This window comes from Cervus elaphus, chromosome 19, assembly GCF_910594005.1.
Source record: "Cervus elaphus chromosome 19, mCerEla1.1, whole genome shotgun sequence".
In the NCBI taxonomy this organism is placed as follows: Eukaryota; Metazoa; Chordata; class Mammalia; order Artiodactyla; family Cervidae; genus Cervus; species Cervus elaphus.
In genome coordinates this window covers 581,867-653,955 of record NC_057833.1, presented here as the reverse complement: position 1 = coordinate 653,955, position 72,089 = coordinate 581,867, and the positions used below count along the sequence as shown (strand labels likewise).

The 72,089-nt window shown below is 38.1% G+C and overlaps 1 protein-coding gene and 1 pseudogene across 1 annotated transcript; both read left to right on the top strand.

Annotated features, from left to right (window-relative positions):
* Window positions 1–25,569: 25,569 nt before the first annotated feature.
* PLSCR5 (phospholipid scramblase family member 5) lies at window positions 25,570–45,739 on the top strand. The gene is made up of 8 exons (XM_043875216.1): window positions 25,570–25,647; window positions 31,219–31,382; window positions 36,373–36,415; window positions 37,616–37,836; window positions 39,814–39,975; window positions 42,773–42,934; window positions 45,457–45,539; window positions 45,627–45,739. Exons 1-7 carry the CDS (start codon window positions 25,635–25,637, stop codon window positions 45,493–45,495), a joined length of 804 nt encoding a protein of 267 aa, XP_043731151.1. The 5' UTR covers window positions 25,570–25,634; the 3' UTR covers window positions 45,496–45,539; window positions 45,627–45,739.
* Window positions 45,740–48,790: 3,051 nt separating this feature from the next.
* Window positions 48,791–53,872, top strand: LOC122675848 (annotated as a pseudogene).
* The last annotated feature ends 18,217 nt before the right edge of the window (window positions 53,873–72,089 follow it).

Sequence of the window (72,089 nt, the reverse complement as noted above, 5' to 3'; positions counted from 1 at the left end):
CCCCACCTTCTCCAGGCCCCTCTCACTTGTCCCTCACAGACATTGCCTTCCATATATTTCTTGCACATCTCACCGCATCTTGCTGTCTGCCTCTTAGATGACCCAGACTAACACAGAGGCTTTTCTTTCTTTCTTCCTTCCTTTCTGGCTGCATTGGGTCTTAGCTGCCGCACGTGCGCTTTCTCTGGTCGTGGCCCGCAGGGGCTCCTCTAACTCCATGCCCAGGTTGCTCACGGCACTGGCTTCTCTTGTCATGGAGCTAAAGCTCCCAAGTGCACGGGGTTTCGCAACTTGTGGCTCACGGGCTCGAGAACACAGGCTCAGTAGTTGTGGCCCACGAGATTACTTGCTTCACAGCATGTGGCATCTTCCCAGAGCAGAAATCAAACCCAGGTCCTCTGAAGTGGCAGGTAGATTCTTATCCACTGTACCTCCAGGAAAGTCCCACAGAGGCATTATTAACAAGTACATCAAGAGTAAAAGACTATACTAAATAAGTCACTACCAATAATGTCAACCGTGATCTTCATTAGCTCTCCTGGATGTAATCATAAGAATTCTATGAATATGTTCAGAAACAGAAGCTGAGTACTCTACCTCACAGCAATTCTAGAGCTCAACAGGGTCAATCTACTGCAATTTTCCTGAGGTCAGAGTCAAGATTAAACTTTTGTGATGAAGAAGTACTGCCCTCAGCCACTCTTTTTGAATGCTGAATGAATCCGGAGATTACCTTTTCCTGTAGACTTGATAGTATTTAGTTAATTTGACCTAAATTTAAAAGGCAAAACTGTAACTACTGATATCAGTACTTATATGCAAAACTGACCTACAGGAGTGGTGTTTTGATGACAACTAATATTGTCTGAATCATAAGTAACACTGAGCTGCTTTGAACACTGCCTAGGTTGTTGAAAGTTAAGCTAAAAAGAAATACTTCCATTACCACACAATTCTGAAGCAGATATACTTTTCAAGCTCAATCTAGGTTATGATAGTTTCAGATTAAAAGAAAATTTCCAAATTTCAAAACTCATTTAACAGTGTAAGTGAGGAACTTCCACCTAACCTTCAATTGAAAGGGAATAATCTGAAATGTAAAGACAGACTAAAAGGCAAAGTATCTGGAAAAGAATCTAGCAGAATTCTGTAAATGCCTTTCCTGTGTTCATGGATTAATTTGGCAGAACTTTTCTCTGTGAAAAGACGTTTTCAAAGATGAAATAATAAAATCTCATTACAAGTCAGCATTGACAAATGAATACATCAAGTTGATTCTGATACTAGGAAACACTGACTTAGAACCCAGTTAGTGATTATTATTCCTAAAGAAGATTTTCATTTTTCTCATTAATATACCCATATTACCAAAAATTGTCTTCAATTATTATGTTTTGAATGTTATCAATAAGATTTGTGGAATCTTGATTTCTCACTTGTTATTTAATGACCTCTGTAATAGTCTCAATTTTGCTTCTTGGCCTGCAAAGCCTACTAAAGTATTTATCATCTGACCCTTTCTAGTGGAGAATATCAGTACAAAAGATTCAGAACCAGAAACCTGTGTATATATGTGTGTATATGTACACATTTCCCTTCTGTCTTGAGCCTCCCTCCCATCCCCCAGTCCTACTCCATAGTTAAGACTGATATGCAATGCTATATGACAGAAACCAACACAGCATTGTAAAGCAATTATCCTCCTTTTTTTTTTTTTTTTTTTTTTTTTAAGGGAAATTGAGATAGACCCTAAGGAAACAGCAAACAAAACAAAAACTGAGAAACCATATGCAAAGTCTTGATTGCTTTTTCTTGTATTTTGATATCAGTTCAGTTCAGTTCAGTTCAGTCGCTCAGTTGTGTCCGACTCTTTGCGACCCCATGGACCGCAGCAGCCAGGCCTCCCCGTCCATCACCAACTCCCGGAGTTTACTCAGACTCATGCCCATTGAGTCAGTGATGCCATCCAGCCATCTCATCCTCTGTCACCCCCTTCTCCTGCCTTCAATCTTTCCCAGAATCAGGGTCTTTTACAATGAGTCAGGACTTCGCATCAGGTGGCCAAAGTATCGGAGTTTCAGCTTCAGCATCAGTCCTTCCAATGAATATTTAGGACTGATTTCCTTTAGGATGGACTGGTTGGGTCTCCTTGCAGTCCAAGGGACTCTCAAGAATCTCCAATACCACAGTTCAAAAAGCATCAATTCTTCGGTGCTCGGCTTTCTTTATAGTCCAACTCTCACATCCATACATGACCACTGCAAAAACCACAGCTTTGACTAGATGGACCTTTGTTGGCAAGGTAATGTCTCTGCTTTTTAATATGCTGTCTAGGTTGGCCATAACTTTCCTTCCAAGGGGTAAGCGTCTTTTAATTTCATGACTGCAAGCACCATCTGCAGTGATTTTGGAGCCCAAAAAATAAAGTCTGCCATTGTTTCCACTGTTTCTCCATCTATTTGCCATGAAGTGATGGGACCGGATGCCATGATCTTACTTTTCTGAATCTTGAGCTTTAAGCCAATTTTTTTCACTCTCCTCTTTCACTTTCATCAAGAGGTTCTTTAATTCTTCTTCGCTTCCTGCCATCAATTAGTTATACTGTTTCCCAGGGTACTAACTGAGAGCAATTCTATGATGCCTTCAAATACAAACATGTTTGCAGCAAAGCAGATACGTGAGGGGGAAAGTTGCAGGAAGAGTTTCAAATGATGCCATTGAGATTTTCACGACCCAATTCCCTTAATCTTATAGTGCCTGGAGCTATCATTTGTGGCTTGACATAAGACGAAATTATTTGAAATTGTTCTACCTGCTCCATGATAGCAGTACTCTAAATGACACAGATGTACTACTAATCTAATCTGCAAATTATGTTGGTGCCTAAAATCTTTTGGCTGTATTTAAGATAAGATTCAAATTGCAAGACTATATCAATAACAGTGATCTAGGGTAAAATTTATGACTATGCAGAAATTATATATTTGGGCAGAGGAGGGAGCTTTTCACAGGTTCTTTCTGCTTTTGTCCCTGGTCACCCCATGTAGCATACCCAGATACTTTCATACATTGGCAAGAAAAACACTGGGAGTGAGATAAATGTGCAATTTGTACTCAACAGAAGATTTAATATAAAATATTAAATAAATTTGTACTCATATTAATAATTTTGAACAGATAAAATATTGAAACTATGGTAACACTAATAATGAAGTTTTTAAAAGATATGTACACTCAAGATAAAACTTTAAATGAAAAATAATGAATATGAGTTATATTAGTTTTGGGGATGGGGTTTTAAGAGAGTTATGAACATTATAAAACAAATTAGATCCAGTTTGTTAATTCTTTAAAAAAAAAAAAACTATTTTAGAAGATAAATGCTTTGTTAGAATTCATTCATCTCAAACGTATTCTTCCAGCATGCTAATTAATAGAATAGGACCATGGTTTTGTTAATTAAAATAAGATACCTTGGGGAACTGAAATTAATTTTAAAATCTTAATAGATACCCTGATATCAATAAATCTCTCAGATGTTTTGTTAGCACTATAGGCAAGTGGATAAAGGCATTCTTAGTTTGACTTTGGCAAAAGTGAGGGGGAATTATCCATTTTAGGCTAATCACAATGCTTGAGATAGATTAATGTAGTTTTTCATTAAGACTAATCTCCATGGATATGTTAGAAATTTCAGAATAAGCTTTCAAACACTATATATCTAAGTCGTTTGTTCAAATGTGATCCAGTTTAATAGTTATTGAAAGCTATAACCATCTGGCAGATGTTTTCTGCCCTATGTGGAATGAGTTGAGGGGCTCATTTCTGTTTCCATTGAACACATGTCCAGGTCACCAGAAATACCACCACAATTTGCACCCTAATTAGCAATCTCAAGCATGTTGTGGGCTGCATGGTAATGGAACATGGGCTACTCTCCAAATTTGGAAGTGAATCTATTCAGATACAAATAGAAATGCCCTTGTAGGGTCAGCATCAAGAGAGCTTGCATTTCTGTGTAGTGTAAATTTCAAAAACAAAAGAGTGGGGTTTTTTTTTTTTTTGGCTTTAGGCATTCATTTGACATTTTCTCTGAAAAATTCTTCTTTCTCATTAGCAATTTTTTGATAAAATACAGAGTAAAGCATATGTCATTTGGTTGTTAACATTTTGGGGAAAACAGATCCCACTGAGACTGATAAAAGCTACAAGAGCTTACCCCATAAAATTAACTCATGTATATGTACCAACATTTATATACAGTGTCAAGGATTTTACAGAATACCATTACCCTAAGACAAATAATCATCTTAGAAACTGTAATCAAGATTTTCACTGTGATGTACAGACTAATACTAACAAAGAATATTTTTATTATTATTATAATAGGCCAAATAAGAATTGGTAAGACTTTTTAAATACAAAGATTCAATAAAACTGTCACTTCTTTTATATGCTAGTTGGAATGGTACCCCCAAATTCCAGATGCTTTAAGTTGGTAGATCTCCAGCATCTGAAGCTATCTTTCTATAAAAGTATTTATTTTTTCCTATGGGCTATACATTCAGCAAAAGTCACTGCTTTTACATGAGCCCTTCCATGTTGTTTATAAACATAAAATACCTGCATTAAAGACTAAATGGAAAATCCTAGACCCGTGAGAAGAACAATCACACAAGTTTGAAAAGACAGGGGGTGAAATGAGAGCTTTCTTTGTGCATCATGTTTATCTACTATTTAAATGGGTACATTGAACTTGGAAAAAGCTACTCATTGAAGTCAACAAATGTATATTGAGTTAGAAAGAGACATAAACAGAATAGAAGGAGTTCCTGTCCTTTTGACACAATGAGTGAGAGCCAGAAGTGAGGAAATGGGCAGTTTCCCATAGTGTGAGATAAGCCGCGAGGGGGAGGAGCAAGAGGGTGCAGTGGTAAGCGGTAAACCTGGGCCTGGAGCTCCTGCAGGGCCATGTCTGTGTGCTATTTGACTCTAAAGCTTATGTCCAGCATAATGATTGGCCAATACGGATTTTTGTTTTGAAAATTCAATTTGTCATGGAGTTGATGATTGTAGTGGTGGTATGTACATACAATTTATAAAATATCAAAGCTTTTTGAATAATTAATGTATATTGGGTTGACCAAAGAGTTTATTTGAGTAAAATTGCAGAAAAACCCAAATGAACTTTTTGGCCAATCCAATATAGTTATTTATCCATTTTTATAAAATGTATTATACAAAGCAAAAGATCAGAAGAGTGTTGTGGACTAATATTATGAGCTGAGAGCTGATTGACATTTGAGTCAACATGTCAACATGTTGGATCAGCCTGTTCAGGGAGTGTACTGACAGAAAAAATAAAACAAGAGGATCAAGGATGCAGCATGAAAGTGAAAGTAAAAATGAAAGTGAACTCGCTCTTCACGACCCCACGGACTGTAGCCTACCATGCTCCTCTGTGCATGGGATTTTCCAGGCAAGAGTACTGGAGTGGGTTGCCATTTCCTTCTCCAGAGGATCTTCCCAACCCTGGGGTTGAACCTGGGTCTCCTGCATTGTAGGCATGACACCAAAGATAAAAGGCACATAAATTCAAGAATGCCGTCAGAGTCATAAAAGCAAAAGCAGGAGGAAATAACATCAAATAAGTCAACAGAGGAGGAAAGCGTTTTGAAACGAAGGAGTTGTGAATCCAGTCAAGTGCCAAGAGAGGTCAAATGGATAAGAATTTCAAAGAATATTTAGGTTTGGAAACCAGAGGGCCATATGTTACCTTGGAGACAGCTATTTCAGAGAATAGGCCTTTGTCTTATGAAGTAGAAACCAGATTGTGCTTCTCTCAGTAGAGAATGATGGGTAGTAGGTGGCAAGAGGAAGTTAAGAAGGCAGATCTGTTCAGTTCAGTTCAGTCGCTCAGTCGTGTCCGACTCTTGCAACCCCATGGACTAGAGCACGCAAGACCTCCCTGTCCATCACCAAATCCCAGCGCTTACTCAAACTCATAGTCATTGAGTTGGTGATACCATCCAACCATCTCACCCTCTGTCATCCCTTTCTCCTCCCACCTTCAATCTTTCCCAGCATCAGGGTCTTTTACAATGAGTCAGGACTTCGCATCAGGTGGCCAAGTATTAGAGTTTCAGCTTCAGCATCAGTCCTTCTAATGAATATTCAGGACTGATTTCCTTTAGGATGGGCTGGTTGGGTCTCCTTGCAGTTCAAGGGACTCTCAAGAGTCTTCTCCAACACCACAGTTCAAAAGCATCAATTCTTTGGTACTCAGCTTTCTTTATAGTCCAACTCTCACATCCATACATGACTACTGGAAAAGCCAAAGCTTTGACTAGATGGACCTTTGTTGGCAAAGTAATGTCTCTGCTTTTTAATATGCTGTCTAGGTTGGTCATAGCTTTTCTTCCAAGGAGCAAGAATCTTTTAATTTCATGGTTGCAGTCACCATCTGCAGTGATTTTGGAGCCCCCAAAATAAAATCTGCCCCATATATTTGCCATGAAGTGGTGGGACCAGATGCTATGATCTTAGTTTCCTGAATGTTGACTTTTAAGCCAACTTTTTCACTCTCCTCTTTCACTTTCATTAAGAGGCTCTTTAGTTCTTCAATTTCTGCCATAAATGTGGTATCATCTGCATATCTAAGGTTATTGATATTTCTCCCGGCTATCTGGGTTCCAGATTGTGCTTCATCCAGTCCAGCATTTCTCATGATGTACTCTGCATATAAGTTAAATAAGCAGGGTGACAATATACAGCTTTGACGTACTCCTTTCCCTATTTGGAACCAATCTGTTGTTCCATCTCCAGTTCTAAATGTTGCTTCTTGACCTGCATACAGGTTTCTCAAGAGGCAGGTCAGGTGGTCTGGTATTCCCATCTCTCTTTTTTTTTTTTGGTGTTCCCATCTCTTGAAGAATTTTCCACAGTTTGTTGTGATCCACACAGTCAAAGGCTTTAACATAGTCAATAAAGCAGAAGTAGATTTTTTTTTTCTGGAACTCTCTTGCTTGTTTGATGATCCAATGGATGTTGGCAGTTTGATCTCTGGTTCCGCTGCCTTTCCTAAATCCAGAGGAGGCAGATAGTGACGTGTGTTTCAGGAAGCTCCTGCTCAAACAGAGGAGACCAAGCCTCTGGCGCTGCAGCTGACACAGACACCAATAAGAGAAACGTCACTGAAGCTTCTCCTTCACGTGACACTTAAACGCCAGCACAAAGGGCTTCACCAAGACTGAGACCTCCCTGAGAGGAAGGGGAGTTCAAATAAACATTACAGCTAATTACTCGACATGGTTTCTGGGATCACCTTCCCTCCAGGTTTATCTGTCCAAATTGCGTGTAAAATGTGCCTGAGGGTAAGGAGATGAAGCCCCCAAACCCTGGAGACCTTTGACAACTCTGCATTCAGCAACATCGTTTACCTTTTTGTGGCCGTTCTTGCTGAATTTTTGTTTTTTACTTTACTTAGCTTTCTGAGAAGCAACTTAAAAGGCCAATATAACATTTCTCAGATTCTTCCTGGTTATGAAAAATATAAAACATGAGGGAAAAAATTAAACACAGATGACATAGATGCCCTTGCCTCTGTTTCCTCATCTACAAATATTTGTAGTCAAATTCTACTACAATGTTCACATTCCTTCCTTGCCACTGTTTTAATGCAAGCAAATATCAATGAATTAGATCAGCCAAGGAATAAAATTAGATGAAAACGTGTGACGCCTTCCTCCTTTTTTTGGCTAAATAGAACAATTTTCAATTTTTAAAACTGAAAACTCTCCAATTTAGCTTTCACCCCTTTGTTTGCATTAAACTTGCAGAACGTCTCACCTCCTTTCCTCTGACATGCTAAGGAAAGGACAGACAGGTTTCAGTGAGATCCCCTATGTGCTCCTACTCTGTAATCCCATTTTAGTTACAAACACAAGAGAACACTGTTTTGGAAATCCTCTCATTTGGGATAACATGAACGGAGCTTGGGGGCATTTGGCTAAATGGAATAAGTCAGACAGAGAAACGCTGTATGGTACCCCTGAGATGTGGAATCTGAACACAGGAAAACAGAAAGCATCATGGTGGGTACCAAGGGATGGGGGTGGGGGGAGGGGGGAGCTGGGAGGTGCTATATAAGGGCACAGACTTGGAAATAGTGGACAAATAAGTCCTCGAGAGCTAATATACCATATGGTGATTACAGTTAACAGCACCGTATTATAATCTCCAAAGGTGCTTAGAGACTAGATCTTAACTGTCCCCACCACTAAAGAGAAATAATTATGTGACATGAAAGAGGGGTTAGCTAAGGCTATGGTGGTAATCAGATTGCATTATCTTTTCTATACCTTAAACCAACATGAAGTTTTATGCCAATTATATTTCAATTAAAAGGCATTTAATAAAGGTAGTTAAACGAGGAAGTAAAACTGAATTCCTTTTTCCCTCACTCTTCCTTCAAGCTGTCTTGGTGAAAGAGTGACTTAAGGCCTTCTGTGTAACTGGACACGTAGGGTTCACACCTCCACCTGCCTGGGCAATATTACAGATCATTTCTAGACTCAGCAGAGGCACTGAAAGGCAATATTCATACAATAACTGGATGGGTGATGATTGCTTATTAATTCGGTAAATTCTTCAAAACCATTCTCTTGGTAAATGTAAGAGGATGATCAAAAAGAGAGACCCAAAAGAATCCATGAATGCCAGATCTTAAGAAGGAACATGAAAAGAATCTTTAGCCTGGGAGGTCACGGTCTACAATTTCTCACTTTCACCTTCGGAAAGAACTGCTTGTATCTGATCACATGTTTGTTTAATGAAGTGTCTGGCTTTAAATGAGTTAATGAACCTTTGTTTGTGGAACAAAATAGGCAATGCTGGTTTTTATGTGAATAGCAAGCTGATCATTGCTTCATCTCTCCTTAATTGTAATACTGTTTGAAAGCTTTATGCCACTAATAAATCAGAGGTGATTTTGAGAGAATATTAAGAAACTGATTATACAATTTTTAGAATCTCTATATCACTTATTCTTAAGAAAAATTTGAAAGCAGATCCAATCAAAGCTGCTCTGTTTGAAAGGAGAGAAGGAATCCAGTCTCTCTGCTCAGCCTCACAAGCACCCCTGCAGCCCACACTGCACCCTGCACCCCGCCCCATTTTGCACCCGCTCCCAGCCCCACTCTGCACACCCTACCCTGCCCCATTCTGACCCCCCACCTAGCCACACTCTGCACCTTTCATCCTGTCCTTCACACTCAGAAGCCCCTGAGGCCTGCTTTTGGAACATGAAGATTTCTCAAGACACATTTAGAAATTCATTGATCTAGTCTATCACTTTCACACATCCTTTTCCTCTCCTAACATTGGTTATTTTTTGACTCATAATCACCTTTAACTGTGTAACAATCAAAGAACATGAACCAAATTTTGTAGAAAACATACACTTCACTTGTAAAATAGAAAATTCCTCGCCTTGTCAATTTAAGGTGATTAATTAGATACATGCAATCTCTCTCATAACATCTGATACAAAAGATGATAAGGGTATAAAAATTAATAAACAAAACATCAGTTAAATAGAGGCAGAGTTATCCTGCCCTGCCACAATAGCAGAGCCCAACAGAAGATCGACTCCCCTTCTTGCCTGACAAGAAACTCAGCCAATGAGAGACAGTCGCAACTCGGCGGATGGAAGGCCCTGGGCTCCACGGCCTGCCAGCTGCCTTTCCCTCTCTGAAAGAGCGGTCCGCTCCATTCTCTGGGGATTTCCACGTGTCTCACCATGGTTGTAGACCCCCAAATCGCAATTCTCTGCTTACCCTGAATAATTTTTTTTTTGCTGGAAAAATAACTGGTGGCCTGTTTGTTTTAGGTTAATAAGACATACAAATTTTCTCCCTTCCCCTTTTCCTCCTTCAAGTATTCCTTTTTTCTTTTTTTTTTCCAAGCGAGCCAAGGACTCTAGTGGTGTCCCAGATGTTTTTTTTTTTTTTCTTTTTTTTTTTTTTAATTTTTTTATTAGTTGGAGGCTAATTACTTCACAACATTTCAGTGGGTTTTGTCATACATTGATATGAATCAGCCATAGATTTACACTTATTCCCCATCCCGATCCCCCCTCCCATCTCCCTCTCCACCCGATTCCTCTGGGTCTTCCCAGTGCACCAGGCCCAAGCACTTGTCTCATGCATCCCACCTGGGCTGGTGATCTGTTTCACCATAGATAGTATACATGGTGTTCTTTTGAAACATCCCACCCTCACCTTCTCCCACAGAGTTCAAAAGTCTGTTCTGTATTTCTGTGTCTCTTTTTCTGTTTTGCATATAGGGTTATCGTTACCATCTTTCTAAATTCCATATATATGTGTTAGTATGCTGTAATGTTCTTTATCTTTCTGGCTTACTTCACTCTGTATAAGGGGCTCCAGTTTCATCCATCTCATTAGGACTGGTTCAAATGAATTCTTTTTGACGGCTGAGTAAAATTCCATGGTGTATATGTACCACAGCTTCCTTATCCATTCATCTGCTGATGGGCAAATGCAAATCAAAACCACAATGAGGTACCATTACACACCAGTCAGGATGGCTGCTATCCAAAAGTCTACAAGCAATAAATGCTGGAGAGGCTGTGGAGAAAAGGGAACCCTCTTACACTGTTGGTGGGAATGCAAACTAGTACAGCCACTATGGAAAACAGTGTGGAGATTCCTTAAAAAACTGGAAATAGAACTGCCATATGACCCAGCAATACCACTTCTGGGCATACACACTGAGGAAACCAGATCTGAAAGAGACACGTGCACCCCAATGTTCATCGCAGCACTGTTTATAATAGCCAGGACATGTCCCAGATGTTTTAAAAGCAGAAATCTTTATTTAAAGTCATGATTTCTGGGGTAAGAATCATTTTGTGTGTGTGTTTCTCTAACCAGGGAAATAAGTATTATAAATAAGGGACCTAGAAGATGGAATTCAAAGGAATTCTCCCATGTGGAGTTTTGGGACCTGAAGCAGCTTGACGGGATAGTTCCCACCTTCTGAATTCCATCAGTGTGACCCTGGTGATGCAATGAAATTTAAATTCATAGTAGCCTCTTTTTTGCTGGTCAGCATTGCATTAATAATAAAAGATACCAGTAATGGAGTCTCTTTAGTCAAGTATAAGGCAGCAATCCATGGTTTTGCAAGTGGTACAGTGTACAATACTGCCAAATCTAACGAAGGCCATACATACTATAGACAAGGCAGAGTCATATACTGATTACAATTTTCCTGACAGATGAGAGTAAAATCCCATGTCTAACAAAATCACAAAAGGGTCTCAAGGTAGGGGTTTCATGACAGATATTTTCCTTTTCCACCTAAAAATCCATTCTCTGTCCACCCCCTCCTTTCCCTACCTTGCTCTCTACTCAGAAAAACGGATTTCTCTGTTCTACAAAATCGAACCCCCTATCTTCCTGTTGGAGTTTAACCCAGAGAGAAGCATGGAGATGGGAAGGTCAAGGGAGAGAGGAGTCAGAGCAGCCATTTCTCTTTTACATCCCCCGTCTGTCAGCTAGCTCCATCTGCCTCTCTCTTTCTGGCTCCTGTTGTAAGTCACGCACTTGTCCCTTTGGGGTTGACTAGGAGACTGAGGGGTATTTGTCCTAGGTACCCACACCAACAAATTCAGAAATAATGGCTTTGCAAATAAATAAATATTTCTGACCTTGTTCTATTTTGAAGGTGCTTCTGTTTCCTCTTAGTACTCTGACCACTGGGGGTCACTTCCTTATTCATACACAAGCAATGCATGTGTTGGCCCTCCTTCATGCTCATGATCCAAATTGAGGGTCTTGGGTCCACAGATATGTGCCAAGCTGTGGACCCAAGAGAAAAAATGAAATAAAGAGACAAGCTGAAAAGAAGAGAAACATTTATGGGGTATAGGACCCTCCTGAAGTACAAGTGCTTATGTTCACATTCAATTTGGAGAGAAATAAAAATTCTTAGACATTCCTCTCTACTGTGAAAAACACCATTCCAAAATTCAGAACAACAACAAAAAATCTCAATTTGCTATTTATTTAAAGTGTTTAGTGATAAATGTCAAGGCATACAAACATTTTAAAATATGAGTCTTATATCCTAACTTCAAACTACTGGTTCCATTATCTTTGTAACAATTTACATTTTTTTCAAGATGGATATCAGAAGATATACCTACAATAATCTAAAACATTCAAATATCTAAACATACACATATGAAAATATTTATAAGATTTTCTAAAACAAGCTTATGCTTTGGATTGCTGATTTGTCAACTTAAATAGTACCTCCTGAATCAGCAGTATTGGATTCGCTATTTAATAAAGGGCTTCCGTGATGGCTCAATGGTAAAGAATTCACCTGCCAAGCAGGAGATGTGGGTTTGATCTCTGGGTCAGGAAGATTCCCTGGAGAAGGAAATGGCAACCCACTCCAGTATTCTTGCCTCGGAAATCCTACGGAGAGAGGAACCTGGCAGGCTACAGTCCATGGGATTGGACACAACTTGGCAACTGAGCATGTATGCACACATCTAATAAAACCCCACTTGCTTTCACCAAACATTATATGATAAACACACACAATTTCTTTTATGTTTTCAAGGTTTCTAAAATTTATCTTCTGTCATTTATCTATAACCATGTCCTCTGTGTTTTATCCAAATGCTGATTATACAAACTGACCAGTATTAACATTTAGGGCATACCACAGTAAAGAATCAAGTTGTATGGGGGAGAAGCAGACAAGTGGCCTCAAACTGCTAAACATGTGCCAAAGGGAAAACATTCGCAGCATCAAGGTCCAATTAATTTTCTTTTCGGAAACTCAGTGAATTGCTCAAAACGTTGCCACATGATTGTGCTTTTTCATCCATCTTGAACCATAAATTCAGTAATATGGAATTTCAAATAAGAATTAAAAAATAATCATACTCTAGTCCATAAAATATCTACAAGTACAGTATTATTTATGCTCAACATTCAGTGGATTTATCAAGTCTAAGAAAATTTGTTAATGAGATTGAAATCATAGCTTTGGGAAGGTTACCTTGGTAACAGTTTGGCTTGGTTTCCATGGTTACAAAGAGTGCAGCTGAGAGGCTCAAAGAATCACAATTTCCTTTGATTGGTAGATTCTCAAAAATGATGATTTGGAAAGTGACAGGGGATTAAAAAAAAGAAAAAGATTTCCCTCTTGAGGAAAGAGACATTAAGTGTAATAATGGCACAGTGATGGTCAGACACAAGACAGGCCTTTGAAATGTGATGAAACCTCCCTCTGCCTCTTCACAAAAAGGCAAAAAAAAAAAAAAAAAATGGACAGACTATCTCAATTTATAACAGCATGAATCTGCAAACTAAAATGCCTGCTCCTGATTAACGGACCAAAATATGTTAGATTGTTTATGAAGCACTTTTGAAAAATTAGTTTAAAAATTTACTAATTGAGTTAAAAATAATACAAATACTTTAAATTTCTCTTTACTGTCTTCTGGGTTTGAGTAGGAAAAAATAACATGGTGTAATGGAAGTATGGTGATAAGGGCGTTAAGAAATCAGAGTCAGGGACGTCTCGGTAGCTAGCTGCGTGTACTTAGGCGTATCATTTTATTTGCAATTATCAGTACTCACTATCAAAACTGACACAGAAATTGAATAACTGCCTATGCTACTCATTGGAAAATACTATAACACATGATTTTAAGATCTCTTTCTGTGTCTTGAATCCTTTGATTTTAAACTATCTCCTCCCAATTTGAAAAGCGCACTGAAGAGATCTGCGGGCAGGCCGGGAGAAAGGTGGACAAAAGCTCTAACACTGAGCCCCTCGCTGCTGCGTCAGAGCTCAGAAGGAGCAGGGAAATGCCCAAGACTTCATTTAGGTTTTCCCAGCAGGAAGGACGTTTAAAGGAAAGACCAAATGAACAGCCTTCCCCAGAGTTAACTATCTCCAGCTGGAAGGCAAAGCAGTCAAAGACAAAGAACTTAAAAGCAAGGCAGATTCTCTGAGAGAGTGTGTGAGGCCCAGCTACAGGCCCCGGGTCTAGACACCGTGACAGTGGTCTCCTGGTCCCCCTTACCAGGCAGCTCCCCAGCCCCTCAAATTCTAACCCTCCGGTGCATAGACTGATCAGTCTAGAAACTCTGTGGGCCCACGCAACAGCTTCCAAATGTGCTTCTGTTCCTGTGCTCGGTGAGAATGTGGAAACGGCAGCTGGAAGAAGTGGCCAGAGAATTGCCCAGCCAAAGCTTCGCAGCAGCAGAGACAGGCCCTGGGGTCCCACTTGACCTGGATACAAGGACTACCACCCCATACAGGAGCAGGACATGTAACCAACTTAGGACACTGAAATGGATACAAAGTATTTCACAAAAATTAAAAATGGCGGGGTACAGAAATCAAGTCCTCTAAGTAAGGTATCACAGAGTCCACGCTGAATTCTACTCTTGATCTTCATGGTGCTGGGCTACATAATGATCGATTGTGGAAAAACAAGATATTAAACTAGAGCTCTGTGAATTTTATATCAAGTCAGAAAAGAAAATCATAGAGGAATTATCCATAGTACCTCAAATAGATTAGAAGATCTTATTAGAGATGGATAAAAGAAAAAAGCATTTTAACACAGCAAAGATGCTATTGAAAGGAAAAAGGAAGGAAGAAATGAGAGAAGTGAGAGATGAAAGAAAAAGAATAAGAAAAAAAGAAGTTGGCTGAAAGGGAAATTCAAAGAAATGATGGTATATGAAAGTGAAGTAAAAAATTAACTCTTGAAGGAAAAATTAACTAAGAAAATAAATAAAAAACTCTTACTGTTCCTTACCAAAAAAGAAATTAAAGAGAGAAAACACAAGCCCAAAGTATCAAAATACAAAGATTATAATGATAAAACAGCTGAGTAAAATGCAAATGCCAAGCTAAGGACCAGATTGGAGGAGCAAAAACAGCATTAGAGAACTAAGAAATAATTTGAAAATAATAGTAATTCCAATAACTAGATTATACCAGGTAACGTAGTAAAAGGGATGATGTGAAAGATAATATAGAAAGTCTAGAGATAATAATGTGAATGCAGAGGAACAGAATAAAATTATTAAAGTAATTAGAAGGAAGATAGTAGAGAGCAGGTAATAACAATCACACCTAGGATAACCCTTGAATCTAAGGCAGAGAGCACAACTAATGGAACAGAGCAAAATACCTCTAAAAGAACATTTTCCTTATATAAAAGAATAAATGAATGCATGGATCAAAAGATTATGTGCTTCTAAAAGAAGTGTTACAGAACAATTAGCTTCTAACATGATAGCCAACTTCTTGAAATTCAAGGCTAAAGAAAGTATTCTTCAGTCATCTAGGCAAGGAAAGCAAAACACTTATATGGCGGGAAATGCCTATTGTCTTTGGACAACCACATAAATATTGAAAAAACTGTAGGAGCAGACAGATTGGCTGCATATAACTTTCCTGGATAATTCTTGATTTCCTCTTAAATCTTTGTAGACTGTGCTCCATTTTTTTAAATTTATTTTTTATTGGAGTATAGCTGATTAACAATGTTGCAATAGTTTCAGGCTCACAGCAGAGCTACTTTGTCATAAATATGCATTTATCTATTCACCCCCAAACACCACTCCCATTCAGGCTGCCATGTAAATAGTTAGACATACTGTATATTTTGGAATAATCAAAAATTTTCTTGTAATTAAAGCTGTAAGACTAGAGAAGATCAACAAAGAAGTGCATGTGTAGGCAAAAAAAAAAAAAAGACCAGTCAGCAATGGAGTACTACAGAATAAACCTTTGAAAGAAATGTGACCAGCAAAACAGCCTGAGAAAGACTGATGAGTAAAAATTGAAAAAAGAAAGGGGGGGGGGATGCTAAAACATATTAAGGAAAGTGTACAAAAAAAGGGGGGGATATGCTAAAACATATTAAGGAAAGTGTATGCGCAAATGAACTTATCCATGAAACAGACTCACAGACATGGAGAACAGACTTGTGTTTGCCCAGGAGGAGGGGGAGTGAGGGATTGGGAGTCTGGGGTTAGCAGATGCAAGCTATTAAATATAGGATGGAAACTCAACAAGGTCCTACTGCATAGCACAGAGAATTCTATCCAATATCCTAAAATAAACTATAATGGAAAACAATGTGAAAAAGAATGTATACACATGTATTACAGAATCATTTTGCTGCACAGCAGAAACTAACATTGTAAATCAACAATAAAACTTCAATAAATTAAAAAAAAGAATCGCAGCGTGCATAAGAGCTACCACTGCTCCATGCCCTGTCAACATCTAGCACGGTCAGTCCTTTTAATTTCTGCCATCTTAGTGAGTATATCACAGTAGCTCGTTTAATTTCTCTCTTTTTACCACTGAAGCTGAGCACAGTACAGGTCTGTTTGTATAAGATTTGTATGTGTAGAAGCTTTTAATATAGTAATATATTCCCATGTTATATGTAGAAGCATTTATTTTAACCTAAAAACATACATATAAAAGTTAACAGTAATGACTTGGAGGGGGGGCGGGCAGGAACTGGTGCAAGGGGAAAAGATAATCTTCTACTTTTCATTTACGATTTCCAGTATAATTTCAATCTGTTTGCCCTATCAATGTGTTGTTGTTGCTCTTTAGTCACTAAGTCATATCCGACTCCTTGTGACCCCATGGACTGCAGCATGCCTGGAATTTGCTCAGACTCATGTCCATTGAGTTGGTGATGCCATCCAACCATCTCATCTTCTGTTGCCCCCTTGTCCTTTTGCTTTCCACACTTATATTTTTAAAATATAAATTAAAAATTGAAGTTCAAAGTTATTTTAGAGCATATATTCTTAAACAAACATGTAAGATTAACATACAACTTTTAATATGGGACCAGTTAACCCTTTTTCTGGATAAATACTCTAGAATTTCTATGTCCAACATAGTAGCCACTATCTACTTGTAGTTATGGAGCACTTGAAATTTGACTAATGCCACATGTTGGAAGTACAATATGTTTGAAAAAGTTAAGTAAAATATATTATCTAAATTAATTTTACTTGTTTCTTTTAAATTTTTTAAGTGGCTTCCCAGGTGGCTTAGTGATAAAGAATCTGCCTGACAATGCAGGAGATGCAAGAGATGTAAGTTTGATCTCTGGGTTGGGAAGATCCTCTGGAGGAGGAAATGGCAACCCACTCAGTATTCTAGCCTGGAGAATCCCATGGAGAGGAGCCTGGTGGGCTACAGTCCATGGGTCACAAAAAGTAAAACATGACTGAGCACACACACACACCTAGACAATTTTAAATTAAGTATGTGTCTTAAAATATATTTCTATTGACAATACTGCATTAGAATCTATTGCTAGAGAAACATGACTAAGGAGATTTCCAAAGAAAAATAATCAGCTATACAAAGCATAAATACACTTCACTTTAAGCCAACGCAGTTATTTCTTGTTATGCCAGAAACACAAAGCATGCTTGTATACGTCTTACTCACATCACGACTGACTATAATTTGAAGTCAGGAGCAAGATTATAATGCTCATCAATTTTCACAGTTCATACATTTTCTTGCAGACAAAATAAGGAAAGGGAGAAGTCACAAAGCAGAAACAATGCTTTTGGTAACATCTATTCATTCTTGAAGTTAATATTTCACAAATGCCTAGAATGGGTCAGGACCTGCATGAGACAACAATAAGATAAAGGCCTTCCTTTTCCACCCCCACTCAGTGAAGCAACATTCTCCATGGCTTAGAGGATACGTGCCACTCTCAGTTACCACTTTGCAAAGCATGCTTTTAAATGCGGTAACATTTTCAGGGTGATCTAGCCTATAAATAGCACCAGAAGAAAATACTAAACATGCACCATTTGCCGTAAATTAACTCTAACGTGTGTTGTTTATGTGTTTGACGCACATTTGTTGTAACACTTGTCTCAGTTTCTTGGGAACACAGCGCTTGGGGGAGGGGATGGTCCATGCTCCGGGAAGGCGATTTTCCAGGCTGGAGATGTGAAGGCAAGGTGCTGCGGAAAGCGGTTGTCTCCTCCGGCCGGCGCTGCTGCAGCCGCGCGGGCTGCGCTGACACGGCTGCTGTGAACGCAGGCAGCTGCATGCAGGGCTCTGCCGGGCGTCGGCTGCAGCGACCCAAGGGCTTGTCGCAGTATTTGGGTGATGTCTGAAGACGGAGGCAGACACTGGGAGGGCAGAGCAACCACACTGAGCAAGGCAGAAGGACCCAGGCACACAGTAAGTATATTTAAAATAATGGGAGAAATAAAGAGATTTTCAAAATGGTGAAGCAGTTTTTGGTGGGAAGCACTGGGGTTTGTGAAGATTTTTATGGCTTCTTAATTCTCCCTGTCAATCTACTCGGTAGCTCCAATTTCCTCTCTCTCTCTCTTCCCTCTAAGAGATGCACATAGACATACACCCTGAAGGACACCTCAATAAATAATTGCTGATCTGTCATATGTCTGCAGAGAACAGTTTTCTGCTTATAATGCTCTTTTTTCTACTAATATAGCCTGGAATGAGCCAGAACCTTTAAGAATATTCCCGTTACTTTTAGACTCTTTAAAGGATCCATTATGAACTGTTAAAAGTTTGCATTGTACACAACAAATCAGGCAAATGCCGGAAGACACAGCACAATACAGATGGGTTACTAAGGGAGCTCCATTTCACCTCACTTCATCTAACCTGAAGAAAACGCATAAGGCTAATCATTACAAAAGAACTCCTATACACAAACTGAAGCTTTGTTTCTGCCTTGGACTTTACAGTCTACTGACCATGGGACGCGCCTTGTCCCAGGGGATCTGTGTCCAGGACTCTAAGTTAGGAGTCCCTGTTACGTCACCTTGGCGCACTGGGTCCTCTCTCGGTGTATTTGTTCAGAACTAGCTTCTCTTAGTTTCACATGGATTCTGCCCTGTGTCCAGGATTCTTTTCCATTTTTCTCTCGTCCTTTAAATCAGTATCTTTTTAAGCAGGCAAAAAGAGAGTAACAAACCTCTTATTAGCAGCCAAGAAGCATGATCCAGTATACTATTCTTTCATTATTTAAGAAAGAATACTTATTATTTTTCTGTTTTAAGTATCAGAGGAAAGTAAAATTAGACATGTACCTGTGAAACAAAGAACTGCTCATTTGAATGACACATTACTGATTCTGAATAGCTTTGCTTTTCAGAGAGCAGATGAGTTACATCATTTTATTCTCAAGATGTGGCAACTGATTCTTTTGAAAAGTGAAAGGAATATTGCATCTCTGTTTGATCCTCCACTAGAGTGAAGGCCATATCAGTACATCTCAGTAGGCTCCATAATGCTATGAACATAGTAAAAAGCCAGCGAATGATTATTAAAAGAATGAATGAAGCATTGTTTCAAAAGGGCAGATTGAAATAAGATAGTAAAGAAATGCACTTTAACAGGAATTTGAAAAGTGCGAATAATTCGCTGCTGAAATAGGAGTTGCAGGTTCCTAGAGAAGGAACATCTAATTTACACTCAGAGGTTGGATATCTTACATTTAGCAGTGTAGTTTCAAATCAAATAACTCTGGAAAAAAATTTATACTAATGATATTTCTTCCCATATTTACTTTTAACTAATTAATATACACCCTGCATTATTTTATAATGACCTTTAGTATGGGAAATTATAAAGCCAGAGGTAAGATTAATACATAGAAAATGCATGCCTTAAGTGCTGCAAATTGCTAAAAGTGGATTCACAGTTTAGCAGATGATACCATGAGCCTCACTGAATGAAAGGAGTTATCTATCACTAAATTACAGTCCATGTACACACCATTCCCCAACTGTAGCAGTTACTTTTATGACCAGCTATTCATAAAATTTGCTCTTATTCTTGTATGATATAGGATGATAGGAACAGCAGAAAACATAAATACACACAATCGTGTTTACATTTCTTACAGTATAAAGTAATTAAGATGTATAGATGATTCCTTTTCACAAATTAATACTTAGGAGTCCCCTAGATATTCCCTGCTATGATGACCAAGCCGGTGTTGACAGGGACATGTGGAAATGGGAACTCTTATCCCTCACTGTTGGGAAAGTAAATTTGTATAAGACTATTAGAGATCAATTCAGTGATACTTAGTAAAGAGGAAGATCTTCATATCCCATTAGCCAGCATTTTCATTTCTGGATACATGTATCTTCAAAAGAACTGCTGTATATATACGTAAGAACCACTGTCTTATATAATGGAAACAACTAAATGTCTATTAAAATGGCAATGAGCAGAAATTATATTAATTATGCTCGTAAAATGTAATGATATGCAGAGGCTGAAAACAATGTGAAGCTATGTATTGTCATAAAGTTTTAAAAACATAATTTTAAGTGACTAAAATGTGTTTTAGAATTATACCTAAATTAACATTCATATGAATAAAGAAAAACAAGTAATTCTCTTTCATTTCAAATATATGTATATTTAGTTATATATGTGTGTGTATATATATATGTTTATGTATTTTGTATGTATTTGCTTCTCTAGCGGCTCAGTGGTAAAGAATTTGACTGCCAATGCAGGAGGCCTGGGTTTGATCCTTGGGTCAGGAAGATACCCTAGAGAAGGGAATGGCAACCCACTCCAGTGTTCTTGCCTGGGAAATCCCAAGGACAGAGGAACCTGGTGGGATACAGTCAGTGGGGTCTCAAAAGCGTCGGACACAACTTAGTGACTAAACAACAATAAATGTTTGTACATAATACCTAGGAACAAATGTAAAACCACAGGCAAAATGACCATCAAGCTAATGAAACAGTCTCAAAGCCAGTCTATCCCACTCCTTGGTCTTGGTCTTGCCTCAGACCTGGAGGCTTCCATCTTAATCTGCTCCACATTCTTCTCCCAAAGGATGTCATCTGGAGCGTGTTGCTGACTTTGTGTTGCTTTATAACAAGTAGCATTTCTTTTGTCACTATATAGGCTTAAATAAATTGGCAGTCTCTTCCTTTGTCCCAAGAGAGTCTGTTTTGGTGAGCTTTTTAGTCATGAAAATTTAAGTCAAATATCTAACAGCTAAATAAATAATGGGGAAGTTCTGAACAATGCTGTAACACTGAATGACAGACCTTCCTACCAGCTGTGATAGATCCTATAAAAAGGCCAAGAGCAAGATTGTGCCAAGACTAATGATGGAATTTTTTTCATTTCCTTTTGGCTGAAACTGAAGATAGGGGATGTAGAGTTTTTGGGGGAGGGGTGGTGGCGGGGACAGAGACAGGCAAGGCAGGACACCCAAGAGAGGATGAGCACACCCAAGTAGCACAACAGCAGAGCTGAGGCTCAAGAGAGAGGCCGGTAGGGAGTTTCCCAGGAGAGGGCAGGCCCATGGACCCTGAGTTTTCCGATATCCACTTTCACATCTCCTTTTTTGTACCCACTATGTTATCATCAAGCCCTGAGTTATGTCCATTGGACCTGCCCAACTTGTATTGTCTATATTTCATGGAATCAAGGGAGCAGACTGAAATACTGCAGCTTTTTTTAAGGAAAAGGTCCGGGGCTTCATAGCACAGAGGTAGGAGGATGGTGGGACCACTTTGAGTACTGAGTGGCACTGCTTCTTCCTCAAGGTGGCAGGCGTTAGGGAGGCGGAGTGAGAGTGACGGGACGGCCAGCAGGAGGGCTGGAGGCGAGGCCAGCTCGAGGAGCCGCACCTCCTGACCGAGGGGGCACTCAGAGACAGGACACGTGAAACCTCTGAGTTTAATGACGGTTTCTGAGCCTCTCCTTGAGAAAGGCTGGGAAACAGAAAGGAATGGAGGGAAGGGGAGACTTCAAGTTGGTATCTGCTAAGCCTCAAAAAGAAAAAACAAGTCTGTGCTGTTTTTGACAGGACAAGGGAAGAAAGTGTAAGGGAAGAAATGGGCAGCGCCTTCACTTCATCAGCTGGGGGCCTGGAAAGCATTTGAAACTGAGAGGGGAACTGTTAGTTGCTCACTGTGTCAGACTCTTTGCAACACCACGAACTACAGTCTGCCAGCTTCTTCTCTCCATAAGATTCTCCAGGCAAGAAAACAAGAGTGGGTAACCATCCCCTCCTCCAGGGGATCTTCTTGACCAAGGGACCGACTGGATGCCCCCTGAGCTGCAGGCAGACCCTTTACCACCTGAAATCTTTGCTGCAGGTCAAATACTGTAACGTTCAATAAGTCAAATGGCCAAGTCCAAATGCACAGATGGTTGGCCGTATACACGCCAAAGTAGATGGTTAATTCACTTAGATTTTTTTCAGTTCATTTCAGTCTCTCAGTTGTGTCCGAATCTTTGTGACCCCATGGACTGCAGCACGCCAGGCCTTCCTGTCCATCACCAACTCCCAGAGTTTACTCAAACCCACGTCCAGTGAGTTGGTGATGCCATCCAACCATCTCATTCTTTGCTGCCCACTTCTCCTTCCACCTTCAATCTTTCCCAGCATCAAGGTCTTCTCAAATGAGTCAGCTCTTTGCATCAGGTGGCCAAAGTATTGGAGTTTCAGCCTCAGCATCAGTCCTTCCAATGAATATTCAGGACTGATTTCCTTTAGGATGGGCTGGTTGGATCTCCTTGCAGTCCAAGGGACTCTCAAGAATCTTCTCCAACACCATAGTTCAAAAGCATCAATTCTTTGGCGCTCAGCTTTCTTTATAGTCCAACTCTCATATCCATACATGACTACTGGAAAAACCGAAGCTTTGATTAGACGGACCTTTGTTGGCAACGTAATGTCTCTACTTTTTAATATGCTGTCTAGGTTGGTCATAACTTTTCTTCCAAGGAACAAGTGTCTTTTAATTTCACAGCTGCAGTCACCATCGGCAGTGATTTTGGAGCCCCAAAATAAAGTCTGTCACAGTTTCCCCATCTATTTGCCATGAGGTGAAAGGACCAAATGCCATGGTCTCAGTTTTCTGAATGTTGAGCTTTAAGCCAACTTTTTCACTCTCGTCTTTCACTTTCATCAAGAGGCTCTTTAGTTCTTCAATTTCTGCCATAAGTGTGGTGTCATCTGCATATCTGAGGTTATTGATATTTCTCCCAGCAATCTTGATTCCAGCTTATGCTTCCTCCAGCCCAGCGTTTCTCATGATGTACTCTACATATGAGTTAAATAAGCAGGGTGACAACATACAGCCTTGACGTACACCTTTCCCTATTTGGAACCAGTCTGTTGCTCCATGTCCAGTTCTAACTGTTGCTTCTTGACCTGCATACAGATTTCTCAAGAGGCAGGTCAGGTCATCTGGTATTCTCACCTCTTGAAGAATTTTCCACAGTTTATTGTGATCCACACAGTCAAAGGCTTTGGTATAGTCAATAAGGCAGAAGTAGATGTTTTTCTGGAACTCTCTTGCTTTTTTGATGACTCAATGGATGATGGCAATATGATCTCTGGTTCCTCTGCCTTTTCTAAATCCAGCTTGAACATCTGGAAGTTCACGGTTCATGTACTGTTGAAGCCTGGCTTGGAGAATTTTGAGCATTACTTTACTAGCGTGTGAGATGAGTGCAATTCTGCAGTAGTTTGAGCATTCTTTGGCATTGCTTTTCTTTGGGATTGGAATGAAGACTGACCTTTTCCAGTCCTGTGGCCACTGCTGAGTTTTCCAAATTTGCTGGCATATTGAGTGCAGCACTTTCACAGCATCATCTTTTAGGATTTGAAATAGCTCAGCTGGAATTCCATCATCTCCACTAGCTTTGTTCATAATGATGCTTCCTAAGGCCCACTTGACTTCACATTCCAGGATGTCTGGCTCTAGGTGAGTGATCACACCATGGTGATTATCTGCATCATGAAGATCTTTTTTGTACAGTTCTTCTGTGTATTCTTTCCACCTCTTCTTAATATCTTCTGCTTCTGTTAGGTCTATACCATTTCTGTCCTTTATTGTGCCCATCTTTGCATGAAATGTTCCTTTGGTATCTCTAATTTTCTTGAAGAGATCTCCAGTCTTTCCCATTCTATTGTTTTCCTCTATTTCTTTGCATTAATCACTGAGGAAGGCTTTCTTATCTCTTTGCTATTCTTTGAAACTTTGCATTCAAATGGGTATATCTTTCCTTTTTTCCCTTGCCTTTCACTTCTGTTCTTTTCTCAGCTATTTGCAAGGCCTACTCAGCCAGCCATTTTGCCTTTTTGCGTTTCTTTTTCTTGGGGATGGTCTTGATCCCTGCCCTCTGTACAATGTTACGAACCTCCACCCATAGTTGTTCAGGCACTCTGTCTATCAGACATAATCCCTTGAATCTATTTCTCACTTCCACTAGATCTTTATACTTTGTTTTAAAATTGGTGCTCTGTTCAAAGTCAAAATTAGCTGATCCCTTGTGACTATAATTTAAAATATCATGTTTGATAGTTTTAATAACTATTTACTTGCTTTAGATCAAAGTTTTTTCAGATGCCCATGGCAAACACTAAGAAATTTAGTAAACATAAAATGTAATTTAAAAATACTAGTCATATTTATATACATTTTATGCAAAATTATAACTCAAATAACTCATTTCAACCTCGAACACTTCAAAACAAAAACAAAAAGAAACACTTCTTTGCCAAATAGGAAGATCCTACACTTTTGTTGCTCTACAACCTGTGAGCTGACTTTATGATTTTTCATCACTATCCATGCCTTCTCAGGCCACTTTACTATTTTTAGAAGTAGACAGTGTGGCTGATAAAGTAGTAAATCCAACTAATTCAACCTCTGCGAATTATATCAACAAGGGCACGACTTGGTGAGCAAAATCTCCATGGGCATTGAGAAATATGAGCTGGCTAGTCAAGGTTACAGTTTTTTTTTCCCCTTGGGAAAAAAATTTAAATGCAAAGCAGTGAAATATTACCTCTGTGTTTCAGTTAATTTTAGATTATTGAAGGTTTGCATTTTCAAATTCCTCTGATTAATAACATTCAAATAAAAATAAGCTAAATATATATTTATGTATATAAATAGCATGAAATAATTTTTTTCTTGTTTGTTACAGGGAGACAGAGTGGGAAGAAATCCTGAGAAAACATAAGAATATGACTGCTCAAACATTTTAAAACTTTAAAAAATATCTTTAGAACTCTCAGAAACCTACATGTGATAGAATGTTTTATCACAGACTCTGTTACAGGAGATTGCTAGAAATTAGAAAAACAAAATATTTCTGCTATAGCAGTGAAGGAAAAAAATACATATTTCAAGCAATAATTTTTAAACATTATGTGGAAATAAGGTCCATAAAAATAAGTATTGCAATTTTCCTTCTTGGGTTTTTATTCTTTTCCAATTGGTCCTTCAGCCACCAAGTGGGATGATGGTTTGTGAGTAGTGTTTATTTTTGATGATAGCTTTGTCTCCCCCTGTTGTTCAAAATGATAAAAGGCAGCACTCGGGAAGCAGCCGGCTCTCCCTTCCTCTGGGGTTTGTAAGCCGAGAAGCACAGACACCCTCTGAAGTTCTGCGCCTGCTGTGTGTCTCTACTTGCTGCGGCAAGAAGAGCCTCTCTTTTAACCTGGCTGCCTGTGACGAAGTGACTAAGACGTATTCATGGCCTCTAAAGGTAAGAGTAAATATAGGCAACTAATAATATTTTCCTTATGACTGAAAATATAGGTTGTAAGGTGTTACAATCAGTGAGATTGATACTTTAAAACCTGTCATTTAGTTCTTTGGAACTTTGGAGTTTTTAACTTTGAATGCCAAAGAGCATGTTACATTAAATAAATGAAAAAAAAAAAAAACACTCTACCTACAAGAATGCAAAAGTTAAGATGTAAACAGTGTTTTTGTTATCAAAAATATAAACCTAATGACTTACTGAGAAAAGCTGCAGAACAGAATTTAGAATGGGAATATTTAATGCCAAACACAAGTTGATATTTCCAGTTTAAAGAGATTGGTAGAGAACTTTTCATACATAAGTTAAAAGTGTTATAGTTCAATATTTTTAAATTTCCTATTTGCTATTTAAAATATGTGATACAGCCATTCATTATAGAGAATTAAATGTGTGTTCTCAGGAGATCCTAGTAAATTTAATGGACTAGAAGCAAATATTTCTGAACAATGAAGCAAAAATCTTTGAAAACTTATTTGATGGTAAATTATATATAAAAAGTAAACAGAAACTAATTTAAGCAAACTGATTAGTTAAACACTTTGGGAGGGGGGACTGGTAAATTCTCCTCACATCCCTGAAAATGTAAATCTCATTAGTGCTGTCTCACTTAAAGAACTTCTCAGAAGACAAGGGATGTGCTGCTTTTAGGTAATGAGTTGCAATCTCACTAAAAACACTTGTGAAATGATATAAAAATGAAATTATAATGTGTTTTCTTTCCATTATCAGAAGAAGCCATTAAACTCTAGGCTCTAATGAAGTTTTATCATGAAGAATTGTGATCACTATAATTGGTGGAAACCTTTTAACCTAATTACAAATAGGATTAACAGAGTCCACCGATTTAAAATATCCTAAATTAAATTAATGATCCACATTAGAGAAATGTGTATGCTTATTTGCTTCCTTTGTCAAAATACACTTAGGATGCTATTTAACTTGGAACAAAGGAAGTAATTTTTTTTTCCACTTTTTGTCACTGTACACTAGTCTCTGAGTATCACTGGGAAAGCTCAAGCAAATTGTAAAATATAGACATGAAACTTCAAAATCATGAATTTTAATATATGTGTGTCTCACTTTTATATTTGAAGACAAAATCTTGGCACATTCTTTCCTTCGTTTAAGACTGACACTAAGACTCAGTCCAAAACATTTCATCACTTTATCAAGCAAGAGTTACAGCAACAACTGAAGCCTGTAAGGTAAAGAGTTGCAGAGGATGTGAAACATTTATAAGCTAGTTATACATTTTTAAAAGAGTAGATAGAAATTCAAAGCCAGAGAGAAATTCAAAGGAGTTTCTTCTTCAACTGGTGGTCGTAGTCTTTGAAGAAACTTGTGCCTAGAAAGCAATATTATGATCAAAATATGATTAACCTACCAAAAAAAGCAGTGATGTTCAGTAATGATAAGGCTCAAGACTAAACTTAAGAGGTAAAACTTTAAGTAGACAGCTAACACTGTTTCTGCAACCCAGTCAAAATATTTAACAGATAAAGTGGGTAAAATATCTGTGAGAGGACCCTTTAGTACTTAAAAGAACTGAAAAATGAAGCTTCCTTTTGAATTAGGAATCTTGTTTCGGGGGCAAGTCACTTTATCATATTTTTGTGGAGTTTTATTCAAATAGATTTAAAGACATTATTTATACTGTCATGGTGTCGTCTGGCCCATTAATCTGTATTGGCAGTTAGCATTTTCCCAGGGAATACAGGCTAGTTGGGCGTTTCACACATTTCGCAGGCAGTTCCATCAGCACCACTAAATCAAAGGACAGTCTGGACATTGGATGCCATTAGAACTGAAGAAATATTTGTGTGGTCTGAAGTCCCCTAGTTTAGTATAAACAAACACAATTTATGAACACATTGATCTCAAACTTAAAGTTTGAGAAAAACAGGCATTCTCAGGATGATCTAAACGGAACAGAAGCTTCAGTTTAGATCTTCAAAGCCTCTGCTGCTCCCATGTAAGCCAAAATCCTAGAAGAGCAAGCAAGTGATCTCAGAGTGGTGTTCTCAGCAGTGTCTGACTGAGTCTCTACTTCCTAGTAAAGACTTTGGATGTAATCTGGGCCACAGTGCATTAATGCCATGAAATCTAAAGACCTATGTGAGTAATGTAGAACGAGTTGCCAGACATTCAGTAACCCACCACATTCTGTCACAGCAAAATAACTTACAATATAAAATTGGAGTAATTCGCTAATCTTTTTAACAATAAAATTGACAAAGAGAATCTAATAAACTTTTATCAGTTATTATTAGAAATTAATCCCACTTTTTTTTTTTTTTTACCAATTGAAGGATAATGTGGTACAGTTAAGTCCATAAAAGGCACCAAACTTAACCTGTGATTTTTAAAATCAGGATACACTTGTGTAGCCACTACCCAAGATCAAGACATAAAATATTTCTGGCAGCTCATAAAGGCTCTTTACTATTCAATAGCCACACACCCCCATCTCCAAGGTGAAGCACTATTCTGAATTTTATCATTTTAAACTAGTGTTCCCCAGATCACAGTTTTGTCTCTGTTCCTCTGAAAGTCAACAACAACAGTGCTTTGGGCACTCCTGCCAATGAAAGGATGCGTGGCCCCTTTTATTGTTTCCCAGGTGCTGTTACTAGGGTGGCGTTCACGCCTCTCCCCAATCTGACACAGTCTTCCTCTCAGTTTTCCCAGCGACTCACTCTTGAGGAGGGGTTCTCATTCAGGCCCCTTTCCCTAGAGCAGGAGGGATTCTGAAGCCTATATCCTTTGTGTCTGTCCCAAACCTGAGGAGTTCAGGATGGGGCCTTTGGGGAAGCAAATTGCTATAACTCTGTCAGTATGGGGCTCTATTTTCATGGGGCCAAACGACAAGTTTGTTTCCATTCAGTCATACCCCTAAAGCATGTCCAAATTCTAAATGTCAGACTAGTATAATCTTAGAGATCCATTTTGTCTACTCCCACAACCTCATGGTTAAATAATAATTGGACCATCTGGCAATTAATGTCCCTCACTAACATCAAATGTACACATGACCTTAATGAGCCAGTTGTTCCTAGTAACAGTCTATGTTAGTGTCCAAAGGACCACAGCTTGGAGCCTAGATTCGTTCACCATTTTTTTTGTTTGTTTGTTTAATCCCTCTCGAGTGCTCATACAGGATATGTTTGGGAAACAATGAATGAAGAGGAATGAATACTATTCAAAAGAAAATCAGTCCTTTCTTCAAATTTGCTCTTTAGAGGTTTGAAAGATTCAGAATAATACTTCCCTTCAACACACACACACGAATTACATGGACTTAGGTGTCAGTGCTTAAGAGAGACCATTTAAATCTCCTGTGAATTATAAAGCTGTTACTCCAACTTTAGTATAAGCACAAGGAATGCTCATCCACATGTTTGTGCAGCTTTCATAAATATCTCGTCCTATTAATCCAGAACCAGTTTTCCTTGTCCTTCCCATTCATAGGTCTTCAAAATAGTCTAAGTTTGTTGTTCATCATTGTTCAGTAGCTGAGTCTTGTCTGAGTCTTTGTGACTCCATGGACTGAAGCATGACAGGCTTCCCTGTCCTTCACCATCTCCCAGAATTTGCTCTAACGTATGTTCATTGTGTCGATGATACCATCCAACAGTCTCATCCACCAAGTTACTTTTCTTCATAATGGCTCCTCTGATATTTGAAAACACCTATCATTAACCTTGCTGTACACATACACGCAATCTAAAACAGCAACATGTAAACGTAATGAATGCAAATGTGAGATGTCTGACAATTTGACTTAATAAAGATGAGAAATGAAAACACAGATAGTCTTGAAAAAATTAATGGTATCTAATGAGGAAAATAGTCAAAGGTGGTCATGTGGGAAGAAAAGGGAAAAATAATAGTAGAAAGGTAATAAAGTATATTCTTAGTGAAAAAGAAGAATTTTGCATGTACCATTTATAGGTCATATGCATAATACCACATGGGCTTCAGACTAATGCAGGATAAATAGTAAGTTTCCAAATTTCAATCTAATAGATATCTACCTAAGAGATAATCATAATAGTAACAATTTTACCTGGCAATAATATAGAAAACAGGTGATTATTTGAAAAATCAAAGCCAAACATTTTAGAATTTTGTAATTATTTTATCTTGTATAATGTTGGATGAGCTACAAAGGGATTTACACTTTGTAGTAAATCAAAAAGATTTTGGATGCTTATTGAGAAATCACAGCTAAATTTAGATATTACACTGCCCTTAAGAATCTCATAAATTAGTTTCAAATATTCTCATTAGTTCCCAAAGTATATATTGTCAGTCCAGCAGCATTAGTTTACCTAGGAACTTATTAGAACTGCAAATTCTCAAGCTCCATCCCCACTCCATCCACTGAATCAGAAAGTCTGGAGTGAGCCCAGAAATGTGTGTTTTACTAAGGCCTCCAAGGTGGTTTTTGGTCTTCCCAGGTGGCACTAGAGATAAAGAACCCATCTGCCAATGCAGAAGACAAGAGATGTGGGTTCGATCCCTGAGTTAAGAAGATCCCCTGGAGAAGGAAATGGCAACCCACTCCAGTATTCTTACCTGGAGAAACCCATGGACAGAGGAGCCTGGCGGGCCATAGTCCATGGGGTCACAAAGAGCTGGACATGACGGAAGCAACTCAGAGGCAGGCCAGGTGGTTCTGCTGCAGGCTGAGGTGTGAGAACCACTGAATTAAATCCATGCATCGCGGTATGACGGATGAGAAGAGACAAAATAATCTCGGAAATCATGAGGCACTTCATAATATTTGAGGAAGGGAGAATATATTCAAAAGTCATTAAGTATGATTCAAAATCTATGTCTAAGATCATCCTTTTATGAGAATGCCTAGTTTCTTTGGTCATTGATTTTCCATTTGTAGTTTATAATCTTTGAATAGAAGTTTCACTTGCTTTCAAAAACATATTTTCTAAAATGATTTATTTTGCCCAAATTATCCAGCTTTTTCTCACAACTACATTCCTTTTTCTCTGGCTTCAAGGTGAAGTGGTGGTGACAGCAAATGTAGGAAATGAAGGAAGGGGCCCTAAGGTGAGAGGCTAGGAGACGCTGAGGTGGGAGGCTAGGAGACGCTGAGGTGAGAGGCTAGGAGATGCTGAGGTGGGAGGCTAGGAGACGCTGAGGTGAGAGGCTAGGAGACGCTGAGGTGGGAGGCTAGGAGACGCTGAGGTGGGAGGCTAGGAGACGCTGAGGTGGGAGGCTAGGAGACGCTGAGGTGGGAGGCTAGGAGACGCTGAGGTGGGAGGCTAGGAGACGCTGAGGTGGGAGGCTAGGAGACGCTGAGGTGGGAGGCTAGGAGACGCTGAGGTGGGAGGCTAGGAGACGCTGAGGTGGGAGGCTAGGAGACGCTGAGGTGGGAGGCTAGGTGGGAGACACTCGACCTAGTGAATTAAGCAGCAGGAAATGTTATAAGACGGACTAAATAAAACGGCCTACATTTGCTTATGGGCTGGGGCTGTCATTCTTTTGCAGATGCACAGAGCCAAAGAAGCAGCGGTCTGCCTGGCTTTCTTCAGGGAGCTTCAGACCCAGACCACGGCCTTCGCATCGTACCTTCCAATCCGGGGGACCAAGTATGGCAGCGGGGTCCCCCTCCGCCAGGGAACCTCCCTCCTGGTCTAGAGTATTTAAGCCAGGTGCTCTTATCTCTCTATTTCTACAAAATTCTTTCCCTTTAACACGAATACAAACTTGGTTTCTTTCCTGCCAGTCAAGACTAAAAACTTCAGCAAATAACTTATCGAAGTGAGAAAAGCGTTATACAATCTGTCTTTTATTTATTTCTATTACTTGGCAAGAAACTTTTGCCTTCTTTTATAACCACTTCTATTTTCCTTATTTACCTGACACAGAGAGAAGATTAAACATTTTTGATTGAGCTGTTTAGCACATTATCCTTCTTCTCCTCATTGCTCAAGGTGTCAGCAAATTTAAATCCTAGAGGAATTGTCTAATATGTCTAGTCACCTACAGCTATTTAGTTAAAGGATATTAATTGAATGCCTGTTATAATCAAGGCACATAAATGGTATAAAACCTAGTTCCTCTCACCCAAACATTCTGCAGCCTCTTTGGCAAAGACAAAAAATGCGAGGCTGGGTGCTAGAGCCAGAGAAGGAAGGGAGGGCTTCCCTGGTGGCTGAAGGGGTAAAGAATCCACTGCAGTGCGGGAGACACAAGAGACGCAGGTTCAACCCCTGGATCGGGAAGATCCCCTGTGGAAGGAAATGGCAACCCGCTCCAGTATCATTGCCGGGGAAGCCCCATGGACAGAGATGCTGCATGTGCTACAGTCCGTGGGGCCACAAACAGTTGGACAAGACTCAGTGACTAAACAATAAAGAGAAGAGAAAGGTTGCTAAAGATCAAAGTACTCAGGGGAGACTTTCTCAATGAGTTGAGAGCTTAACATCATCAACTGAATCTTAAAAGGTAAGGTGGATGGAAATCCAAGAGAAATCAAGCTATCAAGTTAGCATTACTGTCTTCTGATACTGTTGCCATCTCTGGGACAATTTGCTTGAAATATCATATTATTATTAAGTATAGTCACTGTATAGTCGTTGGAGGGTAAGCAGTGATTCAAGCCTTATAATAAATCAGTCAAGAAATACCATCTGAATTTTATGGCACATAAGTTGCAGTTGATATTTGTATATATTATTGATGCTTTTATATTTATCCTACACAAAATTAGAAATACACTTACACTAATATTGAGTTGTCAGCACATGTGCTTCAATTTTCAGCTTGTTTGGCACTCTTTCTAACTATAAAGTCTATCTCTTTTATCAAAATCAAATCTCTGTGTTAATTCCCTTAAGGTGCAAGAGATTTCTGTTATGCCTGATAGGGTTTAAGCTGCACACAGCATATGTTCCTGGGAAAATGTTTATAATTGCAGATGCCTTCTCCAGAAACCCACTGGCAGACAAATGTACTTTAGAGGCTGGAGAGCTCAGGGAGATATGTAAAAGAGCTGGAAAAGCTAACCTACCATCTTCCATCTGCAAAAAGGATCAGCTGTAATAGCTGACTAGAGTTGATTAACTGCTGCAAGCTGTTTGGGAATGTTGTCAGACAAGGTTTCGCCAAGGATAAAAGTGATACACCAGTGCCAGAGGGCTGGGGTGTGATGATCACATATGGTCATCACATATTCTTCTTCCATCCATGAACGATGACATACCTAGGGCCAGATGCTTGACATGAACACACTTTTTTTTTTCATATTTGATAGAGATATGAGCCCACAGGCTTCAGTTCTAAAACAAAGTCAGTTTTCCAAATGTATACCTTTGGTACTCTTTTCCAGAAAACAAAAAATATGTCACAAATTGCTGGGTATTTTCCTTCAAAGGGAATAGATTTTATAGTCTTTATACTAAAAGAACACATTTGCTTTAAAGCAGTGCATACAGAACAGGATGAATAAGCATTTTAAGTTTAATTCTTCCAGTTTGTGAGAAACATAAACATATATATATATATATATATATATATATATATATATGAAGAATTTTGTGAGCTTTTATCTAAAAACCACAATAAAATTATGAATATTTGAAAATAGTGCATGCTTCAACAAACAGGAAAATATTCAATAAAAATGCATCCAAATTAAAATCTCAATGTAAATATTTAAAAAATCACCCACTCTTTTAATCATGATTATCCAGTAACTATTAATAATTGTGTTTTCACTAACAAATTGAAAATAAACCCCCAGGTGGCAAGTGTGTGTGTGTGCTTGTGTATATATTTATATACACATTCATATAAAAATATATGTATATATTTACATATGTATGTGTATACATATATGTTGTTCATGTATTATAGATTGTCCTAAGTCACTTCAGTCATGTCTGACTATTTGTGACCACATGGAAAGTAGCCCGCCAAGTTCCTCCGTCCATTCTCCAGGCAAGAATACTGGAATGGGTTGCCATTTCCTTCTCCAGGGGATCTTCCCAACCCAGGGGTCGAACCCAGAGTTAAATTAACATATTATCATTCTAAGTTAAATTAACATATTCATAATAGTCAATAATATTTTATCCTATAAGCATCAAAGGATAACTTTTATTTAGTCACCTACAGATCAGAGTACTGAGTTAAAATTTATAAAGGCACATGCAAGATTCCATTTATTTTGAAGTGCTGGGTTGACCAAAAGTTTCTTATGGGTTTTTCTGTAACATGTTATGGAAAAATCCAAATGAACTTTTTGGCCAACTCGATACATATATTAAACGGAATCACTGATGCCTGTAAACCCGATACATTATGCATGTGGGTGGTGCACACGTTTCCCAGGCTGTCGCTCGGGGTCCACTCTGAAGCTTTCTTACTGTAGCAGTGTTCTGCTCGTCCTAACACCTGAATACAGGATGCAATCTGTTTAAAGTTTCCAACAATTCCTGGTCAGTTAATAGCAAAAGATGGAAAATGCTCTTTTGGACCACAGTTTATAAGTGGTCCAAGGCTACTTACAGGAAACTAGAAGAACAGCCAAAACCAGGACCCTCATATCCAGGAGGTTTGTCCACAGAGAGAGATCACATTTGAGGTTATCAGAGAGGATGGGTGAGTATAAGCGTAAACAGGGAGGGAGGGTACTCAGAAGTTCCACAGCGTCACTTAAGAACTGTTTCTCCCAGTTCCTAAGGTTAGTTACGTTTTGCTGGTACAGCAGAGTAGAGAGCAAGTTGAAATCCATGGTATCACTGCCTGGGTTCATATCCCAGCCTAACCACTTACAAGCTCTATGATTTTGAGCAAAACCACTTTCTCTGGGATTGTCTCCTCACATGTTACGTGTAATGATATCCGGTTCTCTGATGTGTGTGAGGACTAAGTCAGACTCTATGTCAAATATCTAGCACAGTGACTACCTCAAGGTAGTCATTAAATAAACAACCACTATTATTAGACGTTAGAGGCGTACAATTACCCTTTTCAACTAATAGTCTCTAAAATTCAGGGCTGAAACTTGATCCATGACATAAATAGTCAAAGTTCCTAAACTCAAACCTTACTTTCGCACCCCAAAACTACTTCTCCATCTCTAAGTTATGCCTACATAGGAGGGGGGAAAGGTGTTAGTCACTCAGTCGTGTCCAACTCTTCCATACCCCATGAACTATGTCGCCCGCCAGGCTACAGTCCCTGGAATTCTCCAGGTAAGAACACTGAAGCGGGTAGCCCTTCCCTTCTCCAGGGGATCATCCCCGCCCAGGGACCAAACCCGGTGTCCCTCGTTGCAGGCAGACACTTTACCGTCTGAGCCTACACAGATCCGCTGCTGAACAATCGGGCGTGTCCCTCCTCTTCTGTCAACCCTCCTCTTTCCTCAAAAGAGGAGAACAGAACCAACACTACATGACAAAGACCAGTTCTAAGACTTCTTACAGGTTTTGTCGTAGCTGTTTAAATATGGTAAAGAACATCTTATATCATAAATTATTTTTGTAAAAAATATGTTTGTGAATCTTGGAAAGGAGGGCATATGTACACTTTTATCAATAATAAGAAGAAATGATACTAGTTTTTACCTCTACCTCAGGATATACAAGAAGAAAGAAGGAAATAAGATAATTTCATATTTTTTGGGTTTGTGATTGCCCAATCAATTCCAAATGTTAGCAATTACTACATTTATTTGGAAGTTATCAGTGAGTTTGTTAATGTGAAAGAAGAATAAAGTGAAAATTTTAAGGCAAAATAGAAAATGAAGCATTCAAAAAGGCAATAATCAGTACTGTATTCAGTGTTCATGATTTTACCTTAGTGAATCTTTAAGTGCTGAATATGAAAATTAAAATATACACAGATAAAATTCATTCTAAGAACATATTTTAAATATTTCCTTTAAAAAACCATTTGTATTATATTCTATTTAACATAGTCATGTCTCAACTACCTGAGACTGATTTATCTCTATAAATTAACTTCATTTCTAATTGCATAGGCAAGTTTTAATGTGTCATGCATTTAGAAGCTTAACTCTTTTCTTCTTAAACTGGTATTTTGTCGACAGGATTTATGGATTTTTTTCCCTTAGTTGAAAGAAAAGAAATTAAAGAATAGCCTTTCTCAGCTTTAACAGACTTTCCATCATGGTCAGGAATGAGTTACTACATGATGGAGTGGAAGAGTTCGGGCTGAGAGGAGAGGCCAGGCATGCAGGTCATTACTGTTTGCATCCTCTTGGCTCATTTCTTTTAAAGAAAGAGAGTGAGAAAGAAGCTTAAAACTTTATAGGCATTCTTATTCAGAGACGGTTTAAAAATATTCTCAAGGGTGTTGGTATAATTTCCAAGAGCTATCTTATTACCACAGGAAAAACTCAGAGCTAACCCCAGTTCCTATTCTTATTCAGAGCAATTTTGCTTTGAAATTTTCAAGGTCCTTGTAATTTTTACTTGAGTAAAAACCATGTTAGCTTTTTTTTTTTTCCTTCATTATAAAATGTGAGTTGTTTTCCACCATTTTCCTCACAGAGAACATGAAAAACACCTAATTTCATGTAGTCCAGTAAACAGGTTAATAGTAATTGCTGCAAAGGTTTTCAAAGACCTGTGATGTAATATTTTTTATTTCCTTCATGTCATCTTTTAACAGTTAGACCTGATAATTATACACCAGCAGGTGGAACTTCTTGGAAGTAAGTACATTCTGTAATTATTAAAATTGTAAAACTAAGTAGTTTATAAACAATAAAGTTAAATATTTAGAATATTTAGGATAGAATTAAATAAAAAAGAGCACTAGGTCTATTTTTTTCTGGGAAAGGTTTCTCTTTTTTTATTTTTTAATTGAGGATAATTGCTTTACAGAATTGTGTTGTTTTCTGTCAAACGCCAACATGAATCAGCCATAGGTATACATATGTCCCCTCCCTCTTGGACCTCTCTCCCATTGAAAGTAAAATTATTAGTGTGCTATAGATAAGCCTAAAAGTATAGACTCCCCAAATCGTTGATGATATTGCCATTAGGAATGTAACACTATTGTTTTCAGCTCTACCCCTTCACTGCTACAGCCATCCCCCTCCACCCCGCGCGCACGTCTCAGCCACGTGGCCCGGGACTGCGGCCGCCGGGGCCTCTGTCCCGGCCTTTTCCAGGCAGGAGTGCCGGAGTGCGCTGCCGTTTCCTTCTCCGAGGGATGTAACATTATTCTTAATCTTGAAGTAATAAAAGCTATTTAGTCATTTCCATGGCTGCTAATAATTTAAATTTTCTTAACAGTTTCAGACATGGAAATTGAGGCTGAGACCAACAAAAAAACATCAAAATAAAGTTCTACTGTTTTATCATACTGTCAGTAATTCATCAAAAACCAAATCATTTAACAGGGCACAAATTTATAATGATGAATACTCAAATTACTTAAGTATGTTCGTCCTTAATCTTCTATATGACGCCTCAGGTATGTCAAAACTGAAATAAATGGATAGCATGAAGCTGTAGATATAGTACCAGATAGACTTTTAGACAGAAGCATTAGCATCACTGTGAGTTGTCCCAGTAAATTCCATAACAATGACAGAATAATTTGAGTATGATTCTTCTTTAGAGCATTGCTTCCCTAGTTGAAAAGTACTACAAGTGTCCAAGTAGGTCTTATAACAGGAATCAAAATTTATCAATTGCACAGCTCTGTTCACAGAGTCTACTTTGATTTCTATGGCTAAATCCTCAACATTTAGAGTACAGAAATAGATTCATCTGAAGAAGATACTATATACTTAATAACTAATCAGTCAAGCTGCTTTGTTTAATAACACTATGATTTTTACTCATAGAAAGGTCTGATCCTAAGCAGTAGCATGATTTTGATAAATTTTTTTTTGCTCCATTAGTGATACTAGGCACTGAGACCGCCAACAAATATGAGATTAAAAACAGCTTGGGACAAAGACTATACTTTGCAGTGGAGGAAAGCATCTGCTTCAACCGTACTTTCTGTTCCACACTGCGATCATGCATTCTGAAGATCACCGATAACTCAGGTCAAGAGGTGATTACAGTCAACAGGCCCTTGAGGTGTAACAGCTGCTGGTGCCCTTGCTACCTACAAGAGGTTAGTCACTGACCTGGGTGTGCTTTTATTTTCCACAGTTGGAAAGATTAGCAATTATTTCTTTAATAAATGACATTCAGCTGGCGATACCAGGCCATTAACCTTTCAACTGGTTGAATTAGAATGTTGCTCCTTTAAGATCAGAACAACTTATTTTCATTTCCAATGAAAAACTATAGTGGCTTCCGTGGTGTTAATTTGGAAAGACAGCTCATGCATCATGTAAATGAGACACATCCTCCTGAATCTCTGTATTAGCTAGGTAATATCTTAAGCAGACCTACTCTTCATCTTCTCATTGGCACAAAGTTCAGAGAGTGCTGAGTGATACTAAACTCTCCTAAAGGAATCTCTTGGGTCAGTATTATTTTTAGAACAGAATCTCACGTTCCATTTACCCATTTATGACAAGCTTCAAGGTTCAGCAAAGACTGAGTTATTCTTCTAGAGGGAATCATTTGATTATTATATTTTAATATATAATAGATTTTCATCACCTTTTAGTGAATCTATAGTAATAACTTTCATGGACATGATGCAGGTAAGTTTATGTGGAATATATACTTACTTTGATATCTTTGATATCAGGAACCTCTAAGTGAGAAGAAATAGATTTCACTCTCTACATTTTGCAATGGAGGAAACTGAGGCTTAGAGGTTTCTCACCTATGATCACACATCTAGAATATATCATAAGAGGGATTTGATCCAGGTATCTTTTTTCAATCCCAAGTTTCTTTATTGAGGGCCTATGTATAAATATTCTACTTAGCACAATGGGAAGTAAATATTAATATGGAACTCTCCTTAAGTAGAGAAGTTTCTAACAATATATGTTGAAGCTAATTCTGCAACTCTTTATAGGCAATTATCTGGTCAAGTGATTGGATTGATAAGGTATTCAAATTCTTGCAGCCCAAGAATTTTTATCCTTCTACTGGGAATATTCAAGATCTAATATGCCCCAAGATGCTAAAGTCAGTATAACCCAGAATATACACCCATTATAACATTTCTGACAATTAATATTTTATTTCAAAGTAACCCCATGTCACATAAATTAAACATAAGATGCATCCTAATGCTGATTAGTATATTTTTAAATTTGGTTGAAATCAAATCACTTACTTTAGAGGTGATCCTAGAACAAATCTATGTAATTCTAAAAAGTCTTGTTGAGAATACCTTTGTCTATCCAAAAACGCTACAGACATGCACATAAAACTATGAACTTAACAAGGAAGAAAAGACAAAAGGAGGTCAGGTGATGGAGAGTTGGCTTGATTTAAAAGCAAACAATATTCATCATTTTCACCCAATTCCAGCTTATTTTATTAATACAAAGTATTTGAATTGACTAAATAAATATGTTGAAATACAGTATTATGGACAATTAAGAAATTAGGGGGATGAATGATAATGGGGCAATATACTAGTCAGCTCTGAAAATGCAAATGATATTCTTTTAATGCTTTGGACAAAATGAAACAGAAATCAAACTGGTGTGTAACAATCGTAACTCTCCAAGAAGCATTTGTTAGCACAGAGAAGCTGAAGTTGACAAATCGAAGAGGAAAAAAAATTATAAGAATCAAGAAGTGAGGCTTAAAACAGATGTGTGTTGTGACAACAACCAAGAGGGGATGGATATGAAGCACGTCATAGGAAACAACTTCAGTACTTGGCCAACTATTGTGCTTGGAACAGACACGGCAGAGAAGCCAGTACCCAGGGTCAGAAGACAGGCCTGGGGCAGGTTCTCCTAGGAAATGAAGATCAACGACATGGACCTTTAGTGAATCATGAGGAACATGTATCTATACAGCGACTTTCTTTGTTTCTAAAAATTATCTTAAAAACCCATAGAAGCAGATATTTAGAATCTTTTATATACTGTTTAGAAGTAAGCAGACATTATAGTAAAATTAAAATACAGTAACTTAGGAAATCTTATTTTATTATTATCTCTTCCTACAGTTAGAAATCCAAGCCCCTCCTGGTTCTATAGTTGGTTATGTTGCACAGAAGTGGGACCCCTTTCTGCCTAAATTCACAATCCAAAATGCAAACAAAGAAGATATTTTGAAAATTGTTGGTCCTTGTGCAACATGTGGCTGTTTTGGCGATGTGGATTTTGAGGTACGATTGACAAATGAAGGACTGTCACTTAGGTCCTGATTTTTTGCAACATAATTCAATTTTTTAAATGTTCAAATCATGAAATATTTCTGAAGTAAATTCAGAAAATAATATATTTGTGAAATAATGGAATAAGTAATATTGTACATGCCAATAATAACTCATAATTCCAGAGACAGAAAGTTCAGGAATTTTTTTTTAGTACATACTACAAAAATTTGATGTATGTGGAATTATAGCACCTATGGTATAAAGCAAATATATTTAGTTTAGAATCGCTGAGATTACATCTTCTTTCCTATATCCCTGGTGGTAACATGTCCCAATTCTGATCTCAAGAGCACACTCCATTAAAATACCATTAATTTAAAAGCTATGTAAGTAAGACTTGCTAACTTCGTTTTGTAAAACAATCAATTCTCATATAAACATATGTGTGTAAATCAGAAGACAGTAAGTACTTGCAAATTCAATGTGTAAGAACATGAACTATCTTAACAGCTTTGTTCAGTCACTAGGTGGTGTCCGACGCTTTGCGACCCCATGGACTGCAGCATGCCAGGCTTCCGTATCCTTCCCGATCTCTCAGACTTTGCTCAAATTCACATCCATTGAGTCGATGAAGCCATCTAACCATCTCATCCTCTGCTCCCCTCTTTCCCTTTTCCTTAGCAATTTTTCCTAGAAATAAATCTTAGAGGAAATAGTCTAAAGTATGTATTTCTCTTTTGTTTATTCACTCTATTCATTCATGTATATCTCACATAGGACATTAAGTTTACAGGATTTCAGGGAACATGACTCACCTAGAATACAATGTACATTTTACAAAATGGGCTGTCGTAAGTCCACCGCACTCCAAAAATTCTTGGCATAACTTTCCTAAGAGTAAAGAATAAAAATAAGCCCTATAATTCAGGAGTACTTAAGAGTTTTAATATTTATGGTATTGTTTTTTAGTTGCTAAGTCATGTCCTGCTCTTCAGCAAACCCATTGACCATAGCCTGTCAGGCTCCTCTGTCCATGGGATTCTCCAGTCAAGAACACTGGAGTGGGTTGCCATTTCCTTCTCCAGTGCATGAAAGTGAAAAGTGAAAGTGAAGTCACTCAGTCGTGTCTGACTTTTTGCGATCCCATGGACTGCAGTCTACCAGGCTCCTCTGTCCATTTGATTTTCCAGGCAAGAGTACTGGAGTGGGTTGCCATTGCCTTCTCCAGTAAGTGTCTGAATATAACATAAAAATGAAATTAGCAATGACTGATAATATCTTAAAGAGATGGGAATACCAGACCACCTGACCTGCCTCCTAAGAAATCTGTATGCAGGTCAAGAAGCAACAGTTAGAACTGAACATGGAACAACAGACTGGTTCCAAATCAGGAAAGGAGTATGTCAAGGCTATATATTGTCACCCTGCTTATTTAACTTATATGCAGAGTACATCATGAGAAATGCTGGGCTGGAGGAAGCACAAGCTGGAATTGAGATTGCTGGGAGAAATATAAATAACCTCAGATAAGCAGATGACACCACACTTATGGCAGAAAGCAAAGAAGAACTAAAGAGCCTCTTGATGAAAGTGAAAGAGGAGAGTGAAAAAGTTGGCTTAAAGCTCAACATTCAGAAAACTAAGATCATGGCATCCGGTCCCATCACTTCATGACAAATAGATGGGGAAACAGTGGCTGACTATTTTGGGGGAGTTCCAAAATTACTGCAGATGGTGACTACAGCCATGAAATTAAAAGACACTTACTCCTTGGAAATAAAAGTTATGGCCAACCTAGACAGCATATTAAAAAGTAGAGACATTACTTTGGCAACAAAGGTCCATCTAGTCAAGGCTATGGTTTTTCCAGTGGTCATGTTTGGATGTGAGAGTTGGACTATAAAGAAAGCTGAGTACCAAAGAATTGACGCCTTTGAACTGTGGTGTTGGAGAAGACTCTTGAGAGTCCCTTGGACTGCAAGGAGATCCAACCAGTCCATCCTAAAGGAGATCAGTCCTGGGTGTTCATTCGAAGGACTGATGCTAAAGCTGAAACTCCCATACTTTGGCCACCTGATGCAAAGAACTGACTCACTGGAAAAGACCCTGATGCTGGGAAAGATTGAAGGTGGGAGGAGAAGGGGATGACAGAGGATGAGATAGTTGGATGGCATCACCCACTCAGTGGACATGAGTTTGAGTAAACTCCGGGAGTTTGTGATGGACAGGGAGGCCTGGCATGCTGCAGTCCATGGGGTCACAAAGAGTCAGACACAACTGAGCGACTGAACTGAACTGATAATATTTAAGCAAATTAGTAATTATAAAATCTTAGCAATAAAAGAAATTATACATAGAAATTAATTTGATCTAAAAAATTTCCTCTAAAATCTTTCTCAAAAATATTTTTCTTTCTTTTTTTTTTTTTGCATGAAGAATTCAAATTTAAAATGTGGACCTCAGGTAGAAGGGTTATCATTATGGTTAGACTATGTAATTGAAACTATGTCCCTGCTGCCATCTTGTGGCAGTCTGACCTTAATGACTTATTGCAGTTAAATTCTCAGTCTGCATACAGAAAGGAGAAAAAACGAGATGATGATGGTTAAAAAAATGTCAGAGAAGCAAAATTCCTGAATAACAAACTGGAAAGTTAAATTTACAAACCTAAGATTATATAAAGGAATGAGTGCCATTGAACTGTCATTTAATAAAATTATTCTTATATCTCGTGAAGTAAACATGGGGAAATGTAAAATCATAGGTTTCACCTTCAAATTTACAGCCTCTTATTTTCTTTTCAAAGGTGAAGACCATTAATGAAAAGCTTACAATTGGAAAGATTTCCAAGTACTGGTCAGGCTTTGTGAACGATGTTTTCACCAATGCCGACAACTTTGGGATTCACGTTCCTGCAGATCTCGATGTGACAGTCAAAGCAGCCATGATCGGTGCTTGCTTTCTCTTTGTAAGTGTGGTTTTAAAGATTGAGGTGGTTTATTTCTTTCCTTTTCACTTGTCAACTATTATAGAACCATCCTGTTTTACCTAGTTTGTACCCCACAGAGCCAGTTTTATACACGGAAGGCTAGTTTGTGGCCACCAGTGTTTAGAAGTCAGGATGTAACAGCCTGTGTTTATATTAGGTAGCCTTCCTCCAGTGGCCCTCAAACCCCCTCTTCTCAAGGATGGATTCCCTATCTACATCCTACTCTTCATTTCTCAATATTTGAGTTAGCCTTCTCTTTCAACTGAACTTTTGTCTTATTTTCACTTCCAGTGAAAAATATGTAAACACAAATAATCACATTATTTATCCCAGGTAAGGTTCAGGGCCGTTTAATTGCTTACCAAGGAGTCAGGTGATATTCAAAATGTGAAAAGTACAGTTTTCTTGCCCTTCCAATAAGTACACTCATGTTTACATGAGTAAACAGAGATGAGTTAATATGTAGCAGTTTTTGTTATTACAAAGATATGATGTCTTTGTCTTTTCTTCTCAATTTAACAATTTCATCAAAAACATTTTCTTCTGATTGGTGATGACAGAACAGAAGCCAAGTAATACTTGTGCCAAACCCTGACCTGATTTTCCCTGTTCCCCACTTTCCTTCTAATTTTCCCCTCATTGCGTACCTTTCTCAGCTTTTGCACTCACAAAAGTTCATGAAATTTTAAAGTAAGCCTTCATTCTTCCTCTCATGTTATTCTCAAGGCTTTAGGATCCTAAATCTTACGGTTAATATGTGCTACTGTGGGGAAAAAATGTGGTCCTATTCACTTAGGCTCTTCTAGAGACACTTGGGAGTTATATTAACTAAAAATAATTCTTGGTGATGGCACTCATAGATACTTAGAGTTTAATTAAAAATAAATATAGTAGCATTTTTTCTGACAGCAGCTTTAGAGAAATTATTTTAACATTGATTCCCTATCATGGTTACAGGTAGAGTTAATATCGATACACAGAGTGCTAGGCTTTTATACTAAGTTGCCTCTTACTCTTAATTTCCATTTTCATCTATAAATGTAATCAAGTCCAGTCAATCTTTTCTGTCACCACATCCTTTTTCATTTTTCCATTCTCCTTATCTGTTTAGCAAGGCTTTTTAATTTGTCAGTTCCTACTCCCTTCTATCTTCTGGCCATTCTGCATTTGACACCAAACACATGCAATAGACATACCCCTGCCCTTTTCCCAAAACCTGAATTTGGCCTTCTGGTTAGTCCCCTTATTTACTGTTTATATAACAATGTATTACCTTTCATCTGCCCAGCTGCTGCTTCTATTTAGTTGCTAAATTACGTCCAACTCTTTTGCATCCACATGGGCTGTAGCCCACCAGGCTCCTCTGTCCATGGGATTTCCCAGGCAAGAATACTGGAGTGGGTTGGCATTTTCTTCTCCAGGGGATCTTCCTGACCAAGGAATCAAACTTGTGTCTCCTGCTTGGCAGGTGGGTTCTTTACCACACTGAGCCACCAGGGAAGCCTTTAATCTGCCCTACATATGTATTTTATGTATTAAGAACAAGCTGATGGCAAAAATGTCAACAATTCCCTGTGACTATAGCACTGATTGAAGTAACACCCCAATCATCTGAAAAGATAACTTTTTCACTCCAGGGTCTGAAAGATAAACATAATCACTGAGACTATCAGACAGCAATCCATCCATTGCTTTTCCTTTTTACCATAATTTTACCATAATATTATAAAATATTTGCACTTTGCTCTTGGCCAATATTGAAGGAGGAAATGGCAGCCCACTCCAGTATTCTTGCCTGAATTCCATGGACAAAGGAGCCTGGCAGGCTACAGTCCACGGGGTCACAAAGAGTCAGACATAACTGAGTGACTATCACTCACCCTTAGCCCTTAGCTTTTAAAACAATTTGTCACCAAGAATTATGTTTTTAATTTGTAAATGCTGTCTCCATTTTATTACCTTGTGGTCAGAAATCTTTAGCAAGTTGCTGGTGGGAGGGTATTCCCTAATCCAAACAGCAAAATTCACAAGTATTCACAAGTGATTTGGTCTTTTGTTTGAGACTACCATTGCATGATCCGCCAAGCTCCCTCTGGTACAGTTTTCAGTACTTTCTCAGATGAACGCTGAGTTACCAACCACATGGTCCATGATGATGTGTCTTACTCTTGTTTAAAGGTCCGTGTCTGTTACAGCTTGTCATGCTGACCCAGACTATCCAAAAATCTAATTCTAAAAAGTCTTAAACACCCCAAATTTTGCCTGGTGACATCATGCTGATTCAGATAAGGTTTCCAAGTTACTTAAACTCTGCTAATTAGACATGTGAGTGTCATGAAGCTTAAAACTTTCTGATTTTTCTCCTCCTGATAAATCACATGCTCCTGGAACACCACTGGGAAACATAATTGCCTTATATAATCAAAGCTTCCATATAAGACTCTTGATCTTAATTGTTGGTTTTTTGTCAGTTCACTCATATTCCATTTATTTATTTGTAGGATTTTATGTTCTTTGAACATTCACTGGCTGGATTATAACAAGCAAGATGACAAAAGCAATAAAATATGCAGAATGTATTTCAGTAAGTAAAAGGGAAGTTTAAATGATCTCTTTCCCTTTGAAGAGGTCTATATTTGACGCTGTCTAATTCTTTTTCATTTTCTTCTAGAAATCCCCTGGGCTCTGGATTTCATTTCTGAATGGTTTGACTATTGGCTTTTTCTCTTTTTTTGTAACAAAATGTTAATTACTATATTTATTAAAGCATAATGTAATGAAGCAATTATCTGCTTGTGAATGCATGATAACTAAAGACAAGATGACTGACCCTAGACAGTGGTGCTTTGAGAGATTACCATTCTTTCTTTTTATCCTTTTGAAGTTATTGCATGGTAAGCATGAAAGATGAGAGCTAAGGCTTGCAGCATCACTGATGAAAATTCAATGTTTAGAGAGAGCTTTGAAGTGTTTCTGGTAGTAGGGCTGGTTACTAATCAAAAGGACTTGGTTTCTAAAGTATTTTTTCATAAGCAGTCTTTTCTGCTTTGTTTATTAATCTTGTAGTAGTGAGACATTTTTACATTATACTGAAAAAGCTAAAAGTTGGGTAAATAATAGGTTTAAAGATGAGACAGCAGATGAAATCAATTTGTTCTAGTGGCAAAAGGCACAGTTAGACTCCATAAAAAAGGTAATATTTACAAATCAAAGTATGCTTTACATACATGCACATGCTAGGGATTTAAATAAGCATATTAATAAACTTCTAAGCTAGTAAAAGCAGTGGTACAGAGCAGGAACTTTATCTATTTGCAGTAAAATCTCAGTCAAAAAAGGAATCTAAGGCTCTGAAAAATAAACAGCCCCAGGCCTTAAGAACAAGCAAACAAAAACTAACAAAGCCTTAATACATGAGGCAAATACAGAAGTCAGGAAGCACATCCAGTTCAATTAATACCTTCCATTTTGATGTTTTCAGAGTCTTCCAGACTTCTAGTATAGTTGTCCACACATTTCCAAAGCCCATAAAAAAGGGGAAATTTCTTTTTATGAATGTAACAATCCTTCTCCCTTTCTCAAAATGAGGAACAATTTTGTTCTAACAAAACATCATGTAAACTCTACTTTCAGTTCAGTTCAGTTCAGTCGCTCAGTCGTGTCCGACTCTTTGCGACCCCATGAATTGCAGCACGCCAGGCCTCCCTGTCCATCACAAACTCCCGGAGTTTACCCAAACCCATGTCCATCGAGTCGGTGATGCCATCCAACCATCTCATCCTCTGTCGTCCCCTTCTCCTCCTGTCCTCAATCTTTCCCAGCATCAGGGTCTTTTCAAATGAGTCAGCTCTCTGCATGAGGTGGCCAAAGTATTGGAGTTTCAGCTTCAGCATCAGTCCTTCCATTGAACACCCAGGACTGATCTCCTTTAGGATGGACTGGTTGGATCTCCTTGCAGTCCAAGGGACTCTCAAGAGTCTTCTCTAACACCACAGTTCAAAAGCATCAATTCTTCAGTGCTCAGATTTCTTTATAGTCCAACTCTCACATCCATACATGACCACTGGAAAAACCGTAGCCTTGACTACATGGACGTTTGTTGGCAAAGTAATGTCTCTGCTTTTTAATATGCTGTCTAGGTTGGTCATAACTTTCCTTCCAAGAGTAAGCGTCTTTTAATTTCATGGCTGCAGTCACCATCTGCAGTGATTTTGGAGCCCAAGAAAATAAAGTATGACACTGTTTCCACTGTTTCCCCATCTGTCTGCCATGATCTTAGTTTTCTGAATGTTGAGCTTTAAGCCAACTTTTTCACTCTCGTCTTTCACTTTCATCAAGAGGCTCTTTAGTTCCTCTTCACTTTCTGCCATAAGGGTGCTGTCATCTGCATATCTGAGGTTATTGATATTTCTCCTGGCAATCATGATTCCATCTTGTGCTCATCCAGCCCAGCGTTTCTCATGATGGACTCTGCATATAAGTTAAATAAGCAGGGTGACAACATACAACCTTGACGTACTCCTTTCCCTGTTTGGGAACCAGTCTGTTGTTACATGACCAGTTCTAACTGTTGCTTCCTGACTTGCATACAGGTTTCTCAGGAGGCAAGTCAGGTGGTCTGGTATTCCCACCTTTTTAGGAATTTTCCACAGTTTATTGTGATCCACACAGTCAAAGGCTTTGGTATAGTCAATAAGGCAGAAATAGATGTTTTTCTGGAACTCTTGTGCTTTTTTGATGATCCAGTGGATGTTGGCAATTTGATCTCTGGTTCCTCTGCCTTTTCTAAAACCAGCTTGAACATCTGGAAGTTCACGTTTTGCTGAAGCCTGGCTTGGAGAATTTTGAGCATTACTTTACTAGCGTGTGAGATGAGTGCAATTCTGCAGTAGTTTGAGCATTCTTTGGCATTGCCTTTCTTTGGGATTGGAAAGAAAACTGACCGTTTCCAGTCCTGTGGCCACTGCTGAGTTTTCCAAATTTGCTGACATATTGAGTGTGGCACTTTCACAGCGTCATCTTTCAGGATTTGAAATAGTTCAACTGGAATTCCATCACCTCCACTAGCTTTGTTCGTAGCGATGCTTCCTAAGACCCACTTGACTTCACATTCCAGGATGTCTGGCTCTAGGTGAGTGATCACACCATCGTGATTATCTGGGTTGTGAAGATCTTTTTTGTACAGTTCTTCTGTGTATTCTTGCCACCTCTTCTTAATATCTTCTGCTTCTGGTAGGTACCTACAATTTCTGTCCTTTATTAGAATTATAGAAGTATGATCCAAATTTCTATCTAAATATAAAGGTGTTTAGGGAAACTCTAGATAACACTCCACTTAGTAAGGAGAATGTGTTCCAAGCATCTGTTACTAAGTTAGTTGTTTGGAATCTGTCGTCTAGAAATAACATTGTATACAGTGGTTAAGTTCCCTAAATAGCCCACACATGACCTCTTTAGTTCTGGGTTCCGGATTAGGAGCTTTAGGTTGTGTAAGATGGAAAGAAAGCGTCTCTCCCATTCTCTGGATCAGTTTCCTTTAGCATTCTTCATTCTTATTGTTGCTGTTCAGTCGTTCAGGCATGTCCAGTGCTTTGTGACCCCATGCTACTTTGCTACTCTGCACCTTTCCTGAGTCTCCCTCCTGAACCCAAAGGGCATACAGGAACTATGTATTTGCCTCAAGCAAGCATCAGTGCCCAACTTGTGAGCAAGAAGAATTTTATCAGTAACCACCAAAGAATAAGCACGCTTCAGATCACACACAGCCTTCTGCCAGTCCTGTCATTCACCCCTTTAGCAGAACCGGTGTGACCTTCATGTTGGAGCAGCGTGGTCATGGTCACGCAGGGAACAGAAGTCCTGCGAGCTGTGATAGATGTCAGCCGAGTATAGCTCTGCTGTGTGCTAGGCACACATCTGTGAGCTTGGCATGCACCTTTCTGAAGCTCCTCAGACTTCCCTTCTGCTGCCTTGTAGAGCTCTGGTGATGGTGGAGAAGCACCGCATTTTCTCCAATTATCCTTTATCTATTTTAACTAAGAGTTTTCCCTGGTGGCTCAGTGGTAAAGAATCGGCCTGCCAAGTAGGAGACATGGGTTTGATCCTTGGGTCAGGAAGATCCTCTGGAGAAGGAAATGGGATCCACTTCCTTTCCCAGGTGGCACCAATGGTAAAGAACCACCTGCTAATGCAGGAGACATAAGACACAGGCGTTTGATCTCTGGGTTGGGAAGATCCCCTGGAGGAGGGCGTGGCGACCCACCCCAATATTCTTGCTTGGAGAATCCACTGGACAGAGGAGCCTGACAGGCTAGAGTCCAAGGGGTCGCAAAAAGATTCGGACACAACTTAGTGAATAAACAACAACAATGGAAATGGCAGTCTTTAAGCTGATGCTTAGTCACCAATAAAAGGAGAAGATGGCCACCATTTTCTGTGGGTTTATTCATGCCAGACACTATGCTTGCTCTGAATTACTGGTGGGGTAGGTAACAAAACAAAGTGAAAACAAAGGAAAATCAGGCAGAATGTGGAAGACTGCCTGTGAAGAACCTACCTTCCCTGCTCTCTACCCTGCCCTCCCTGTCCCAAAAGTTCTCCAGAAAGATGATCATGCTTTCATAGCTGCTTCTTGTCCTCTACTCTGATTTCCAAAGTGAAAAGAAATTTGTAACTGATGTCACCACAGTAGTGGTTGAGACTTTCACAGGAGAGAGAGAAGAATGGAAAAAAGAAAACACAGTCTGTAAGTACTGCCTTTTAATATAAAAAATTGTTTTAGTTTTTTTTTCAAAAAATATGTAAATGAATCCTAAAACTAGTGAAAAGAGACACAATACCTACATCTAAGGGAGACTCCCCAATGACAAAAAAGCTGACCCTATTAAATAAAAACCTGCTATAGTATTTACCTGAATTTGGCGTACTCCAACAAATTAGGACTCATCCTTTCTCTCCTTCATTGAATTTTAAAGATGAAATTGATCTTTAAGTGTCTTCTATGTACCACATTTCCCTTTACCACCAAACTTCAGTCCATGAAAGACCAAGGAGACCCTCCCTTTGCTGTGAAAATTTAAATGAAAAGAATGCAGCTCTAAAATTAGGTTTTTCCTTTGTACATCACTGCCTTTCATTGGCCCGTTAAGCTTCAGAACACGGGTTCCAACTCTGTTTACTCTGAATATAACTGGAAAGTCTTGATCAAGTTCAAGTGCCTCGCATTCATTGATTCACTCATTCACTGATTCATCTGTTCTTTCTTTCATTAATTTAATAAATGCTTATTTACTCCCTCCAAATGCCAAAAATAGAGTCCCCCTCTTAGGAAGATTATAGTTTAAAGAGATGGCTATTAATCCAATAATGACACAAACAAAACTTAGATTTCCAACATGAGAAGAGTTCACAGGAGACAGACAAGGTTCTAAGTAAGGTAGGGGTATATGACTTGGTCAGGGAATGATGGTGGATTTAATATGTGAAGGATAAGTCAGAACAAGAGGAAGAATGTTGCAAAAATTGCAAAAGTTCTCTTATGGAGGAGGTGGAGGGCATGACAATCTCAAGTGACTTGAAAAAGGCCAATGACTAAAGTTCAGACAATGAAGGGAAAGGTGGTACAAGAAGAGAACAAATGGGGTCTGGAGGATATGTTGAAAATTTCAGACTGTGTCCTATCAGCAAAGCAACTGATGAGGGTTTATAAGGAGAGTGTAGAGTGATGAAAGATTAGATTGGTGAGAGGCCTGGAGAAGACGCTCGTGGACCAATCAGTGTTACTAAAGTAGTTCAGATGACAGCTAATGGTAGCTTGGATTGATGTGGCACTCGTGTGAAGGGGGAGAAGTCAGCAGATTCAGGATATATTTGGGACGCAAAATCATCCTTACTTGATGCTGGGTTGAAAAACAGAGGTTCAAGGGAGAGCGGGGGATTTCTGGCCTATAGTAACAGAGAGAACATTAGATGAAGAGTTGGTTTGGTGACAGAAAAAGTACACGGGTTCGGTTTTAAGCACATTAAACCTGTAATGTCTCTAAGGCTTCCAAAAGGCAATGTCAAATAGGCAGGTGAGCACCTTTTCATCAGGAATATTTTTGAATAGAGAGATGAATTTTTGAGAACTAAATGGACCCACAGAGATCTGAGTAATCTCTCGTTTACTCCAAAGATATCCTTAACAAATATTTTAAAACTTACATGGACAATGAATTCATTCATTCAATCATCTAAATAATATTTTATGGGATTACTTCTGTGTAGTAGGCACTGTATTAGGCAGCGGGAATATTATGCTAAGTGGCCATTATTTCTACTCTGAAGATGTAGTCAGCAAATATTTGTGAACTTCATACTGCATGCTCGGTCCTGTGTCAGCAGTAAGTCACAGCAGTGAGCAAAGCAGCAACGTCTGTGCCCTCTTTGAGCCTATACACTAATACAGAGAGAAGATAAACCAGTGGGCAACAAAAGCCTCATGCAGGCACAGCTGAATATATTGCATGCTGAATAGGCAAGGGAGGACTGAGCTTATAAGATAGTTTATAAGCAAAGAAGAAAGCTTATAGGTTTGGGAAAAGTGTGGTGTTTATAAGCTGGACTTGTTGACTTCAGTTATGGAAACATGTTTACCAGAGTCAGACTGCTCCTGACTGGCTGACTCTCAGAAATCTGTTCACTGGATCGAAGCTGCCACTGATTATCTGATTTTCAGCCTGATTTTTAACATTTGATTGCAGGGGATGTTGCTGACGTTCTTTCAGAAATGTGTGCACTTTCACAATCAATCACTCACTGACTAAACAAGTTTAACACAGGCATACCTCATTCTATTACACTTCACTTTATTGCATATTTTACAAATTCGAGGTTAGTGGCAACTTTGTGTTGAACAAGGCTCTTGGTGTCATTTTTCCGATAGCATTGGCTCAGTTTATGTCTCTGTGTCAACATTTGTTCATTCTCATAATATTCCAAACTTTTCATCATTATTATATTTGCTGTGATGATCTGTGACTAGTGATCTTCGATGTTACTCTGGTAGTTGTTTGGGGCCCCACAAAGAGGGTCCATACGAGATGACAAATTTAATCAATAAATGCCGTTGTGTTCTGACCGACCTGCCGATGGACTCTTCTCCCATATCTCACCCTGTCTTCAGGCCTCCCTTTGCCATGAGACACAACAATATTGAAATTATGCTAATTAATTACACTTAAGTGGTATCTAAGTGTTTGAGTGAAAGGAAGGGTTGCACATCTCTCACTTTAAATCAAAAGCTAGAAGTGATTAAGCTTAGTGAGGAAGGCATGTGGAAAGTCAAGGTAGTTGAAAGCTAGGCAGCTAACACCAGTTAGTGAAAATGTGAATGCAAAGGAAAAGTTCTTCAAGGAAATTAAAAGTGCTGCTCCAGTAAACACATGAATGATAAGAAAGCAAAACAGCCATATTGCTGATATGGAGAAAGTTTTAGGGCTCTGGCTAAAAGATTAAACCACCCATAACATTCCTTTAGGCCAAAGCAAAGGCCTTAACTCTTTTTAATTCTGTGAAGGCTGAGAGACATGAGGGAGATGCAGAAGAAAAGTCTAAAGCCAACAGAAGTTGGTTCATGAAGTTCAAAGGACGAAACTGTCTTCCTTCTCAAGGTGAAGCAGTGCCTGCTGATGGAGAAGCCGCAACAAGTTATCCAAAAGGTCTAGCTACAAGCATTAGTGAAGGTGGTACGCTAAACAGTAGGTTTTCAGTGTTGATGAAAACAGCCTCTATTGGAAGAAGATGCCATCTAGGACTTTCACAACTAGAGAGGAGGAGTCAATGCCTGGCTCAGAGCTTCAGGGGACAGGCTGACTCTTGTTAGATGCTAAGGCAACTGGTGGCTTTAAGTTGAAGCCAACATTCAGTTAACGTTCTGAAAATTTCTATGTCTCTTAAGACTTATGCTAAATCAACTCACCCTGTGCTCTGTGATTGGAACAACAAAGCCTAGATGATAGAACATCTGTTTACAACATGGTTTACTAAATATTTTAAGCTCAGTGCTGAGACATACTACTCAGAAAAAAAAAAAAAAAGGTCCACCTCCCAAGAGCTCAGATGGAGATAAACAATCAAATTAATGTTTTCAGGCCTGCTAACACATAACATCCATTATGCAGCCAATGGATCAAGGAAGCATTTCAATTTTCAAGTTCTATGCTCTAAGAAACACATTTTGGAAGGCTACAGTTGCCACAGATAGTGTAAGGATCTGGGCAAAGTAAATTGAAAATCTTCTGCAAAGCATTCACCATTCTAGAAATCATTAAGAACATTTATGATTCATGGGAAGTGGTCAAAATATCAACATTAGTAGGAATTTAGATGAAGTTAATTCCCACCCTCATGGATGACTTGGAGAGGCTCAAGATTTCGGTGGAATAATTAACTACAGATGTAATGAAAATAGCAAGAGAGCCAGAAATAGAGATGTGATTGCACTGATCCAATCTCATATTAAGACTTTAAGAGATGAGGAGCATAATGATGCTTCTCATGGATGAGCAAAGAAAATGGCTTCTTGAGATGGAATCTACTCTTGGTGAAGATGCTATGAATACTGTTGAAATGACAACAAGGCGTTTAGAATATTACACCAACTTAATCAATGAAGGAGCAGCAGCAGTAGAGTTGAGAAGACTGACTCCAATTTTGAAAGCAGTTCTACTCTGGGTAAAATGTTATCAGATAGCATGGCATGCTACACAAAAGCCAACTGATGTGGCAAACTTCATTGTTGCCTTATTTTAAGAAATTGCTACAGCCACCCCAGCCTTCAGCAACCACTACCCTGATAAGTCCGTAACATTTGACATTGAGGCAAGACCCTCCACCAGCAAAAGATTACAGCTCACTGAAGGCTCACGTGATGGTTAGCCTTTTTCATTAAGCAATAATGCATTTTATATCAAGGTATATACATTGCTGTACCAGACACAATGCTGTCGCATGTTTATTAGACTGTGATACAGTGTAAACATACTTTATGTGCACTGGGAATCCAAAAAACTAGTGTAACACACTTTACTGCGTTATTGCCGGGGTAGGGAACTGATCCACAATATCTCTGAGGCATTCCTGCCCTGGTACCGATTATCATCATTTGCTATAATGAGCAATCAGTTATTTCCTGAGAGGGTGAAAACTTTATATTTCCAAAACTGTAAAAATAATTCAAGATAAAAAAAATAGAAATGAAACTCCTGTTACATTTGAACAGCAAAAGGAAATGAGGCAGAAATTCGTATGAATATTTGGGGAAAGAGTTCCAGGTAGATGGAAAAGCAAGTGCAGGGGCTCTGAGTCAAGTGGCTGCTGGACAAGTTGAGAAACGCCGGAAGTCAGAGCAGCTGAAGTATGATAAATTAAAGGTGGGGGCAGGGGAGGTTTGAGCTGCAGCAGGAAAAGTGGCCAAGGGCTGATCACATAGAGTCTTGTTAAGCAAGGCATGGAAGAGAAATTGATAAACCCTGGAATTTGATTGCATGTGGGATGTAAGGAATATTAAGAACTCAAGCATAAAACCCCAGTTTCTATTGTGGCCACACCACTCATCAAGACAGGTGCAATGTAGCTTCATGTGCTCAGATGCATCTGATTCTTGCAACCCAATGGACTGTAGCCCACCAGGCTCCTCTGTCCATGGAATTTTCCAGGCAAGTATACTGGAGTGGGTAGCCATTTCCTTCTCCAGTTTCACATGTGCTATGCTCAAAGAATATACGTGAAGACACAAAAATAGAAATAATTAAATACATTTAGGGTGGGTGGTCAGAATGCCTAGAGAGTACATAACAACTCCTGAGATGAGTGTGTGTCCTCCAGGCAGGCGTGGTCAAAGCAAGGAAGAGTATTGGTTGGGAGAACATTCCAAGCCAAGAACACAGCACGGAGGCGCAGAAATGAGAAGTGGCATTCTCAGCACGGAGAGCAAAACTCGAAAAGCACCCAGCAGGTCAGGATGCACATAGTAGGTTCACAGCTTTCTTGGATGATCAGGCCATACTTTGCCACTCAGCTCTCCTCCAAACTGTAGCACTAGATCATCATTTAAAGAATAGCTTCTTCTCCTAGATGTATGTTCTATGTCTATTCTTGACTAAAGCATCGTCTAAGGGCTGTGAAGAATTATCTAGGTGGTAGATTGAACTCAGAAGCTGAGTCTGAGTGAACCAACAGATATGGGGAAAAACAAAACAAATAAAAACCCTGAATATTCTTCCCTATTCATAATATCCTGCAGGAAAGAAATGAAAAGTCATCAGACAAATCATCTCTATTTCCCTACGAATTTTGATAGATAATCTGAAGAATGAGAGTGTAGCCCAGACAGCATGCAGTGTTCACTGAAACTCCGAGTCACTGGAACCTTAATTAGAGGTTTATATATGTTTATTTTAGATTTGGTGTATTTTTTTAATCAGAATAAGAATAACCTAGGAAACAACATAACATTTTAATACTTCACAATTTACTCTGGTATTTTTCAGTTCTGTTATAATCTTTAATTGTGAAAATTAGTGGAAAGAAATTCTTGTTTATAATAATTTGAGTTCTCAAGTTTACATAAAATTTTAATACTTCACAATTTACTCTTATATTCTACAGTTCTGTCATGATTTTGAATTATTAAAATTAGAGGGAAGAAATTCTTATTTATAATAATTTTAGTTCTCAAGTTCAGCAATTTTTCTTTTATATAAATGATGATCCTGTCCTTTATCCTAAGATTTTGTTTTGGAATCTGCAGATTAACTTGAAAAGAAAAGGGCTTTTTTTTTTTAAATAAAAATTTTCTAAATGCAAATAAATTTTGCCTATTTCTTATACTTTTGCCATAAAAACAAGTGAACATGTCCATGGTGACATGTGTGATAGTTCATCCAGCTATCAGGTGTTAAATTCAGGTGTCACAGATTTAAATAGCATAAGGAATCCATGATTTCTTTTTGAGAAAAAAAAGAATTAAAATCTCATTAAGAAAAGGAGCAAAATCAGATTATGTCTTGCTGACTGAGCCACTATTTTATGATCATCTGCTAATATATATTATTATCAAAATAATTGAAAATTCATATTCTGGGCATTTTCCATTTAATTATAAATATTTGGTTTTAAAGTTCAGTTACAATAGAAATAAGAGATTTCAAATATGAAAGTATAGCATTTTGCCTAAAACGAAACACGATGAAACAATTTGTCTTATGAACTTATAAAAGCTAATATTAATGGGCATGTTTCACACATTGTGCTAGATTCGTCACATATGACTCTCATCTAATTTCAACGCAACTCAGAAAAGTGATTATTATAAACTCAAAAGCACAGAGGAAGAGAACGATGCTCAGGAAATTTAAGTAACTTGCCAAATTTTACAGATTTGTTAGCCTTCTCTCTACCTTCTATAATGAGAATATGAATGGACAAGAAATGACAAGACGAGAAATTTTAAAATACACAGGATGAGGATTCAGAAACCTAGGACAGAAGTATCCTCATCCCATTAGGACCTGAACAAATAATATTCTCATCAACACCATGTGCTATCTCTATTTGGAAAACAACATATAAACAACAACATAAAATCTTTTATCCATTAACAACGTATCTCTGACGTCATTTTTGTGGATGCCTCTGGTTACTATTCTAAGTAGTAGATTAAGGGGGTAAAGGGTAAACCTGAAAAAAAAAAATCTCTTTGAGAAAAAGTTTAAATTCTATGGAGGAATTTTTAAAACAAACTTTGTCAAACGTAAGAGGTAGAAAATATTTCCTAGTATCAATACATCACAATGAAGTGAAGTGAAAATCACTCACTTGAGTCTGATTCTTTGTGACCCCATGAACTGGAGTCTGCCAGGCTCCCCTTCTATGGAATTAGGCAAGAATACTGGAGTGGGTTGCCATTTCCTTCTCTAGGGAATCTTCCTGACCCAGAAATCAAACCCAGATCTCTTGCATTATAAAGGTAGATTCTTTACCATCTGAGCCACCAGGGAAGCCCCAATATATCATAAAGGCTATTTTAGTCTACCATTTAATTGCTTTTTAAAAATTAATTTTAGCATAATCAAATAATCAACAAATAAATCTCAGGAATCATTCTGGCACCTTACTGTATTCACAAGTAGTTTGTAATGTAAAATATACTACATTTTTAAGTAACGTTGAAAGCTAGCAGTTGAAAATACGTAGAAAGACTAATGGAGAAATTAAACAATTCTTACTTAAGTAAGTTCTTCAAAATCCATTTATATACATACAGGTAATACACACTTTTAATGTCTTTCAAACTGCAGGTGGCGGCAACACTTCACAGTATCCACTCTGCTAAGCTACACCAGATTTATAGAAGCACAAATGTCTACTGAATATTCACTCTGTTCATCCCGTAATCTGGAAAAGAAAATGTGCTACTTTTGTATGTGGAAGGGTGAAATTTGATGTTATTCTTCCTATCAAGCAAGAAACAGACTATTAGGGTTGTGGTATACACAACATAAATGTTCAGTAATTACTATTTTTGATCACCAAACCAAATACAATTTCACAATTTTGATCAATTCAGTGAATGTACATAATCTTATTTTTCCAAGAAAATTGAGTAACAGTGTATTATCAAATAACGAATTATAGGCATCCCTAAAGATTAAGCATATAATTAAAAAGAGATCCTAAAATCTGATTTGCTATTTCTCACTTAAGAGAACTAAAATTATTCAGAATCACGCAGGAAATCTCTTCACTGTGGTCATTCGTATGTTGCACCATGATCATCTTCACAGATAATATATAGGCAAAGCCATGGCACACACATGGAGTCAAACACTTCCAGAATTGCTGATTCCAGGTCGTCAAGCAAGGGTGAGTAGTTCTGATCATGAAGAAGAACAGCCCACCATTTAAAATAGGTTTAAGATGATACAATGACAGGAATTAAAAAACTGTAATTAATATTTTATAAAGAATGGTGACAGGAAGAGGAGCAAAAGTAAGGGAAATACAATGTAAAATATAGAGAATCAACTGTATCCTGTATTGGTCATTTTCAATTCAGGCTGAATGTTCAGTGTGGAAAGATTTTTTAAAGTACCAATGCAGAGGCCTCATTTATGATCATTGAAGACACAATTCCTAGAAGAATTCCTGGGCCACTGTACTCTTTGTTACCAGTATTTCCAGTAATATAAATGCTCACCTATTACTGCAAACGATTTCATATTCAGTGTTGACAAAGTAACAAAAGATTTATTTTTAAGTCCAGATCCCAAATTTAGCATTCAAAATTTCAGTAATTTGGCTCTGATTTTCTTTATAAACTTCCTGGCAGTCTAAGCCCTTTATATCACAAGCCCACTCATGTCCCTTGGGGATCCTTATGCAGATCCTCAGCCTACCATCTTTAACCCATATTTCCAAAGTACCGACTGACTGCAAAATCATGATGACAATAGTGGTATCATCTGTCCCTGGTGACTCAGTGGTAAAGACTGACCCTACCAATGCAGCAGATGCAGGTTCGATCCCTGGGTTGGGAAGAAACTTGAAGGAGTAAATGGCAACCCTCTCCAGTATTCTTGCCTGAGAAATCCCATGGACAGAGAAGCCTGGCGGGCTATAGTCCATGGGGTCACAAATAGTTAGACACAATTTGGTGACTAAACAACAGTAACACCTATACAGTTGTAGAATTCTTTAGAGCATTTTAAAGAACTTCCACAGAAAGCCTCAATAGAAAACCAAGAGTTTCAATTGTGTAATTTGTACATGACCAGGTACAATCTCCATACATTGAAGTTATAGAAAGTGAGAAGTAGAAAAACGACTTTTTTTCTACTTCATGTCTACAAGTCTTTTCATCATCAGTTCAGTTCAGTTCAGTCGGTCAGTCGTGTCTGACTCTTTGTGACCCCATCAATCGCAGCATGCCAGGCCTCCCTGTCCATCACCAACTCCCGGAGTTTACTCAAACTCATGTCCATTGAGTCAGTGATGCCATCCAGCCATCTCATCCTCTGTCGTCCCCTTCTCCTCCTGCCCCCAATCCCTCCCAGCATCAGGGTATTTTCCAATTTCATCATAGTTGACATAAAAGACTATTAATAAATATGTGAAATGCTCAATGATGATGAATAAATTAATAAATTATGTTTCACACATCACATAGTATTCTCTTTTCTTAAAATTAGATTGTAATTTAGATTAAAATAGAATACATAGATATGTGGTTAGACACAGGACTGGAAAATGTCAGTTTTTATTCCAGTCCCAAAGAAAGGCAATGCCAAAGAATGTTCAAATGACCACACAATTGTACTCATTTCACATGCTAGCAAGGTAATGCTCAAAATCCTGCAAGACAGGCTTCAACAGTATGTAAACCGAGACCTTCCAGATGTGCAAGCTGGATTTAGAAAAGGCAGAGGAAACAGAGATCAAATTGCCAACATCCGTTGGATCACAGAAAAAGCAAGAGAGTTCCAGAAAAATATCTACTTCTGGTTCACTGACTACACTAAAGCCTTTGACTGTGTGGATCACAAAAAACTGTGGAAAATTCTTTTTTTTTTTTTTTTTGTTTTTTTTTCCTTTGGAAAATTCTTAAAGAGATGAGAATACCAGACCACCTGACCTGGCTTCTGAGATACCTTTATGCAGATCAAGGACCAACAGAACCACAAATGGGACAATGGACAGGTTCCAAATTGGGAAAGGAGTACGTCAAGGCTATATATTGTCACCCTGCTTATTTAACTTACATGCAGAGTATATCATGAGAAACTAGGCTAGGCTGGAGGAAGCACAGCTGGAATCAAGATTGCCAGGAGAATATCAACAACCTCAGATATGCAGATGACACCACCCTGATGGCAAAAAGCAGAGAGGAACTAAAGAGCCTCTTGATGAAAGTGAAAGAGGAGAGTGAAAAAGCTGGTTTAAAACTCAACAATCCAAAAAACTAAGAGCATGGCATTTGGTCCCATCAGTTCATGGCAAATAGATGGGAAAACAATGAAAACAGTGACAGATTTTATTTTCCTGGACTCCAAAATCACTGCAGACAGCAACTGCAGCCACAAAATTAAAAGACACTTGCTCCTTGGAAGAAAAGCTATGACCAACCTAGACAGGATATTAAAAAGCATACATTACTTTGCCAACAAAGGTCCATATAGTCAAAGCTATATGGTTTTAGCAGTAGTCATGTATGGATGTAAGAGTTGGACCATAAAGAAGGTTGAGTGCTAAAGAAGTGATGTTTTTGAAATGTGGTGTTGGAGAAGACAATAGAGAATCCCTTGGACTACAAGGAGATCAAACCAGTCAATCTTAAAGGAGATCAATCCTGAATATTCACTAGAAGGCCTGATGCTGAAGTTCCAATACTTTGGCCATGTGTTGAAAAGAGCTGACTCATTGGAAAAGACCCTGATGCTGGGAAGACTGCAGGCAGGAGGAGAAGGGGATGACAGAGGATGAGATGGTTGGATGGCATCACCGACTCAACGGACATGAATTTGAGCAAGCTCCAGGAGTTGGTGAAGGGCAGGGAAGCTTGGTGTGCTGCGGTTCATGGGGTCGCAAAGAGTCAGACATGAGTGAGCCACTGAGCAGCAACAACAAATGGATAGACAAGAAAGAAAATAAGTGCATCGTAGGAGGTAAAGGGAAATCAAGTTACTTGGCAGCAGTATGCAGAATTACGATCACTTTTTGTAAAATTGAAAATAATTACATGTGGATTGTGTATAAAAAAGAAAGAGAAGAGAGAAAAATACAAAATGTTAAATTTTCTATTTGCTCTAGCAGAAGCAGGAGCATGCAATTATAAAAGTAATATAAAACGCTTTTGGATATATCTTTAAAAGCACAACAAGCAGAATATTATTCTATATTATAGACCTATGTCAATTCTAAAATGAATTGTTTTCTCGACTTTTTTGTATCTAGGAGTCCCCCTGTAAATCAGATCTTGTCAATGAAGCATAGCTAGAAGTCTTTTAGGGCTTCTGGTAAATTATCTGCTGTTCTGTTAACAAGGGCAAATGTGACTGACTATTTTTCAGCCTACTTCTTCCTTTTTGGAATAAGATACGATGCCTAGAAATATTGCAGCAATCTTAATGAGTCAACAAGTCAATAGTCTAAGGATGGCAACTCAGATACTAGAAAGAAAATAGGTCTTTAATGATATGATGTAACTCTTATACTATCTATCTCTAAAATTCTTCAGTGAGATCATTATTGGGCTTATGAGATCATTTATTGCTTAAGGCACAAATATTTAGGTAGACTATAACAGGAAATTGAAAATATTGCTATATGATATGTCCATTTAGAAAAATTAAAATATAATTTGAAGTCACTCACAAACAGACCTTTAGACACACACAAAAAAAACAAGAAATTTTGGAAGAGTAAAAATTTCTGTTTTACAAAACACAAGTAGAACACAAATTAAGACAAAGGGGAAATAAGTTGCAACATAAAAGAAGACAAAGATAGTACTTATTTACAGTAAGGAAAGATCTTCTGCCAATATATGAGTCAATTAAAAAAACATACAGGCAAAACAATGAACATACAATTCATTTAAAAGAAAATATTAGTGGGAGTAAAAACAATCATATTCAGTCTATTAAAGAACAGAATCAGATTATAGAAGATTCAAAAGTTTAAATTATCCATTGTTATCAAATGCTCCAGAAAGTAGCACTTTTCATATACTCTCAGTGAAACAGCAAATTAATATTAATCAGGAGGAAAATTTGGTACCAAGTGAAAAAAAATTTAAATGTAGGTATTAGTTAAGCAAGCAGTTTTGTTTTCTTGGAATTTATTCTATAGATGTTCTAAATAACTGCAAAAGATTTCAAAGATATATGTACCATGGTGCTAACTGCAAAACTGCCTTAATATTCACAATAAAATAAATGGAGACATTCTAACCATTCATCAATGATATATTGGCTAATAAATATTTGTTCACAAGTAAAATGGAGTTTTCTCAAAATTACAAAGATTGATAGCCATTTACATATAAGACAGGAGACTGAAACAGGAGATAGGGAGGGAGGATGGAAAATATCTTTAATATAGAAAGTAGAGGAAAAGTTACTTTGCAAAAGTATGCAAAACTATGATTGATCTTTTGGTAAAAAAAAAATATTGCATATACACTATAAAGGATATTCTTAAATTTAAAAATCTAGAAGAATATATTCCAAAATTTTAAAGTGATTAGTTTAGAGTTGGGTTAGGCATAAGAATGGAATAAATTATTATTTTATAAATTTTTGAAATGCTTGAACAACAAACATCTTCCATATCTACACACACAGCACCCTCATATAAAATGGTTAAAATGAAACTAGCTTGAAAAACAATTATCCAGATCTGCCCATAAGGGAACATGTGTGACTTTTTTTTTTAAAATAAAATTAAGGAAAGTAATGACTTTTTTCTTTATGACTACTTCCAATCTTTTCAACTGTGTTCCAAACGAGTCCATCTGTTATGCATTCCTATTTATTCCATTGATTTTTTTTTTTGTCAGCTTATACACATGTACCAGGTTTTTGTGCTTTACGATACTACCCAACATTTTAAAATTCCACTCTGTTAATATTTCCCTTACCATAATTCAGTAGCAATCAGATTTGACATAGCATCAATGGACATGAATATTCAGCATGGGAAAGAATAAATATCCTTCTGTCAAAATACTTAATAGGACAAAATTCACACTCTGAAATCAGTTGGTATCTAATTTATAATTAATACACACTATAGTCTTTTTAATACCAGCTTATTTTTTGCCCATACAAAAATGCAGTCAGAAGATAAACTGAGAAAGGAAGTCCATCCCTTACCAGACTGGTTTTGAGGTGCTAATGATGCATCAGAGTGAAGACGTTTGGGAGGTGCTATCAGGAGACAGCTTTAGCTCACAGGTTTTCATTCAGGAATTGAAGCCATGAGTGCATGATTTAACCCACTAAAAATATACTGTATAAAAAGAGAAAAGTGTCAAAAATGGAAGGAAGCCTTCAGATGCTATACTCCGCAAAGGACAGAATAGAACTGCCTAGACACTAGCAGGACAGACAACAGGGTATGATGATAAAGAAATTAAGAGAGAGGACATTTCTATGAGGTGTGTAGTATTTAACCATGCTCAATGCTACAGTGAGTTAAAATGTTACAGTGAATTTAGTTATTTTCTTTGGATTTAGGCTTTCAAATATTATTAGGCCTTAGAGAAATAGTATTATGTGAAATTTGTTAGGGGTCCTAATTTAGTGCATTTGAACATGATGAAAAAAAGATATAGAGAAAGTGAAATTAAAATTTTAAAAAATTCAATGTAATAAAAATGACTTGGAATTCATAGAGCAAATAATAGCAATCACAAAGATCTATAAGAAGATGGCAATGTCAGGTCTTCAGTGGCCAGGAAGTATTTTATTATGCTGCAGAAATATTATAAAAATTATATAAGCAAGGCCCAGAGAATAATACATCAAAAATAATACACCAAAAACAGGTGAATAAATCTATTATTCTTATAAGAGTGAGGTAGTTCTTCCAGAATCAAGAGCATAAACATTTGGTTAATCAGAGCTAAAAGGCTGAGCTCAAATATTATTTTAGGGAGTGACAGTAAAAGACAAGGAATAATGAAGAATTATGATTTCCAACTCTTCAGTGAATTGCTCAGTGAACAATTACATGTATCGTTCACATGTAAATCCAGACCTTGTGGTTCCATATTAGAGTTTTAAAAAACACATCAATTAAAGTCAGTAGATCAAATTTTAATTACTAGAACCTAATTATACAATTAGATAGCAATTCTGAAAAGACATGTGGCCTGGAGTTCTACATATTGCTTTTATATTAAAATTATGCTTATTGGTCATGAAAAAGGAAGAAATTATTTCTTCTTGTGTATTCACAACTACCAATGATGAACTAGTCACCAAATGTTATGAATTCTGTCTTCTTTTTACCTCTTACTTCTCTCTCTCCATCTCCTTTCTACTGGCACTATCTTATTTCTGAACCTGCTCACTTATATTCCTGGCACAAAGCTCTCCTCCCTACAATCTATTCTCTATATAACTGAGACTGATTTCTTAAAGCAAGTGATTCAAAGGGTCTCTTTCAGTTCAAAACAACTAAAAGTAAAAACTTATCTCTCCTTTCTCCTAAATCTCTAAGAAAATTATAGGAAATGAAGAAACAAACAAACAAAAAAATCCAGCAAAAGGCAGCCCAGTATATATGAATAGTTTATAATGGAGAAAAGGGATGTACCTGGATCACAGACAGCGGTGTCTGTGATGCCAGGCGCGAGTAGGAAGAATGTTTAAAGAAAGCTAATTGAAAGTCTGTCTACTGAGATATTAATGTGGTCTAGGACTCCACACCAACTCACCCTAACCTCTTCCTTTTCTCCCCACACACTGAGCACGGAAGCCCAAAATTGTACTCCCAGGCATCCAAATAGCTCTTAAAGAATTTAATTAACAGTATGAGCATAAGGTTTCTAATGATGCTGGAATTGCCTTCACTGCTACAGAGTAAAGATCTCAAGATCTCCCCTTTTTAGCATCCAAAGAGTGGTTTCCCCATCTACTCATCCTAAAGATAACAAGCACTGTTCATACCTGAGCTCATACCAAGTCCTATCGCTGGGAGAGAGCTAGCAGAGAATCAGCTGTAAAAGAGCAGAGGGAAATGGTAACAGTCACCCGTCTTCTATTCTTTAATATGAATGAACTAAGGGCCACCAAATATATGGGAAACAGAAAATCAAATAAATAAATTACTGACCAAAAAGAAACAAATGGAAGTAAAGAACAGAGAACTCTTAAAAACAAAACTCCAGTATATATTGAGGAATTTGAAAAATTAGTATATCCATTGAAGAAGAACAGGCTCTTACAAACAAAAGATCTCTTGGAAAATAGCATATTACTACATTCCTGGGACCCCTGTGATTTAGTATCATAATCTGAAAAAAATATGAATTTTCCACTTAAGAGTCTGAGCTCCTATCCCAGCAAATATTTATTGGAATTACTACTAAGGAGCATAATTAACGAATTTTAAAGAGCAAATCTTTTCCATCTCAGATGAAGGAAAATAATAGCAATAAAGGTGCCATTAACCAAAAAAAAGAAAAAAAAACATGCAAAGACATGCAGATTATACATAACCAAAATGTACCATCATTTCTGAAAATTTTGTTTATATGTACTAAATGAATGTGAGGAGCTTTCCAGGTGGCACAGAGGTAAAGAATCTGCCTGCCAATGCAGAAGACCTAAGATCCACAGGTTCGATCCCTGGGTCAGGAAGACCCACTGGAGTTGGAAATAGCAAGCCACTCCAGTATTTCTGCCTGGAAAATCCTATGGACAGAGGAGCCTGGTGGACTACAATCCTTTGGGTCACAAAGAATCAGACACATTCTTGTCTGACACACTTTGGAAAAAATTATGAGACATATTTGCAAAAAAAAAAAAGGTTCAGTTTTGTTCTGTGCTATTTCATAGATCATAAAAGAATAAAATAATAAATGCATAATCCATATAAATAACCCACATAAGCAACTGACAAACTGCTAGTTTTTCTCTTAGATTTTAATGTTATTATTTCTGAAACAAATGTCAAATCCAACAAATAAGTATAAAAATGTTTTCAGCCTACAGGAAATGAGTATATTCTCTCCTTACCCTACAGTCATTTTAATAGCCATTGTTAATGAACTATGCATCTATTACATGAGTCAAATGTATAAAAGCATTACTGTACTTCTTTATATTATAGTTAATATACATTTTCAAAAATGAATACTAGGAATAAAATATAACAGATAAAAACCATGCATTAATGATAAGAAGGGGTGTGATGTGTGCGTACATATTGCTGACTTATGCTGTTGTACGGAAGTAGCTAATACAGCAATGTAAACAACTACACTCCAAAAAAAAAAAGAACTTGGGAGTTGTCAGAGTACAGCCACTTAGAATATTACTTAAACACTGTTATTTTATAAGCTGAAATATCTCTTGGATCTATCAAGTGAGCCTGGGATGACATAATGAGACTGTACCTGTAATGTATTTATAATGGCAGGGGAAAAAAAAATAAGATAAAAGAAAAGGAAAGAAAAAAACTGAAGGGAAAAAGAAGACATATGGTGATTGACTCTCAAATAAATACAATACTACAATGTCTTATGACTATTGTGGGAAGTAAAACAATTTTATTCTTGATATGTACATTGAAGTACCCATTATAAATGGGTTAGAGAATCATTTATCCCAATAAAATAGGGTTTACTTGTACATTCACTAGGTATTCCAAACAAAGCTAGTGGAGGTGATGGAGTTCCAGCTGAGCTATTTCAAATCCTAAAAGATGATGCTGTTAAAATGCTGCACTCAATATGCCAGCAAATGTGGAAAACTCAGCAATGGGCACAGGACTGGAAAAGCTCAGTATTCATTCCAATCCCAAAGAAAGGTAATGACAAAGAATGATCAAACTACTGTACAACTGTGCTCATTTCACGTGCTAGCAAGGTCATGCTCAAAATCCTTTAAGCTAGGCTTCAACAGTACGTGAACTGAGAAATTCCAGATACACAGCGGGATTCAGAAAAGGCAGAGGAATCAAAGATTAAATTGCCAACACCTGTTGAATCATAGAAAAAGCAATGGAACTCCAAAAAAACATCTGCTTCATTGACTACTCTACAGCTTTTGACTGTATGGATCACTAAAAAACTGTGGAAAATTATTAAAGAGATGGGAATACCAGACCACCTGACCTGCCTAAGCAATAGCTAGAACCAGACATGGTAAAACAGACTGGCTCCAAATTGGGAAAGGAGTACTTAAAGGCTGGATATTGTCAACCTGCTTATTTAACTTATATGTAGACTACATCACACAAGAGGCTAGGCTGATGACTCACAACTGGAATCAAAATTGCTGGAGGAAATATCAACAACCTCAGATATGCAGATGATACACTCTAATGGAAGAAAGTGAAGAGGAACTAAACAGCTTCTTGATGAGGGTGAAAGAGGAGAGTGAAAAACTGGCTTAAAACTCAACGTTCAAATAATGAAGATCATGGCATCTGGTCCAAACACTCAATGGAAAATAGATGGGGAAAAGTAGAGACAGGGATAGATTTTATTTCCTTGGGCTCCAAAATCACTGCAGATGGTGATTGCAGCCATGAAATTAAAAGACACTTACTCCTTGGAAGGAAAGTTATGACCAACCTAGATAGCATATTAAAAAGCAGAGATATTACTTTGTCAACAAAGGTCTGTCTAGTCAAGGCTATGGTTTTTCCAGTGGTCATGTATGGATGTGAGAGTTGGACTATAAAGAAAGCTGAGTGCCAAAGAATTGATGCTTTTGAATTGTGGTGCAGGAGAAGACTCTTGAGAGTCCCTAGACAGCAAGGAGATCAAACCAGTCAATCCTAAAGGAAATCAACCCTGAATATTCATTGGAATAACTGTGCTAAAGCTCCAATATTTTGGCCACCTGATGAGAAGAGCCAACTAATTGGAACAGACCTTGATGCTGGGGAAGACTGATGGCAGGATGAGAAGGAGGTGACAGAGGATGAAGTGGTTGGATGGCATCACTGACTCAATGCACTTGAGTTTGAGCAAACTCTGGGAGATAGTGAAGGACAGGAGACCCTGGCGTTCTGCAGTTCATGGGGTCACAAAGAGTTGGACACAACTTAGTGACTGAAAAACAGCAATGTACATTTGTGAATGTAAAAAAATTTTACATGGGTTTATCACTCAATGCCTTTTGCCAGTTGTAGCTTCCAGAGAATGTAAAATATAAATTATTTTGCAGGATGCAATCTTTCAATGTAGTGAACAGCAAATGGGACACTGGGTGAGGGATGCGGAGGCACCAAATATCATTACATTAATGGCAGATTTCAGTTCCTGCCATTCATAAATTTGTGGGCAATTAAACAAACAAACAAACAGACCTGCATATCTATTAGCCTCACAGGGCAGGAAGCAGTGAAATCTCACTGTTAAGAAGTTAAAACATCATAATGAAACTTTTCAAGCTGAATGTTGAAGCAAAAAACTAAAAATATTTAGACTTTACATAATCTCAAGCATCACCCTTTATTCAGTTATGATCTAAGCACATCTGTTTTCCCACAGTTATTTATATATTTGTCTCCACTCTAGCACATTTTCATATTTTTCTGCCCATCCAAACAGGCCTGTCATCTTTTAATGCCAAAACTGCATTTGCCTCAAAAGTCTTTTCCAATTTTTATTCAGTCGATGTTATTTTCTCCATTCTCTCAGTGTCAAAATAAAACATTATTAGAGAAGTTAGCCTTTTCATACTATTCATGGGAGTCTCAAGGCAAGAATGCTAAGGTGGTCTGCCTTTCTCTCCTCAGTGGGCCACGTTTCGTCAGAGCTCCCACCTGACCTGTCCTTCCCGGGTGGTCCTCCATGGCATGGCTCATAGTGTCACTGAGTTAGGCAAGGCTGCTGTCCATACGATCAGTCTGGTTCTCTGGATTGTGGTTTTCATTCTGTCTGCCCTTTGACGGATAAGAATAAGAGGTTTGTGGAAGATTCCTGATGGAAGAGACTAGCTATGTGGAATACTGAGTACTGCTCTGATTGACAAGGCCATGCTCAGTAAATCTTTAATCCACTTTTCTGTTGACGGGTGGGGCTGTGCTCCCTTCCTGTAGTTTGGCCTGAGACCAAGCTACGGTGGGTTAATGGCCACAGTGGCACCCTCCTCCAAAAGGACTTATGCCAGCAAGCCACAGCTCAGGACTGTTGTAGTCAGTGCCCCTGACCTGTTGGATCATAGAAAGAGCAAGAGAACAAGCAAAAAAAACCAAAAAACAAAAACCCACATCTATTTCTGTTTCACTGACTACAACAAAGCCTTTAACTGTGTGGATCACAACAAACTGTGGAAAATCTCTTTAAGAGATGGGACTACCAGACCACTTTACCTGCCTCCTGCAAAACCTGTATGCAGGCCAAGAAGCAACTGTTAGACATGGAACAATGGACCAGTTCCAAATTGGGAAATGAGTATGTCAAGGCTGTATATTGCCATCATGCATATTTAACCTCAATGCAGAGTATATCATGTGAAATGCCAGGCTGGATGATGCACAAGCTGGAATCAAGACTGCCAGGAGAAATAACAACAACCTCAGATATGCAGATGACACCACACTTATGGCAGAAAGCAAAGAGGAACTAAAGAGCCTCTTGATGAAAGTGAAAGAGGAGAGTGGAAAAGTCGGCTTAAAACACAACATTCAAAAAATGAAGCTCATGGCATCCAGTCTCATCAGTTCATGGCAAATAGATGGGGAAACAATGGAAACAGTGACAGGTTTTATTTTTGGGGGTTCCAAAATCACTGTAGATGGTGACTTCAGCCATAAAATTAAAAGACATTTACTGCTTGGAAGAAAAACTATGACAAACCTAGACATCATATTAAAAAGCTGAGACATTATTTTGCCAACAAAGGTCCATATAGTCAAAGCTTGTGAGAGTTGGATCATAAAGAAGGCTGAGCCCTGAAGAATTGATGCTTTTGGACTGTGGTGTTGAAGACTCCTGAGAGTCCCTTGGACTTGAAGGAGATCAAACTAGTCAATCTTAAAGGAAATCGATCCTAATATTCATTGGAAAAACTAATGCTGAAGCTCCAATACTTTGGCCACCTGATGTGTAGAGCTCATTCATTGGAGAAGACCCTGGTGCTGGGAAAGACTGAAGGCAGGAAAAGAAGGGGATGGCAGAGGACGAGATGGTTGATGGCATCACCGACTCAATGGACATGAGTTTGAGCAAGCTCCGGGAGATGGTGATGGACAGGGAGGCCTGGCGAGCTGCCATCCATGGGGTCGCAAGGAGTCGGACACGAGTGAGTGACTGAACAGCAACCATGGAAGTCAGCATGTTCTATTGGACATGACAGCTATTTGTCTTCTATTTATAAGTCACATTTTTATTTTTAAATTTTTCATTTTTTAATTTCTCTTCATTGGATGTATAGTGACATAGAAGATTATGTTAGTTTCAGGTGTGTTACATATTAGTTTGTTACTCATACACATTGCCAGTTTATCGCCAAGATGATCTAGTAAACATCACTCATCTTACAAAGTCACTGGAATGTTACTGACTACATTCCCTCTGCTTTGCATTCTGCCCCTATGACTTGTTTATAGCTGGAAGCTGTGCCTACTTACCTCCTGACCCTCTCTGGCCCTCCCTTCTCACAGCTACCAGCTTGTCCTCTATATCTGTGTGCTCATTTCTGCTTTTGTTTTCAGATTCTACATATAAGTGAAACCACATGGTCCTTATATTTCTAGTCTCACTTATTTCACTTAGTATAATAGCTTCTAGGTCCATCAGTGTTGTCACAAATGACAAGATTTCTTTTTTTATGGTTAATGTTTCATCGTATAAATATGCCCAATTCATCCATCAGTGGACATTTAAGTTGCTTCCATGTCTTGGCTATTATAAAAATGTTGCAATGATCATAGAGTGCATGTTTTTTGATTTAGTGTTTTCATTTTATTTCAAATATCCAGAAGTAGAATTGCTAGATTGAACAAAGTTCTATCTTTCATTTTCTGAAGAATCTCCATATGCTTTCCATAACAGCTATACCAATTTACAATTCCACCAATAGTGCCTGAGGGACTTCTTTTCTCCACCTCCTCACCAATAAGTTTTGTCCTATATTTTTGAAAATAACCATTCTAACAGGTGTGAGGTGATATCTCATTGCAGTTTAAATTGACATTTCCTTGATGATTAGCAATGCTGAACTTCTTTTCATGTATCTGTTGGTCATCTGTATGCCTTCCTCAGAAAAAAGGCTATTCAGGTCTTCTGCTCATTTTTAAAATCAGATTGGGGTTTTTTTATATTAAAATATATGAGTTCTTTATATATTTTGGATATTAACCCCTGATCAGATATATCATTTGTAAATATATTCTCCATTTAGTAGGTTGACTTCCATTTTATTGAAGATTTCCTCCTCTGGCAAAGACTTTCTAGTTTGATGAAGTCCCACTTATTTTTCCTTTTGTTTTCCCAGTTCAAGGAGACAGATCAAAAGTTACTGTGAAGTTTGATGTCAAAGAGCACACTGCCTCTGTTTTCTTCCAGGACTTTTATGATTTCAGGGCTTACAGTTGACTCTAATACATTTTGAATTTATTTTTTTTATATGGTACACAAAAGTAGTCCATTTTCATTCTTTTGCATGGACTAGCCAGTTTTCCCAACATTGTTTATTAAAGAGATTGTCTTTTCCCCACTACATACTTGCCGGGAGCCAGCACGCGAGATCCCACCCATGACAAGGTCATGAGGAGAAAACCTGACAAGCAAAGTCGGTCAGGATTCCAGGGATTTCGAAAAGCTGTCCCAGGCACTCACCTTAAAGATGATATCTGTCTTTCTGATGCTTGCTTTAACAGACTACTCCCTAATTTCTGTGACACAGGCAGAAGGCCTTCCCCGATCTCTTTCCAAATAAGAATCAACTCAGAGAAGTTTGATCAGTATGTCTCCCGGGTGGTATCTTATGAGGTTATCCAGGGTGAAAGGAGGGTTTCAATTTGAACTCCTTTGCTGGCATTCTAGTTTGTTTAGCAAATGCGTCCATGCCCTTGGTACTAATATGCATGACTGCTCATAATACCCTAATCATAAAACAGCATAAAAAACCTGATCATATAAAGGCCCTAACAGATACAGAGCCCTTCAGGGGGTGAGGAAGCCCTGCTAGAGAACACAAGAAAAATTATTCTGAAAGTGGTCACTGGGTTAATGTTTGCTTGCTGTGTTTTTGCTCTTAATGTGCCAAGGTTGTGTTATGGAGACCGTTGTTAATATAGTTAAAGATCTAGAAAAATAAGAGCTTAGCCCTCGTGTGGTAACAATGAGACGGTTGTTAATTGTTAGCCAGGAGTGATATGCAGGGGCTGCCTCACGGAAGCCGGTGGG

Excerpts from the sequence above, each read along its gene's own strand:
- PLSCR5 (XM_043875216.1), top strand. Across the intron at positions 31,383-36,372 it reads GTCTAGAGTATTTAAGCCAG|TTAGACCTGATAATTATACA; the intron begins GTGCTCTTATCT and ends ATCTTTTAACAG. Across the intron at positions 37,837-39,813 it reads GCCCTTGCTACCTACAAGAG|TTAGAAATCCAAGCCCCTCC; the intron begins GTTAGTCACTGA and ends CTCTTCCTACAG.